This window comes from Lycorma delicatula, chromosome 10 (assembly GCF_047948215.1).
Source record: "Lycorma delicatula isolate Av1 chromosome 10, ASM4794821v1, whole genome shotgun sequence".
NCBI classification, from domain to species: Eukaryota; Metazoa; Arthropoda; class Insecta; order Hemiptera; family Fulgoridae; genus Lycorma; species Lycorma delicatula.
Window position 1 is genome coordinate 122,050,097 of NC_134464.1, and position 60,724 is coordinate 122,110,820.

At 31.3% G+C, this 60,724-nt stretch overlaps 1 protein-coding gene and 1 long non-coding RNA gene across 5 annotated transcripts; one reads left to right on the forward strand and one right to left on the reverse strand.

The window, feature by feature from the left end:
• The first annotated feature begins 8,849 nt into the window (after window positions 1-8,849).
• Window positions 8,850-43,286, forward strand: LOC142331222 (low-density lipoprotein receptor-related protein 5-like). Of its 4 annotated transcripts, none has more exons than XR_012757923.1 (5): window positions 8,871-9,104; window positions 19,393-19,607; window positions 28,619-28,844; window positions 37,434-37,562; window positions 37,989-38,122. XR_012757923.1 is itself a non-coding variant. In XM_075376970.1 (5 exons), exons 2-5 carry the CDS (start codon window positions 23,521-23,523, stop codon window positions 42,399-42,401), a joined length of 1,362 nt encoding a protein of 453 aa, XP_075233085.1. In that variant the 5' UTR covers window positions 8,873-9,104; window positions 23,446-23,520; the 3' UTR covers window positions 42,402-43,286. The 4 variants fall into 4 exon arrangements, 3 of the variants coding, with proteins under 3 accessions (XP_075233086.1, XP_075233085.1, XP_075233084.1); XM_075376970.1 differs by lacking the exons at window positions 19,393-19,607; window positions 28,619-28,844 and adding exons at window positions 23,446-23,646; window positions 41,430-43,286 and having other exon boundaries at window positions 8,873-9,104; window positions 37,989-38,123; XM_075376969.1 differs by lacking the exons at window positions 8,871-9,104; window positions 28,619-28,844 and adding exons at window positions 23,446-23,646; window positions 41,430-43,286 and having other exon boundaries at window positions 19,470-19,607; window positions 37,989-38,123.
• LOC142331223 (uncharacterized) lies at window positions 38,954-49,332 on the reverse strand. Its single transcript, XR_012757924.1, has 3 exons — window positions 49,169-49,332; window positions 48,452-48,529; window positions 38,954-40,050 (listed from the first exon to the last, which is right to left on the reverse strand). It is a non-coding gene; the product is annotated as an uncharacterized LOC142331223 (long non-coding RNA).
• Window positions 49,333-60,724: the final 11,392 nt, after the last annotated feature.

Below are 60,724 nucleotides of genomic sequence, written 5' to 3' on the forward strand. Positions count from 1 at the left end.
ATTCACTGCCAGTCCTAGAAAGTCAATTAGGCAGGTTACTTACAAACTGAAAATTCCTCATTCCATTGTTCACAACATTATCATCAGCAGTTCCAGTTGTGACGCTATCAGTTTGCTGCAGAGGTAATCCACTGTCGAAGACAATCCTAATTATCTTTATAAGTGGTTATTTAGTGGCCTTTCATACGTGAGGGGAAGTTAACAGGCACAGTTGTCAAATTTGTGTTATAAAAACCACCATACAGTAACTGAAAATGAAAAGGAGATTACAGAAGTCAATGTCTGGTTAGGACTGCACAAAAATGGTGTTATTGGTCCATTTTTTTTTTCATGAAGCCCTCTGTGACAGGACACATGTACCTCGATATGCTTGAGAACTTTACTGTCCCTCAGATTCCTGCAGACTTCAGTTTCCAACAAGATGGTGTTCCACCAGTTTCATCAAGATTTTACTATGTTCTTCAACAACACTTTCTCTGTATGTTGGATCAGATGAGGAGGTCAAACTGCATGGCCACCTAGATCTCCGGTAACACTTCTTTGGATTTTGTTGCTTAGAGATTTATTAAAAGTTGTGTGTGCCAAAGAAAAGTTTGAGATTTGAACGATTTAAAGAGAATTCTTCAAATCTTTTATAGAGAATTGTTGAAGCTGTAATAATGCCACAGATGCTTCTTAACAACTTGAAAGAATTAGATTATCGTCTAGTCTGCCAAGCCGCAAAAATTATATTAACTGATCTCTTAATATAAGCTGTTATTTTTGGATACCTCTAACTTGATCACCCAGTATAAAGAGAAGTCTATATTGTAATTAACTACTGTATTACATTCATCAATCAGTCTACCTTGACATTACTGGTTTCCATAATTGGTTCTCATGTACTAAATTAAAATTTCCAGTTTTAAATTTCAAATTATAATAATTAATGATAAAGTTCATTATTTTTATAACAGAGATGTCAATTATTATGGATTATCCATTAATATAATTCCTACTGATTTTTTTATTTAATTAAAAAGTTCTAGATAGCCCTACTTTTATTATGGACTTCACAGCTACATTAATGTTAATAAACTGCTTAATAATGAATAAGTGGCATAGTCTAAGCAAGAACTTCACAAGAGATGATCCTGGAAGTTTTTTTAGAACATAAATTGATGTCTTATTTGTATAAGATACATCTTAACTCAATGATGTCATATTTAAATTCCCTGGCAGTATGTTGGAGAACACAGTAATACATAAAAAATCAACCAATAAATATTTTTCTCTGAAAATGTCCCACAGTTTCAATTATATTTGTTTTTCTCTCTGTTAGCCTTCTATATAAATATGGAAAAAATTCCAATTATCTTAAAACAGTGTGTGACCTTGGTCCAACAATGGTTCACACATGTCATTCACAACGTTAGTACTGGCAGGAAGAGGTACTGAGGTAGTACTAGCATATCATCACCTAAATAAATTTTGAAACATAAACAATAGCTTAAACTAGATTCACAAATTTTGTAAAATTTTATTCCAAATCTTGTCGTTTAGATCTACTACATTGCAAAAATGAAAGGCGACCTCTGAATTTCATTAGACTTTCATCCAAACCTATTTTCTGAGAAGGGAGATGTAATTTGGAAAATTTTGTATGGTAGGCTTAATTTTTTTTTAGTTTATAATTTTCATTGTTGTTGCTAGTGAAATGCAAAAAACTTGAAAATAGATTGAATCTCTCTCTGCTCATTGTTTCGCGAAATATGGGTGTGTCAATGCATCTATTTTTACTACGAAACAATTGGATATGCGATTTTTACACTTACAACATCAAAATAACATATATCATAGTTTGAAACCATTTATTATCATCTTTCTGTTTCTTAATGTGATTGTTCAGTTGCTTCGTAGCATATTTAGCTTCGTCACAAATTTTATTAAACAAAGGTTCCATATATTCTGAAAAAATTTTTAATTCTGAAGGTGGATCTGACTCAAACTTATTCAATATATCTTCATAAACGCCACTATGTTTAGTAAAAGAATATATAATGGAGTTATTTTGAGTTTTTATCCAATTCCAATCACTTTGTTTTTTCTATACAATACTCCTTGCCAGATTATACTATCTGAAGAGAATACAGCTAGAAAATCAAACTTAGTTTATGGTTTCAAATGGTATTGCCAACAGCTCTTCTATGAATGCTAACATTATTCATGTACAGTTAAAAAACATAAAATAATACATTTTACAATAAACAACATACAGGTGAATTACGTCGCATATATGGTAAAACAATACTTAAAGTTAACATATAATTGGACAGGATTTACAAAGGAAGATATAGGTTCCAAGTTAATATTAAATGCATACATATATAAAATGATATAATAAAGGAATTTATGTAATCAGTTTAACTGTATATAGTGATAACTCTTTATTACTCAAATTAACTGAGAAAACAGATTAATTATATAGACAAAAACTCTGATAAAGACTTAAATAATTAAACATACTGCTTTAATAAATAAGGAAATTAGAATTTTTTGCTTATAGAACTACTCTGCAGTACATATTTTCTTACTGTATGCCAATTAAATGTGCTTAAAATAAAGACAGTATAATTTAATTATGTAAATCCAAATGGTTGAAACTAAAAAGGTGGAGACCCAATTTTATTGTTATTTTTGTAATTTGATAGTGTTAATGATTATTTTTGTACATTTTATAATAGAGGTATAAGATGACTGATTACAAATCTGTGGTAAAAAAAAAGAAAATAATCACTATTAAAACAAAATTAGAGAAGATAGAAACAATATATACAAAAAATGATGTAGCAAATGAATTGGGGGCTTGTAAAATTTAACTAGTACAACAATAAAAAACCAACTCAATTTTTAATTTTTGCAGAAAAATGCTACTTTCAAAATTTTATAAAATTTATTAGAAAATATTGAACATCTTTAAAGAAGGTGGTACTCAAAAACATATCTGTACTACATATTTTTTTAATTTATAAAATATATTAAACTAGCACCAGTTTCTACATCCAATATAAACCATGCTGATGATCAAAACTTTTCATAATAAGTAAAGTATGATTCTCAACACAGATATTGTAAATTTAATAAATCTAAAAAATTTTTAAATAATGTTATAGTTGTCATGGGAAAGAAACCTAAGCATCGCAACAACTTATTCAATGGTGATATCATTTTTATTGGATTCTGTGGTTTTCAAAATATTTTAAGTAAGAAACCCTTCAGACTTCAACATAGGAGAAACCAGAAAACAAATTACAAGAGAGTATGTGGTCAGGAATATAGCAGAACTAATAATGTGGTCAGAATATAGCAGAATCAATAACATTTGAGGAATCTGAATAAAGAATTAAAAACATAAATAGAGACCTGTAATATGACTGACTACCTTTCCACCTCCAAGAGATAAATTCAGATGGTGGAAATAACTTATAAAAATGAAGCATGTCAATATTAGCAGAATCAGTCAAAGAATCACAAGATGTTGGTTTAAATAGTAATGATCCACTTGATAAAATTTTATAAATACCTTTCTTTTTCCTGTTTAGCCTCTGGGAATTATTGTTCAAATATTACTTCAGAGGATGGATGAGGATAATATGTACGAGTGTAAATGAAGTGTAGTTTTGTACAGTCTCAGGTCGACCATTTCTGAGATGTGTGGTTAATTGAAACCCAACCACCAAAGAACACCAGTATCCACGATCTAGTATTCAAATCCGTGTAAAATTCAAAACCTTTAGATGGACTTGAACACTGGAACTCTCGATTTCCAAATCAGCTGATTTGGGAAGATGCATTCACCACTAGACCAGCCCGATGGGCAAGTTTATAAATACTGCATGACTGTAAAACTACCTTCTACGCCACGATTAACAGTGAAAGAATTATCAGAAGTTTTGAGACTCATTAAAAAGTTTGTAACTGTTGTTCCAAATAATCCTGCACATGATCCAAGTATGAAAAATAATAGACTATTTTAAAATGATATAAAATTAAACTTTGTGAACTACAACAAACAGTAGAGCATTAAAAACCAGACCATTTATTTTAAAACCCGAAAGTTTTTTTATAATTTCAATTCTAATAAAAGTAATAATTTTATTATTCAGCAATATTTAACTCAATATAATTTAGTATTTTGTATTATTAACTTTATTCAGTTATAATAAATAAACTAAATGATTAGCACATCACATTCTAAATAACATCCTAAAATTCTTGTTTCCTATGAACCAAACTGACGTCGAATATTAAAAATTAGGTCTCTCATAGGAAAATTATCAAGTAATTAAAAACACATAAATCAGGGGATGCCTGCATGTTTAGAAATATAGCATTAATATAATGTTCATAATCATTACAACCAAAATAAGCATCAGAAAAAGCAATCACTCAAGCTTATTAATTGTGAAAACTAGTAGTTCAGTACCTGAAAACAAAATATAATAATTTATAGAAATGACAATTAATTTTAGATGCATTTAATAAAACCCTTTATTGTTCACTAATATAACCATTTGGTATAAATATATTTATTTTCAAAATTATTCAATTATTTAATGTTTATTATTTTTTTTATAACAGTCAATAAAATCTATTATTAATTGACACATTCAGAAAATTAATTAAATAACATTGTTTAAATTACAATGATTTTATTCAATTATTACATATAAATACGACTTAAAAAGAAATTAAATGCAGAAATTTAAAAAAAACTCAATTTAGTAATTATCTCATTCATAACATTTAAAAATAATACTGTCCATTATTTACAGATGACAAAATTAATTGAGACTTACATAATCTGACATGGTAAAGAGCAAAGAACTAAAAAGAGGAGAATAAGATTTGGTATAAACACAATCAGAAATAAGGAAAATGGCTTCTCTAGGGAAAAAAGATTACTAAAAAACAATAATGTAAAAATGACAAATTAAATAACAGTTAAATTAAAAGATAAGATGAAATGAAGTAGATTGCACTGGAAATTGATATTCTTTCTTTTAACCATAATTGCTGATACAGTTACTTATGCTTAACATACATCTAACCTCACTAACAGATTCTTAAGACAATAAACTGCATCAGCTTACAACCTGATAGTTCTGTAATGAGTGGATGTCTCAGGGATTAGCATTCTGGAAATTGAAAGGTGTAAAGCAAGTTAAAAGTCAATGCCCTAAGCCACATTTAACCGCTTCCCAGCCTCTGATATAATCATGCTGTCATAAAATGTTCCAATATAGTATTAAGCTGTTACCTTTTGGCCAAATTGTTTCTCTCAAAAATGACATCAGGCTGTGTGTTCATAGTTCCTCTTAATCACTGTTCAGAAGTGATGTATTGACTATCAACAGAAATAATATTTTTTTAAATTTTACATCATTACAGTAAAATAGTGTTGACATATTAAACGTTTTAAAACGCGTGCCACTTTCATAATAGGATAAAATGTGATACCACAATTGTTAAAAAATAACTTTGACTTCTATTTTTATGTTTTGATAAATTTTTATTTTAAAAAGAAATGTTCTGTTTATCTTACATTTAGTGAAAAAGTAGTTTGTTATATTTTGTAAACTAAAATTACCAGAAACCAATATTTGTGGACTTATAGTGTTTACATTTGTTTTAGATATAGAAAATTTTTTAATTAATAATTTATGGAAAAATTGAAATTTTGAGTGAAATAAAATGAAAACTGGAAAGGAATTAATAATCAAATTTTTACTAAAAAATTAAAACACAGAGTACACTTTTCCTGCATGTTGTTAGCATTTATTAGTGGCTAATGACAATAAGATGCAACTTAATTTATTTAAAAAGAACTCACTACTGTTAAGAGTTTTCTGGAGTTACAAAAAAAAAAATATTTGAAATTGCATTATTACAACTCAGTACAGAGGGTTGTAGGAGAAATAACTGTCACTTTTTGGCCGTCAAATTTCTCTAAAATTGTATTAAAATAAAGTTAAGACAGCTACTCAACAAGTGATTTTTAAAACATTAAAAATCCCAAGCGACACCAAAAAGGATATATCTTTCAGTCAACACACCTTTACCTGTCAGTAAGAAAAAATTACCCTGTAAACATTAACATTGATCACAAATAACTATTGAAAAAATTAATGAGCAATAAGAATTAATCATAGCGAGTTACTTTATCTCGATCTCATACAAATTAAAATCTATTGTTTACTTTTTTTAGATAATATTCTATTAATGACTGTCTCAGTTAGCCAAGAAGGAAGAATATCTTCATATAATCTGATAAAAAAATAGATCATTTCTGATGACGACAGAAAATAGGCCAATATCAGGGTTAAACTTCAGTATCTGTTAAATAATGACAATTCATAATTAAAACGGAATGAAAATAATACAAATAAATTTAGAAGAAAAAAATTGGTTTAAAAACACACCAAACAACTCATTCACATGTCCTATTTGTCAACTTCAAATACATTTTAATGCATTTTTTTTTTTTTTTTTTATAGTTTTACCTGTGTGATTTTAGGTAATAAATAAAACTGCATAACAATATTAACACATTTATTTTTGGAATTGTCATTTCATTTAATTTCTGGATTGTCCCTCCCACAATCATCTAATTATATTCCTACTTTGGAATACTCCAATCTGAAACCAGTATGAAGCTGGCTGGACATGGCAAAGATACACCAGTTGGAATCAGTGGTATTATTAAAAGGATGCCAACAGATTAATGTCAGAAGGGAATATTATTAGTAGTATCAGCACTTTTTAACTTAAGTCTTATTCTTGAGTAAAATAAAAGTAAACAACACATTTATGTATGCCTACATAAACTTTACCATCTACTTATACTACATGTGTCAGGCATGTTTTTCAGTAAAACAAAAGGAAAGTAATGGTATATGTGCAGTATTATGGACGACTATAAATAAAAGAACAAGAATTTCATAAAGTAGTAAACGAAACCGTTATAAAAGTAATTGCATTTTTTATGAAATACATGGCACTTTAAATTCAAGTGAAGATATAATTAAATTACTGCCAGATTTACAAAATGAGATAATTACAAAAATGAGAATGATAATTCATAAATTTTCACAATCAGATGTATTAAAATTTGTTTAAACTTCATGAATATTACTTTTCAGTTATGTGACATAATCTTACATATTTTAGTGGAGTAAGAACTCTCGTGGCGATAAAGGATGTAACTTATTGCTCCGCTGTGTTGGTGCTTTTTTTTTCTTTTTGTAGGATGAGAACTGAAGGTGGTAATTTTATTGGTTATCTCTATATGATTATTGTGTTTTAGTTTACGGACAAATTTTTTGTGTTTGATCTTATTGCCATAGGCAATAAGGACGATAGTTGACATTACTTTGCTGTGCAGACACAGACAAGTAGTCTGGACGGTAAACAAACACTTAGAAAAATCACTCGCCTCTTATAATAGAAAAATTGAAGAAATTTTTCTAAGCCCTCGTCCATTCAGAAAGGTGATTACTTTTCCTCTGTTTCTCCTCTCCTATCACCGCTATCCCCAAACTCCTTCAGTTTTATGGAAACATAAGCCCTTCCCTTTTGGTTGACTTTTTTTTTAGAAGGCAGATAGTGTTTTGGAAAAACAAAGCTATAACACAGCAATACTCTGATTTTTATTAAGGGTGCAGGAAGGAGGCTATAGACTTATTGGAGCTTAATTCACCGGGTTAGTCTAGTGGTAAATGTGTCTTCCAAAATTAGCTAGTTTGGAAGTTAAGAGTTCCAACACTGAAACTAGTAAATGCAGTTACTTTTATACGGCTTGAATACTTGATCATGGATACCAGTGTTCTTTGGTGGTTGGGTTTCAATTAACCACACAGCTTTGAAATGGTTGAACTGAGACCATACAAGACTACACTAATATATATCATCCTCTTCTTTTTTTTTTCTGTTTAGCCTCCGGTAACTACCGTTTAGATAATTCTTCAGAGGATGATATGTATGAGTGTAAATGAAGTGTAGTCTTGTACAATCTCAGTTCGACCATTCGTGAGATGTGTGGTTAATTGAAACCCAACCACCAAAGAACACCGGTATCCACGATCTAGTATTCAAATCCATGTAAAAATAACTGGCTTTACTAGGACTTGAATGCTGTAACTCTCGACTTCCAAATCAGCTGATTTGGGAAGACGCGTTAACCACTAGACCAACACAGTGGGTTAATAGTGTGTAATAGGGTTAATAGGAGTGTAATTTATATAGGATCCATGTATGTTTGTTCCACAGTAGCAGCTGAAAAATTGAACCAATTTAGATGTATGACCCCAAGTTGGAATCATTTTACCAGGAGTCATAGGTTATATATATACACACGTTTCAAAAAATTATACTATATACAAAATTATCATTCACACGCTCTTTAATTAACCTATATTGAAGAATTGTTAGTTGTTTTTTTTGAACAATCGTTTTATTTAATATTTTTGGTACTGCAAATAATTCAGAGGAAGTTTATTTTTGAATAATTTAATTTTAACCACCGTTAGGTATTGCCAATGTATCTTTCCAAATTTATCTTATGCTTCGTAATTGATAGTAGTTTAATGGTATGTTTAGTGGTGGCAAATTTAGTAACTTATTTTAATTTTAATTTAATTTTTTTTTCCAAATTTAAGTATAATTTTTCAGATATACCTAAATTACAGCTTTGGTATCACAGTTACTGATTTTTATTCCTCCGAAAGATTATCTTGCGCGTATTTTAGTATTATCTCTGAATAATATACAATATTTTTATAATTTCTAATACTGACTTCCAGAGAGCTATTTTACGTTAAAAAGAATTAATATTTCATTTTTTGAATTTGCAGCTAGAATTATTATTGCAGCTTCAAGTGAGCACTGGATGTGAATGTTTAGTGATAGTTTGAGTTTATCGTTCGCTTGTTATTTTGCTTATTTTGTTAACTACAAAAAGTCCTCAAACACCAAATATTTAGTTTAAAAACTGCAACTCGTCCAGGAAGATATGAAAAAAGCACGTGCTAATATAGAAGGAAGTGCTGGTTTATTTTTAAGTTCAGGTAACATTTGTAGGTTATGCCAAATTTCAAACAATGTTTTTCTAATTTAACATACACACATTTAATCATATTAATATGTCGATAAGTTTAACCCACTGTTTTTGATATTACTGTAGTTGTATATAAGAATATTTTACCTACAAACCAAAAGCTTGATCGTAGGTAGGGTTATCACATTGTATTTAGAGAAAAAAAGAATAAAAACTATCTTCTTGCACACCCAGATTTCTTCAGTTATCTCTTCCAGTACTCCCCCCACACAGATACCTACAGAACACAATATTTACACCAATCATGTATATTATCATAATATTTAATATTGACTACTCTATCATTTAAACTAAATCACCATTGAATACAGTGCTTCCATCTCTAAAGTAGGAAATCCATTCTTTTTAAGTTAAATTTAAATTAAAGTTACAGGTACTTCTTACACTACTTAGCAGGGAGTTAAAGAACTTAGGTGTTAAAGATTTTTGAAACGGTGCACAATAAGGCCTTGGAAGAGTAACATTTACAGCACATGTCTGCCTAGTTATATAATAGCGTTCCCCTTTAGCTATCACCACCCTGTTTTTACCACTTCATTGAAAAAGGTTAGAAGATCTTATAAACAAAGAAATCCAATGCAAAATACAGATATTTACTGAAAATAAAGGGAAAGAATGTTTACCTACTTGCACCACACATTACCAGTACACTAGCATTTTGTAAAATTATAATCAAATCAAGAGAGCCAAAATGTTGATCTGTAGCAATGCAATCCAACCCATAGTTTAATTTTGAATGAATTAGAGAAATGATTTGTCAAACATCCATAGAAAAAATATTTTTTAATATATGTAAACAAATATTTCTTATAAACTACTATCAACCATCAACCCCTAGTATTTAATAGAATTTACCCAAGATATTACTGAAACTGGCATTGTAGTTGTATAAGAGCACAGTCAACACTGGTATGTTAATGGAGCTAATAACCTGGAAGCATATTATAAAGAAGAAATTAGATATTTGATTTTTAACGCATTCCAGATCAATCTACAACCTATCACTATTCTTAACATCTGCAATAAATATTAGCTTTCTCTTACCATAAAATTTATGTGAAATAGGTCATTAACAAATTATAAATAGAATAGGTTCTTAATAACTGGGCCCTGGGGAATATTCAATTAACCTGAAAGTTATTGCTCACACTGTCGCGCATAATTATGGAAAATAGGAAAATAATTCTTGAAATTTTGTCGCATCTGGGAATTACCTTTCAAGTATTACTTCAGATGATGTATGTATGAGTGTAAATGAAATGTAATTTTATGCAGTCTCAGTTCTACGATTCCTGAGATGTGTGGTTAGTTGAAACCCTACCACCAAAAGTGGTAGCGTTTTGACCTTTTGTACAGAGGTCCGTCCCGGTCAGGTATGGCATTTTCACACACGCTACAAATCATTTATCTCATCCTCTGAAGAAATACCTAATGTTGTACCCATTAGACCCTAACTTTGGACCACCAACACTGCTATCCACGGTCTAGTATTCAAATCCCTATAAAAGTAACTGCCTTTACTAGGACTTGATCGCTGGAACTGTGGAATTGCCAAATCAGCTGATTTGGGAAGACTCGTTCACCATTAGACCAACCCAGTGGGTTGAGATGGAAAACCTAAGCTAAACAAACTCAACTTTACTAAATTAGAATTAAATATTCTTTTGTTAAGTAAAATTTCAAAAGTGGAATGACATAAGGAAGGTATCAAAAGTAAACTTTTGCTTTTTTTCAAAATCAGAGGGCTAGTGTTAAAAATCAATTTTGGAATAGGAAAAAAATTCTTGAAATTTTATCTTGGTCAGAATTGGAATTTTTCATATTCAAATTTTCTCATTTGTAGCTGTAGTAGGAAGACATTCTGTAAGCTTAAGGAAATAAATAAAAACTATTTGTTTGATCGACTGTATGGTTGGTGGTAAATAATATTATTTATCAACGTTTAGAAAGCTCATTTTTGAGGGATTATAGATGGATGGTTTCAAACTTCTTGCTACCTATGGTGTCCAGTCACAGTACTCTATCCCCTCGAAAGTTCTGTTAGCAGTGTCAACAACTCTACATCAGATACCCCTTGTAGAAATAGTGAATATTATATGTTAACTTTTTGTAAACTTTACTAAAGTGGTTTTGATCGACTGAAGAAATGTAATTGATCTTGAAAAACATATGTGTAAAAAAGAGTAAATTTAACTTAATCCATTTTGATTCTGTTTAAGTTCTGCAATGAAGGAATAGTGGGAATAAGTTAAAACATTTTTACTGTTAGGATTCCTGTAAGGGAAGATGACAAACAGTCCTGGCTAAGACGATAAAATATCCAGACCTTGTAAGGAAATACCTTTGTGGGTTGATCATTTCTTTTCTTCATTTGTAGCGTTTAATTAATTTTTTTTCTGGATAAGAGGACAATAGGAATAAGGTTACCTGCAGCACTGCATTATTTGGAGACAGTTGGTGAAATTGTTTCCTGAATGATTAGAAAATTGACTCTGGCAGTGAGATAATAACTAGAAATCATAAAACAGATTTACATCCCAACCCCTGTAGGGGAAGACGCCCATCTTGTTACAATTCCAGTCACCATACCTCCTCCCCTTGTCTTAATGTAGGTAGGAGTCTGTCATACGATTTCTGGTCATGGTACTATGTTGTAGTGTAATTTTTCTATATTGAGGACTTCTTTTCGTATACGGGCCATATTAGTTTCTGTGAAAGGTCTGACCTTATTGATTCTATACTTGATTGTTGGTTTTTCATTTGGTTCTTGATATTATCTCTCAGATATTCTTTTTGACTATCAGTTTATTCTTTATGATTGGTATTATTTCAGCCGTTGTAGGTCCAAGGTTTGAATTCCGGTTAGGCATGTCAATTTTTATTCGCTGTTACATACCATTTTCATATCCCACATATAAGCTTCATGCTTATGGGGCGAAAGCATAAAATAATAAATATAGAAATTAACATACTAAAGGTCTGGATGAGTTTTAACAAAGCCTTATTTTACTACCTGCAATTTTTAATGAATCATGTATTTGCACTAAATACTTGGTGTTTTGGGGGTGGCTATAATTTTTCAGATTCTACTTGCAAAATTAAACAAAATATATACTTAGGAAAAGTGGCAGAAACGTTGCAATTTCGCCTTCATTCTCACTGTCGATGACTCTAAGAAATACCATTTACATATCCACCATAAATAGGAGAGTGTCGGACTAGCACTGTCTGCAATTTAGTTAAATCACATTAATATTTTGAAAACGTCTTGTTAAAACTTTTTAAAAATTAGGATTCTAAATACCTTCGCAAATTACAAAATGGCGGCCATGTTTATTGTTATCTCTGTAAACATTAACCCTAATGTAATATAAAATATTAACCCTTTTCTTTTGAACAACATGACCTAGCATAAACAATACTTGATAGTATTTTGAAAAAATTCCCAATTTGGGTCAAGATAGTATAAAATAGTAAATAATACTTTATCCATAAGTATAGGTGAGGGTACAGATGACCCTCAAATCCGCTAACCTGATGATAGAACCCATCGTGTAACGTTTTTAAATTACAACCACTTAAATTTTTTTCATCATTCACGGAACAATTAAGAAATAAGTTGTTGGACCTGTATTTGATACCTAAGACGAATGTCATTTCATATTGAACCAGATGTGAAATAAATAAATGACGTTCTAAATGACAAAATGAAATTACATTACAGAAGAATCAAATACTGACCCTCAACATTACTCAAGCAGAACTGAGGCGACCTAATTTGTGAGTTGTGAACCCAGGAATTTGCACGTTTCAACAAATACTATGTCAAAAAAGGGATTTATTCTCGGGTCACCAAAGTGGCTTTACAAAATGTTACACTGGCCAAAAAATGTTTTTACCATCTCTACTCATAAAACTAGGCCTGATGAAGAATTTTGCTAAAACATCATATGCTTTATGATTATTTAATATTACTTATTGATATTTTTTAAATATGAAATATTTAACAAGTTAACAGGTCACTTATTTAGCATAACAATTTAGTGATTTTTCAGTTCCATTTACTAGGTAGAACTTTCGAATAAACAAAATGTTGATTCAGCAGCCTTTTTTCTACAAGGTAGTGCTAATTGGTCTTTGAGTTTGATATATTCAACATGAAAGTTTTTTAAAAGGTACATTTATTACTGATTTTTTATGAAAGTCTTAACATATAGATCAGGAAGAGCTATGTGACAAATTTCATCCAGTTTATCTGGAATAGTTTGAGAAAAAGATACCTTAAATTTACGGTAATGCAAATTTACAGTAATTTGAAAAATCTGTTACTGATTTGAGTGAAGCATGATATCATTATTAAATTTACAATTCAAATGAAGACCTTCATCATACTCAGGTCTACTAACACTTCATTAAAAAGGCCTCTTTTTACATTTCCTTTTATAGTTTCTTTCACTAGAGAGTAGTCTAATGCACACCGCATACACCGAAGTGCAATTCTCAGTTGATCTATTTTTTCAGTCCCAAGATTTTTTTTGTCTTCAGTCATTTGACTGGTTTGATGCAGCTCTCCAAGATTCCCTATCTAGTGGAATCTCAGTATACCCCTTACATCCTACATCCCTAACAATTTGTTTTACTTATTTTATTTTATTTAATTTGTTTTACATATTCCAAACATGGCCTGCCTAAACAATTTTTTCCTTCTACCTGTCCTTCCACTGTTATAGCGACTATTCCAGGATGCCTTAGTATGTGGCCTATAACTCTTTCTCTTCTTTTAACTATATTTTTTCCAAATGCTTCTTTCTTCATCTATTTGCCGCAATACCTCTTCATTTGTCACTTTATCCACCCATCTGATTTTTAAAATTATCCTATAGCACCGCATTTCAAAAGCTTCTAATTTTTTCTTCTCAGATACTTCGATTGTCCAAGCTTCACTTCCATATAAAGCAACACTCCAAACATATACTTCCAACATTTTTTTCCTGACATTTAAATAAATTTTTGATGTAAACAAATTATATTTCTGACTGAAGGCTCGTTTCGCTTGTGCTATTCGGCATTTTATATCGTTCCTGCTTCGTCCATCTTTAGTAATTCTACTTCCCAAATAACAAAATTCTTCTACCTTCATAATCTTTTCTCCTCCTATTTTCACATTCAGTGGTCCATCTTTGTAATTTCTAATACATTTCATTACTTTTGCTTTGTTCTTGTTTATTTTCATGCGATAGTTCTTGCATAGGACTTCATCTATGCCATTCATTGTTTCTTCTAAATCCTTTTTACTCTCGGCTAGAATTACTATATCATCAGCAAATCGTAGCATCTTTATCTTTTCACCTTGTACTGTTACTCCGAATCTAAATTGTTCTTTAACGTCATTAACTGCTAGTTCCATGTAAAGATTAAAAAGTAATGGGGATAGGGAACATCCTTGTCAGACTCCCTTTCTTATTACAGCTTCTTTCTTATGGTCTTCAATTATTACTGTTGCTGTTTGGTTCCTGTACATGTTAGCAATATTTTTAAAATGCTGAACATTTTATTCCAGTCTACGTTATCGGATGCCTTTTCTAGGTCTATAAACGCCAAGTATGTTGGTTTGTTTTTCTTTAATCTTCCTTCTACTATTAATCTGAGGCCTAAAATTGCTTCCCTTTTCCCTATACTTTTCCTGAAACCAAATTGGTCTTCTCCTAACACTTCTTCCACTCTCCTCTCAATTCTTCTGTATAGAATTCTAGTTAAGATTTTTGATGCATGACTAACTAAACTAGACTAACTAAACTAATTGTTCTGTATTCTTCACATTTATCTGCGCCCCTGCTTTCTTTGGTATCATGACTATAACACTTTTTTTGAAGTCTGACGGAACTTCACCTTTTTCATAAATATTACACACCAGTTTGTATAATCTATCAATCGCTTCCTCACCTGCACTGTGAAGTAGTTCTACAGGTATTCCGTCTATTCCAGGAGCGTTTCTGCCATTTAAATCTTTTAATGCTCTCTTAAATTCAGATCTCAGTAATGTTTCTCCCATTTCATCCTCCTCAACTTCCTCTTCTTCCTCTATAACACCATTTTCTAATTCATTTCATCCGTATAACTCTTCAATATATTCCACCCATCTATCGACTTTATCTTTCGTATTATATATTGGTTTACCATCTTTGTTTAACACATTATTAGATTTTAATTTATGTATCCCAAAATTTTCATTAACTTTCCTGTATGCTCCGTCTATTTTACCAATGTTCATTTCTCTTTCCATTTCTGAACGCTTTTCTTTAATCCATTCTTCTTTCGCTAGTTTGCACTTGCTGTTTATAGCATTTCTTAATTGTCGATAGTTCCTTTTACTTTCTTCATCACTAGCATTCTTATATTTCGTACGTTCATCCATCAGCTGCAATATATCGTCTGAAATCCAAGGTTTTCTACCAGTTCTCTTTGTTCCACCTAAGTTCGCTTCTGCTGATTTAAGAATTTCCTTTTTAACATTCTCTGATTCTTCTTCTTCATTTTCTACCTTATCTTTTTTACTCAGACCTCTTGCGAAGTCCTCCTCAAATATCTTGTTTACCTCCTCTTCCTCAAGCTTCTCTAAATTCCACCGATTCATCTGACACCTTTTCTTCAGGCTTTTAAACCCCAATCTACATTTCATTATCACCAAATTATGGTCGCTATCAATGTCTGCTCCAGGGTAAGTCTTGCAGTCAATAAGTTGATTTCTAAATATTTGCTTAACCATGATATAATCTATCTGATACCTTGCAGTATCGCCTGGCTTTTTCCATGTGTATATTCTTCTATTATGATTTTTAAATTGGGTGTTGGCAATTACTAAATTATACTTCGTGCAAAACTCTATAAGTCTGTCCCCTCTTTCATTACTTTTGCCTAGCCCGTATTCACCCACTATATTTCCTTTTTTGCCTTTTCCAATGCTTGCATTCCAGTCTCCAACTATTATTAAATTTTCATCTCCTTTTACGTGTTTAATTGCTTCATCAATCTCTTTGTATACTCACTACCTCATCATCATCATGGGCGCTTGTAGGCATATAGACGTTAACAATCGTTGTTGGCTTAGGTTTTGATTTTATCCTTATTACAATGATTCTATCGCAATGCGTTTTGAAATACTCTACTCTCTTCCCTATCTTCTTGTTCATTATGAAACCTACTCCTGCCTTCCCATTATTTGAAGCTGAGTTAATTATTCTGAAATCACCTGGCCAAAAGTCGCCTTTCTCTTCCCACTGAATCTCACTAATTCCTACTACATCCACATTTATCCTATCCATTTCCCTTTTTAAATTTTCTAGCCTACCAACCTTTTTCAAACTTCTAACATTCTACGCTCCGACTCCTAGAATGTTATTTTTTAATTTTCTGGTGACCCCTTCCTTAGTAGTCCCCACCCGGAGACGTGGGGATGTAGTCCCAAGATATACAGTTTATATATAGACAGACTCCCAACACCATTTTCAATATATCACTACAAAAACTGAGTATGACCTCCCGTTTTCCATCAAATGCAGTAGAAATTTCATTGTATCCACCTTCTTCAATAGCTTCAGCAGCAGCCTGCTTCATTCAAATTTGAGAAACACTTTCTATGGCTGGACCCATAATTTCAGGAGGTGCTAAACCAATCATACAACATTCTACTTGCAGAGCTACTACTCTTCTATTAATATGCAGGGTATATGCTAATTGTAACACTAGTTTTATAATATTTTTACTCTCAAAATTACAAAACAGTTTGTGTACCACAATTTTTGCACAAAATTTTAAATGAAACAGCTAGGCCAAATCAAGTAGTAAATCCGCTTAGGCAATATTTACAAACAAGAATTAAACATTGCTCTAAGCAAACTATCTAGTTAGTTGGTTTCACATCTTTAGGATCGAAACAGAATATCTTCATCTCTGTTCAATCAAAGACAAACCAGTGAACGTCATGACAAACTATGAACATTTTCTTCTGCCTGCTGCAGTAATGAGTATGAGGCATTTTACTTTTCATAATCTAGTTAATCCTAATCTCTTGAGGATATTTGCTTCATTAAACTCGGAGCCCAAATGAAATGAGTCTTTTTAATAAAAAATAAATAAAAATTGTGCATAACCTAACATTTCAGTGGTAAACTGAAAGTTTCTGAGTATGTATTCCGAAATAATCGGTCACGATTAACTTACACCTCTTAGATTTGTTTCATTGTTCGTGGAACAAATAATACTAGTTAGTTCATCTGTATATTTGATACACAAGTTGAATGTCATTTCATTGTAAGCCAGACATGTATGTCAGAGTCAATAAATAATTCAAAACTAATGACAGAACAACTCTTGTTAATTTTAAGTTTGTGTGTGTTTTAAGTAGTGAAGTATTCAGTAGCAGTTTTGAGGATATTTGTATCCCTCAACTGTGAATTAGTTCAGTAGGTTTTGAGTCTTATTCAGCCCGTTAGACCATATGGTTGAATAATGGCTTTGTTATGATGAAATGAAAGTAAGTAATCCAAGGGACCAGTTAGGCTGCTTAACCCGGGAAATTTTCCTACAAAGATTATATATGTAGTTTTACCTTCTTTATGAAGTTGAAATAAATTACAAATTATCCTTGATGAATTTTATAACTTATATAAAATAACTTAATTCAGTTATGTGGTATTATAGTTATGATATTTTTTTTGCTCGTGTTAAAATTTGGCTGATACCACAGGCAATTTTTTGTTCATAGGCCTTCACACAGTAACCAAATTAAGAAACTATTGGAACAAAAAATGACCCATGTGAATTATCTTCCACTAATGATGGGTTCTACAAATGACAAAACTGGGAACAGACTGCAAAATTCATCATCGTACAATTTAGACGCATAATTTTTTGTCAATTCAATTAAAATATATAAAATGTGCCAAAGATTTCTATACATTGAGCTATTATATATATGCTTGTAAGGAGACACTTATGAAAGGAGACATTTAAGAAACTCATAGAACCATATTTAAATTTTGGTCACACATTAGCAGCAGACAACCAGTATAATAGCGTAGGTCAGGCAGAAAAATTAAGGAATGTACACACTGCAGGAATCTGAGAAGTAATAGGGTAGTTATGTTGTACAGATATTACCGAAGTATTTGCACTGTAAATTTGTACACATGTGGTAGCCTTGAAATGGAAGGCTGCAAAAAAGGTCGTACAACAAACCTTCCAGTACCATCTACAAAGCATGGAGAAGAAATATTTGATGTAATTAAGCGTGGTGGTAGTATGAAAAACCGTGAACCTGAATTTGTTGTATATTTGTTATTTACAACAAAGGGGCAGGATTTTCAAATATTAATATCCTCAAAAGTTTGATGTATAAGAAAATTATGGGTCCAGCGATAGAAGTTGTTGCTCAAATTTTAATGAAGCAAAAATTTTAATTCAGAATTTTGAAAATTTTCAAAGCAGAAATTTCAAATTTCAGTAATTTTCAAATGGCAGAATTTTCTCATTATCTGTGCTGCTCAGTTAATTGTACAGAAAGGTAGCCTTCGATATGATAATTGGAATATGTGTTGTAAATGCATACTCATTGTTTGAGGTCACCCACAGAAAAAGCCAGAATCTGTAAATTTTGAACGTCTGATAAAATCATATTTTATAAAAATATTGTAAAAACAGCGAATATTTATTTTCATGTCAGTGTGGTTAGACTAAATTGTCTTTGGAAATAGACAGAAAACTTTTACACTTGCAGTTACAGTTCTGGGAAGTATTGTATCCTATTTCCCAGCTTAAATTAGATATAAAACCACCAACATTTTTCCTTAATTTGGATTCCAGAAATTACAGTAGGACCTTTATTAGAAGAGTTGAAATCCGGGTGAAATTTTTTGCTAGCCATAACTCGAAAACAAAGCATTTCCAAACCTATGTTTATATGAACTTTTTTCATTAGTTTCACCAGTAGAACATGTCCTTAAGTTTCTCCATTTCTTTGTGGGAATTCTGTATAAAATAGATTTATTTTAAAAGAAATTCTTTTAAACGTTCTAAAAATTAATCATGCTGTAATAAATACCATTCATCCTGAATTTCATATTCGTTTAAGTTCTGTTTTGGAAGAATGAAACACCACTCTCTTTATTCACAGGTTTTAACTCTCAAAAAATAATAATTAAATGACCTAACTTTTAACATAACTATTCATTTTTGTATAGGTAATGGAGGTTGTGATCAACTCTGCTTTTCATTCCCACCTGATTATTCATTAAGTACATTCCAATTCAAATGTGATTGCGCTATCGGACAGTTAGTAAATAATGTTGGACATAAATGTGAAAACGTTGATGAATATTTGTTATTCACCACTAGAACTGAAATACGTGCTATAAATCTGGATCCAAAATCAACTAGTGTACCTATCAGACCAGTTGTAAGTATATTTTATTCATTTTTGAGATTGATGTTTATAAATTGTTACTATTTTTATTTGTCATTTTCAATTAATTTTGTTTACTTCAGGTTGTAACATTTTCCATATAACTTTTTCATGCTTTGTTTAAAGGAAAGAGTAATATAATCATAAACATTTCTGGTATTGACATTTTGCATGGTTTATGCAGTTTTGTCATCCCTAAATCTTTTCAATTAAATTAAAAAAAAAAACAATTATTCATGCATAATAATAAATTTTTGGTTCTTAGTTCTAGGAACCAATGGATCAATTTGGATAAAAATCTCTTGTACATGTTTCTTACCATAGATGGTCTTATTGCATTTGAGTACAATAATTGAAATTCTTCTATTGAATGGTTGATTTATTTGCCTGATATTCTGGAATTTTCTAAATATCTAATGTTGCATTGTTGATACAAAGCTCACAGGCAGCTGGATCCCTTGGTTGTGTCATAAATATTATTTTACTTGTTATATTTATGGATCACCAAGCAAAGGTGTGTTAATTAACATCTGGCAACAGATGTACACTAAAAGACAGTATTGACAAGTCATTAGTGTTAAAATATAACTGGTCCAGCCAAGTCTCAAACATTCTACCTCCTGGAAGGAAGACAAGTTAATCCATTTCACCACCTCAGTACACTGTGTTGTTAACCTAAGGTAATAAAAATTGTACTATTAATAATATTGAAAAAGAAAAATCTAGAAGGAACTAAAAGGGATTCTTTTCTTAGAATAGCAGGTCCATTTAACAATTTGTTCCTTGTAATACAGACAATGGCATCACCAAAAGCTTTTGTTCGACCAGAAGAATTACCAGATCGGGAAAAGAATTTATAGAAAAATGTAAGGGCACGGACAATGAAAATTATTACACTACAACAATTAAAGGGACGAGTCAGGTACTGATTTTGTAGGCCAGGGAATATAAATACTGCCAGGGATCAGCAGATAGAATCAGTAGTACTGTGAGGCCACATTCGGTGCAGTTGTGATAACACTGACAGTATTCCAATGTGCGCAGGAGTTGTTCGTTGTGTTATTGGTAACAGAAATGAAAATGACAGTATTATATTCATTCATATAGGGTAGTTTTTTTATTAAGGGTAAAAGTAATAATGGTTGCTGAAAGTGAATGGTATGAACTTTAGACTTTTCTATTGTTTTCTAGTTGTTAATGCAATATTAGCTTCTAGCAGTCATTATAACATATGTAGTAAATTTGACTTTATTTTGGTATTTATTTATTATTATTTATTTGTCTTTTGGATAATAAATTGTATTTGCAAAAAATTTTACATTGTTACTCTATCCTTGATGAACCATAAACACGCGACAATATTTTCATGAAAAAAAAAAATATGTAACTTTCTTTACATTGGTTAATTTAAAATAAGAATAAATTTGGTTTTTATACATTTTTATTTTCACTATTAAAGTAAGGCTACTGACTGCTAAGAATGCCAAAGATAGCTACAAATTAGATAACAAGCTAATGTTGTCATGAAAGTAGAAGAGAAGAAAATAGAGCTACGTGACTATCCTTCTCTAGTAGGAGTTTGAGGCTTGGTTGAATCAGGTGTATCTAAACACTAATGATTCATTGTTTTTGTATCCAACCAACATTATTTTCTTGGGTTCTAATTAATAATAAATTCTTAAATTCTTATCTGGTGACTCATAGATGTAAAAAGCTACATGAACAAGGGCTGATGCTTCTTATAGGCCCAATCAAGAAAAATGTACAAGGTATCTGGATGCTAACAATATAGCATACAAATCAATCAGTCTTGATTGGATGGAGTCTTGTACAATAGAAATCATTCTGATTTCTATGTTGAATTTTAAATCCAATTCGCCAATATTAATTTTAATTGAATCTGGATGCCATTGTTAGCACTCTTTAATATTTTAGTTGTTGTAGTTCGGTAAATGGAACAGTTGTAATCAGCCAGCTCATGTGACTCCCTCCAGAAGGGAGAGTGCTTTGCTTCCTCCAAACATTAGGGTTCCTGGAAGATGTATTCCTGTTAGGCTAAAAGACGATAGCACCAAAAGGACTTCAAGGGATGAACTAAAGGGGAATCATTCTGGGAGTATGAAGCTATATGCGCTTAGTCTCCCATGATCAGCCCCAGTCAGTGGAATACACAAGGGGGAGTTACCAGGTTTGAACCCGCCCCCTTGAAGGTTCAAGTACTTTTCAATATTATGCCTATATAAAATAAAAATACTATAAACTTACACATATATATTGGAACATCTTTTTAAAAATCCATTGCATTCTCTCCTCTAATTTCTCACTGTCAGAGTAACAAAATCTATTAACATAAGATCCCATTCCTTCTTCAATAATGTAATCCCTGTACTTGGAGCTGCGTCACATACAGTACATCACTTAACATATGACACAGTAGCCGTCATTCAGCATTCTGAAAAGGCGGCAGTGCTGTCACTGGCATGGTTGGTGTCAAAGCGTATACCCCTCCTGGTCTACTGAAAGAGAGGGAAGATCATCAAAGAGAGGGAAGATTAATAAGAAGGTATGATTATAATACCAACCTTGTATTAAAATTAGGCTGACACCATATAAACTTACTTGTAAAACATATTGTTAGGACAGCTCTGCAGTGGCAGCAGTGCATATATGAAATATTGTGCATTGTCAAATGGTATTCACTCATTAGTTTGAGTTCAAATTTTGTTGTGGAATGTTTGTTTAACATTGTGTGCATTTCACACTTCATATTTTTAAATAGAAACTTCACATTATCGTTCCGTGTTCTTTAATATATTTAAGTGACCTCAAAGTTCAATTTTACAATTTTTTAGGAAAAGTGGCATGCCAGTAGTGATTCTTGTAATGTTAGTGAAAATTTCACATTGCCAAATATTTCTTCGCTGACGCAACATGTCGATGCTGTCGCAAACATTCTTCTCAAAACTAGTTTCACACCCTCTTGTGTAAACTTGGCTGGTATTGAATGTACATTGACATCACTCAATAATGTTAAAATGCTCGCTGAATCATTTAGAAGTGATAAGTGTATTGTTCTGGTTCTGGAAGCTTCAACATCTTCAAGTTCCAGTGGACTACACACTTATGATATTAGTGTTTACGTGTTTCTTGTCTAATGAACAAGAAACTGGATGTTTGAGCAATATCTGGGAACCAAATCCAGGGTTTGTTTTTCCAACAAAAGGAAAGAGAAATCTGCGATTTTTGTTTAAATGGCTTTACTGCTGGAAGTGTCTTACATATTCTGAATTTAAGGGAGGGAGTTTTTGTAAATTTTGTGCACTTTTTGCTCCAAGAAATGGTGTTGCATCTAGCATGCAACCCTTAGGTAAACTTTGTAGTGAGAAATTTAACAACTGGAAGGATGCCATCATCGATTTTCAGAACATGAGAAGTGTCTGTCTTTGACAAAGAAAGTTTGGAGGTAGCCGGTACTTTGACTGAAATTTCATGTGAGACGAAAAAAATGATAAACCTTTATCAACTGCAAAAAGTGCAGCTTTAGTACACGTAAATAGTAATAAAAATAAATATTAAAATACATATAAACGTTTTTATAAGTAATTCAAAGTTTGTCCAAGTTGCATGAAATGTGTTTTGGATAATTATTTATGAAATATTTACAAAATGGTCATATCTATCATACAAAAATTATATAAGCTTTTGCATTCAGTTTAGAAATTTTTATTTAGATTTATATATCTATTCGTTCTGTAATATTTTATAAGTATTTGAATTAGATAACTTGAATTAAAAGCATGAATTATTAATGAAACTAAACAATGGTTTTTAGGTTATTATACTGGATTGATTATGGTCATATCCACGTATCGGTAAAGCATATCTTGATGGCAGTCACTGGCAACCTATGGTTACATCTGGTATTGGTACACCTCGTGATTTAACTGTTGATATGTTAACACATGATGTTTACTGGGTTGATGTAAAACTGGATAACATACAAAAAGTTTCATTCAATGGACAAAATAGACAGGTAATATAATATAAAGAAAGATCTATGCTAATAACCTATTGAATCCAAAATTACAAGTTGTTTGAAACAGTTCACAAAAGATGTTGTACATGGTTCCCAGTAAAAATACAGCAAAAAAATCCCATCAGACTAAAAGCAAAGTACTGACCATTATATTTTAGAATGGCAATTTTATCAAAAGATTTTATATAAAAGAATATCTGGTATTCTATAGTCATTATGTGGAGATACACATATTATCTAGTAAATGTTTACCTTTTTATAAATATTTACAAAAAATGGTTCTTTGAAACAGTTTTTAATATTTTTCATTTTTAAAATTTAGGTAAGAAATTATATCATCATATAATGATAATTATTATTTCAAATTTTTACTCTTTCTGTTTAAATGCCTTATATAATTTGATGTTCTACACACTTTCTGGTATTGTAATAATCATAAACTGTTGAAACAATGAACAATTTATACCTACACTACTATTACTACTATTACTTAAGCCACCGGGTTGGACTAGTGGTTCAAATCATCGCAAATCAGCTGATTTCAAAGTCAAGAGTTCTAAGATTCAAATCCTAATAAAGGCAGTTACTTTTATACAGATTTGAATACTAGATCGTGGATATCAGTGTTCTTTGGTGGTTGGGTTTCAATTAACCACACATCTCAGGAACAATCGACCTAAGACTGTACAAGACTACACTTCATTTATATTCATACATATCATCCTCATTCATCCTCTGAAGTAATACCTTACGGTGGTTCCGGAGGTTAAACAGAAAAAAGAAAAAAAGAACTACTTCTGTTACCTAATCTTTTATATTGGAAGATGAGAGTTTGCGTTATTTTCTTTTTTTTTTTTGTCTTCAGTCATTTGACTGGTTTGATGCAGCTCTCCAAGATTCCCTATCTAGTGCTAGTCGTTTCATTTCAGTATACCCTCTACATCCTACATCCCCAACAATTTGTTTTACATACTCCAAATGTGGCCTGCCTACACAATTTTTCCCTTCTACCTGTCCTTCCAATATTAAAGCGACTATTCCAGGATGCCTTAGTATGAGGCCTATAAGTCTGTTTCTTCTTTTAACTATATTTTTCCAAATGCTACTTTCTTCATCTATTTGCCGCAATACCTCTTCATTTGTCACTTTATCCACCCATCTGATTTTTAACATTCTCCTATAGCACCACATTTCAAAAGCTTCTAATCTTTTCTTCTCAGATACTCCGATTGTCCAAGTTTCACTTCCATATAAAGCGACACTCCAAACATACACTTTCAAAAATCTTTTCCTGACATTTAAATTCATTTTTGATGTAAACAAATTATATTTCTTACTGAAGGCTCGTTTAGCTTGTGCTATTCGGCATTTTATATCGCTCCTGCTTCGTCCATCTTTAGTAATTTTACTTCCCAAATAACAAAATTCTTCTACCTCCATAATCTTTTCTCCTCCTATTTTCACATTCAGTGGTCCATCTTTGTTATTTCTACTACATTTCATTACTTTTGTTTTGTTCTTGTTTATTTTCACGCGATAGTTTTTGCGTAGGACTTCATCTATGCCGTTCATTGTTTCTTCTAAATCCTTTTTACTCTCGGCTAGAATTACTATAACATCGGCAAATCGTAGCATCTTTATCTTTTCACCTTGTACTGTTACTCCGAATCTAAATTGTTCTTTAACATCATTAACTGCTAGTTCCATGTAAAGATTAAAAAGTAACGGCGATAGGGAACATCCTTGTCGGACTCCCTTTCTTATTAGGGCTTCTTTCTTATGTTCTTCAATTGTTATTGTTGCTATTTGGTTCCTGTACATGTTAGCAATTGTTCTTCTATCTCTGTATTTGAACCCTAATTTTTTTAAAATGCTGAACATTTTATTCCAGTCTACGTTATCGAAAGCCTTTTCTAGGTCTATAAACGCCAAGTATGTTGGTTTGTTTTTCTTTAATCTTCCTTCTACTATTAATCTGAGGCCTAAAATTGCTTCCCTTGTCCCTATACTTTTCCTGAAACCAAATTGGTCTTCTCCTAACACTTATTCCACTCTCCTCTCAATTCTTCTGTATAAAATTCTAGTTAAGATTTTTGATGCATGACTAGTTAAACTAATTGTTCTGTATTCTTCACATTTATCTGCCCCTGCTTTCTTTGGTATCATAACTATAACACTTTTTTTGAAGTCTGATGGAAATTCCCCATTTTCATAAATATTACACACCAGTTTGTATAATCTATCAATCGCTTCCTCACCTGCACTGCGCAGTAATTCTACAGGTATTCCGTCTATTCCAGGAGCCTTTCTGCCATTTAAATCTTTTAATGCTCTCTTAAATTCAGATCTCAGTATTGTTTCTCCCATTTCATCCTCCTCAACTTCCTCTTCTTCCTCTATAACACCATTTTCTAATTCATTTCCTCCGTATAACTCTTCAATATATTCCACCCATCTATCGACTTTACCTTTCGTATTATATATTGGTGTACCATCTTTGTTTAACACATTATTACATTTTAATTTATGTACCCCAAAATTTTCCTTAACTTTCCTGTATGCTCCGTCTATTTTACCAATGTTCATTTCTCTTTCCACTTCTGAACACTTTTCTTTAATCCACTCTTCTTTCGCCAGTTTGCACTTCCTGTTTATAGCATTTCTTAATTGCCGATAGTTCCTTTTACTTTCTTCATCACTAGCATTCTTATATTTTCTACGTTCATCCATCAGCTGCAATATATCGTCTGAAACCCAAGGTTTTCTACCAGTTCTCTTTATTCCGCCTAAGTTTGCTTCTGCTGATTTAAGAATTTCCTTTTTAACATTCTCCCATTCTTCTTCTACATTTTCTACCTTATCTTTTTTACTCAGACCTCTTGCGATGTCCTCCTCAAAAATCTTCTTTACCTTCTCTTCCTCAAGCTTCTCTAAATTCCACCGATTCATCTGACACCTTTTCTTCAGGTTTTTAAACCCCAATCTACATTTCATTATCACCAAATTATGGTCGCTATCAATGTCTGCTCCAGGGTAAGTTTTGCAGTCCAGGAGTTGATTTCTAAATCTTTGCTTAACCATGATATAATCTATCTGATACCTTGCAGTATCGTCTGGCTTTTTCCAAGTGTATATTCTTCTATTATGATTTTTAAATTGGGTGTTGGCAATTACTAAATTATACTTCGTGCAAAACTCTATAAGTCTGTCCCCTCTTTCATTCCTTTTGCCCAGCCCGTATTCACCCACTATATTTCCTTCCTTGCCTTCTCCAATGCTTGCATTCCAATCTCCAACTATTATTAAATTTTCATCTCCTTTTACGTGTTTAATTGCTTCATCAATCTCTTCGTATACACACTCTACCTCATCATCATCATGGGCGCTTGTAGGCATATAGACGTTAACAATCGTTGTCGGTTTAGGTTTTGATTTTATCCTTATTACAATGATTCTATCGCTATGGGTTTTGAAATACTCCACTCTCCTCCCTATCTTCTTGTTCATCACGAAACCTACTCCTGCCTGCCCATTATTTGAAGCTGAGTTAATTACTCTAAAATCACCTGACCAAAAGTCGCCTTCCTCTTCCCACCGAACCTCACTAATTCTCCTACTATATCCACATTTGTCCTACCCATTTCCCTTTTTAAATTTTCTAGCCTACCAACCTTTTTTAAGCTTCTAACATTCCACGCTCCGACTCGTAGAATGTTATTTTTTAATTTTCTGGTGACCCCTTCCTTAGTAGTCCCCACCCGGAGATCCGAACGGGGGACTATTTTACCTCCGGAATATTTTACCAAGGAAGGCGCCTCCATTATTGTTATGTGAAAATGCAGAGAGCCACATTTTCTTGGAAAAAAAGCAGCTGTAGTTTTCCATTGCTTTCAGCTGCGCAGTACTCAGAGGACTGAGTGATGTTGATACGGCCGTTTAAGTCGTCCGGACTCACGCCCCTAACAACTACTGAAAGAGCTGCTGACCTCTTTCAGGAATCATTCCTTAGTCTGGCTCTCAACAGATACCTCTCCGATATGGTTGCACCTTCGGTCCAGCTACTCTGTATCCCTGAGCACTCAAGCCCCCTCACCAACGGCAAGGTCTCATGATTCATAGAGGAGGATTATTGCGTTATTAGCAGTTATAATTGTGTTAAAAATAAATTAAAAATTCCCTTTTATTCAAACAATATTAATGCACTGATGAGGTTTTAAGAGTATTTTGAAAAAGCTAAATTTGTTGGATATTCATTTCATATTTATTATACATTTTCAAATATTTAGAAAAAAAATGCATGAATTTTTTATTATTATTATTTGCTGATTATACTTATTTATTATTTTTTCATAGCTGCTCACTATTAATTTATAAAATTAATATTTTATTAATATTTAATAAAATTTATTAATATTTATTATTTTTATCCACTAATGTGGATTATTACTACCTCTGTTTTTTGTCTATAATTTTGAACTGTGTGATGGTGCTTTCAGATTTTTCCATCTGATTTCCTTTAACAAATGATAAAGCAGTTCCTTTTTGATATTGAAATGCAAAAATACTATACCTGATGTAATTTATGTGATGTTTAATTATGTTATGACCTGACTAAAGTTTTTGTTTATTTATGTCTGCTGATCCTTTAAGGTACAAGTTAAAAATACTATTCCTTTTAATTGGTTTTAATTTCCCTTGTTACCAGTGTTCAATGGATTCTCTTCACGGTACTATCTAAGGTAAAATCAGGCTATTTAAATTTACAATCCTTTGAGAATTTAATTTAAAAGAAAAAAATAAAATAAATTAGCTGTTATTGTCTACAGCTCTTTTAAAAACCTAATTATATAATGTTATTGTGATTCTAGACCTAATATTTAAGTAAATATATGTAAAATTTGTTTACTGATAGAAGGAAATTTGAAGTAGTGATATATTTTTTAAATTTGAGTCTTTGTTTATATTTTAGATAATTAGAAGAAATCTCCCAAATCGTATGGGGGTAGCAGTTCATAGAGGTGAAGTATACTGGGTTGATAGAAATCTACAGACTGTGTTTAAAGCATCTAAAATAATAGAAGAAAATGCAACTTTACCAACACAAGTAAGATCAGGATTACAACGTCTTCGTGATATTGCAATTTATGACATTAGTAATCAACCAACTGATGAAAATAATCCATACAGACGATTAGGTAATTAAATCTGTCAACTGTTTTATAGCTCTTAAATATTATATTTTTTATTTTTATATATACTTAAAATATACCTGATGTCTGATTAAAAGAAGTATTTATTTAATAGAGAATCTAAATTGCTCACAAAGTAAGTAATAGAAGCTCTTATACTAACATAAAAGTAAAGGTTCGAGAACTGCGTGAAATTCTGTGTAATATTAATAAGTCATTAATAACTTATATAAGTGTCCCAGGAAGAAATGGAGAAACTTTCAGGACATATTCTAATGGTGAAAATAATGAAAAAAGATTCATATAAACATAGGTTTGGAGACATTTTGTTTTCGAGTTACGGCTAGGGAAAGATTTCACTTGGATTTCAGCTCTTCTAATAAAAAGAAGCGCTACTGTAATTTTTAGGACCCTAAATAAGGAGTAAAGTTGCTGGTTTCTTAAGTAATTTCAGCTGGGGAATTGGAAATGTAAAATAAGTCCGAGAACTGCAACTCCATTACTTTTTAAGATTCAGACACAAAATTTGGTGTTGAAAAACAAGTTTTTTTTACGTTTGTAGTAAAGCTTTGTTAAATGACTTATAAATGCAGAATATTTAGTAACAAAACTTGTAGAGATTTAATTTTGAGTGAATTAATGTAAATACAACCAATAAAACTTAGATAAAAACATTAAAGATTTCTTTTGAAATCATCTGAAAAATCAAATAAAATCGGTTCTAGAATTGTATCTTCAGTAGCTTTTGAGAAATCTACAGTGAAAATCAATAAATTCTGGTAAAAAAAAAACTTTTTTTTTATGTTTGACATACAATAGTTAGTTAACACAAAAAACTTTGAAACAAAACTTGTAGAGAATTTAATTCTAAAAAACATGATGTAAGATAACTTATACATGCTTCCCACAGGCAGGAAATATAAAATTAGTCAGGAATACTCAAGAATTTTTAGAAAAATATCAGGAAAAAATTTCAGAGAATTGGATTTTTGTTACCAAATTAAGATTGTGTTAATTATCTATTGATAATTAACACAATCTTAATTTTATTTAAATTTTAATTTAATTTTTAGTTATGCCAAAATATATTTGATATACTTTCCTGGCATTGGGAAGTGGTGATCCCATCGCCCAGCACATTGCAACTACATGCTTCAAGCAACCATTAACATGTTCTGTTCTCTTACTTTCATACCCCAATTATCCTTTATATTAAAGGTGGAATATTCCAAATTGCAGTTAATTTTTTCAGCAGTGAAATTTTAACAAAAAGTTATTGAAAAATTTATATGTTGTTTTCTTGAATTTCTCCCAAACCACCCTGAAATTTTTTTTGTGTTTTGGTTATTAATTGCTTATAAATTTTATCTTAAAAGACTATTTAATCAACAGTGGTTAGATATAAACTTACACCTAGAATTCAGTCGGTTGAGAAGAGGTAGACATATGTATCATGCTTTCTGCAATGTGTGTAAAAAACATCTTCGGACTGGGCAATATGGGCCAAAAGGCATTGTCTTCGCACAATAAAGAAAAGCAGTATAATGAAATAATTAAGATAAGGAATTCCAGCCTTCACTGAAAACATTTTTATCTCCCAGTGGTACTTCAACTCGGTGGACTAAAATTTTGATCATCTGTTGTGAGAACAGTGGTCGTGATACATCTGTGTGTCCTTTGCCTGGATCTTCTGATCAGAGTTATAGCATTTCAGCAGCAAATTATATATTTGAATCTTAGATTTCATATACACAAAATGACAACAAAGTTACTTTTTTTTCTTAAAAAGACTATGTTTCTAAGGCCTAGATTAAGTGGGTTCTCAATGTTGTATAAAATAAGTTATCCTTAAATTCGTGTGAAGATATTTGTGCATCTTTTAAAATTGTATTTCCTGATATTTGTACAGCATCAAAATTTTAGCTTGGAGCTACTAAATACTCTTATGTCATTAATTGGCACCAAACTGTGATTGCATTCTGCAAATAGGTACACATTCGTGCATCGATCTGTCGTGTTCAGCATTCTTACTGTCGTAAACGGCATGTTTCCAAAAACATTTTTGGAAGCGATCACAGACTGGTTGTTATCTTGGTTGATAGTAAGGATTTGCCTCAGATGGGTGGTTGGGTAAGCAGACTGGATCGGATACAAAGATACAATTAGCCATTTCAGTTGAAGTGGTGATGCGATCCACCAACTTTCCAATTTTGCACACCTGATATTTGACAGTGCAAGTGAATATAATAGCAGGTGCCTTGACTTTCCAGATGGTAGAAGAACAGAAATTGGTGGAACAAAGAATGCAGAAGTGCATTAAAGGATCGTTGCAGGGCTTTATGTAATTTCAATCATGGCCTATGATAGAAGTGCTTTGCGCCTACCACAGTGTGAAAGCTGTGCGCTATCGAATGTTGCAGTGTGCTAAATAGAAATCATGGCTAAATTATGTCAATACCATTTTTCGGACAACTCAATCATTGTTGTTTGGAGAAAAGTATAGGCCATGTGTGGGTCAGGACAGTCACCACTGTTGAACTGAAAAGCAATGGCATCCTCGTTATAGCATCAATTGATGTGGTGACATTTTTAATTACTCTTTTAGGTCAGTTTCACTTAACATCATCATACTGTCCTGAGTTTATGAGGTATAAGTTGCAGGTAAAAAGTGTGCCTTTTATTATCGGAGAATCGCATAATGTGTTAAATGTCCTTTTTCTTTTCAATACCTGAGGTATGCCTTGAATATTTTTCATGATACTTCCACTGCAAATGGTAATATCATGTTTAGTATAACTTATCTAACCTCCTGTTTACTATTTGTCTATTTACAATAAAATATTCTCTGACCAGGTGTTTCCCACTTCTTGATCAGAAGCATTGGTGATTCCTGTACTAAAACCTGGTAAAGATAAATTTTGTTTTTCAGGTTGCCATCTTATATCCTTGACCAGTACCCTGTGCAAGTTGATGAACAATAAACCAACATCTAGTCTGGTACCTTGAGATAAACACCCTAATTGCCCCTGAACAATGTAGTTTCCGGCAAGGTAGCTATCGATCATTTAGTTGCCCAGGAATCTGTTATTCAAAACATCTTTCTACTTTGCCATCACCTGGTTGCTGTATTTTTTGATGTCCAAAAGAAGTATGACATGGCTTGGAGGAGAGGAATCCTAAATACATTGTGTGAATGAAGTATACAAGGAAATCTTGAATTTATCAGTGGTTTCATCAGTAGTCAGCCCTTTTGAGTTGAAATATGATATCCGAAAGTTTCACACTAGAAAACTGAATACTACAGGGAAGTGTCCGAAGTGTTACTTTTATTTGCCGTAGCTATAAATATTAAAACAAAAAGTATGAAAACTAGTCATGTGTTCTTTATTTGTTGATGATTTTTCAGTTTACATAGCATCTAGAACTTTTTATCTATTAGCGAGAGACTTTCTTTTCCTGTTTAGCCTCTGGGAATTACTGTACAGGTATTACTTCAGAGGATGATATGTATGAGGGTAAATGAAGTGGGTAGTCTCAGTTTGACCATTCCTGAGTTGTGCGGTTAATTGAAACCCAACCACCAAAGAACACTCGTATCCATGATCTAGTATTCAAATCTGTATAAAAGTAACTGCCTTTACTAGGGCTTGAATGCTGGAGCTGTCCCAAATCAGCTGAATTGGGAAGACATGTTCATCACTAGACCAACCCAATGGGTACTAGTGAGAGACTGCTCTTAAAATAAAATAACCCATTTAGAATCGTGGCGTAAAATGACTGGATTTGCGTTTTCTCTGGAGAAGATGAAATACATCTGCTTTTCATGTTTGAGGAAAAATACTGACTCTCAACTGTTTGCATGGTGAACCAGTTGAAATATATACAGAGGTTAGATTTTTAGGAATGTGGTTTGACCAATGACTAATGCGTGTAATATATTTAAAGGAGCTGAAAGTAGAATTTAAAAAAATGATAGACATGCAGAGAGAGTTTTATCTAATACTCAATGGGGAGTTGATTGAGTATGCATGTTGCGCTTCTACTGTGTTCTAGTCCATTCCTGCTTGGAGTACGGCAGTGTTGCTTATTCATACACTTGATCCACCGCTGTTAGAATGCTAGATGTAGTTTATCATTCATTCATCTGTCTTGCTACAGGTGCATTTTATTCAAACCCTGTGGAAAATGGTGAGATGACTTTGGAAGACAAACCAAATGATCTACACTTACGTAGCAATGAAGTCATCTAACTTTTGATGCAGTGTTCTCTAACACACACATCTGAATCAATACGAGGAACAGTCGAGATCTACTGCTGGTTTTATTTTACTTTTGGGTTTTTAATATTTATTTACATACTATATGAATTTCCTAACAGGGAATGAAAATTACACTTTGTTGTGTGCCCAGGAAAAAAGAAAATGGAAAGGATTCCAGAAAACAAAAAATCTTTCACTACAGTAACCCATTCCATCAAGGCATTTTAGAAAAACACAACACAGGGAAGGAAACTTAATGAACCAAAGAATGAACAGTTTAAAACTGACAACAGTAGATTCGTGTTATAATGTACATAACCAATAATGGTGCTAATAGAAGCAACCATTGATCATGAAAAATCATGATAATGAAGTTTCTATCAAAGGTTTATGAGATAACAAAATTAGTCATCTCATTTCACAAAACTTGAGTGTGAGTGTGCTGTGCTGAAGCAGTCAAGACGAAAGAAGGCATCGCACACAGAACACTTTGTTGTCACACTGACAGTTTTTGCTGAGCTTTTTTTATCTTTGCCTCTTTACTTTACAGCAGCCACTGCACCTCCGTCTTGCTGTTGACTTCTTAGCTCTTCATTGATCAGCCTAGGTACTGATGCAGTCTTTTGTACATCCAACTTGACTGATCCAGTTACCTGTACACCATGATCAAACATCTGTAGGAAATGAACCCTCTCTTCTGTTTTGTTACTGTTTCATCTTTGTCATGTTGAAATCATAACAGGGATGTGTTATCCCTGTTTTTTTCCATTTCAAAACTATATATATATATATTTTTTTTCTTTTTTAACCTCCGGGTCTACTGTTAGGCATTACTTCAGAGTATGAGATGAATGATTTATATTGTGTATGAAAATACCATGCTTGACGGGATTTGAACCCGGGACCTCTGGATGAAAGGCCGAGATGCTACCACTCACTCCACAGAGGCCGGCTTGCTATTGAACATTGGACTGTAACTACTTTACCTTTTTTCAGTTTGGTCTGTTACTTGTTTTGGATTTAGCATTTTCATTGACCCTTAAGGTACCAACATGTGTACATCAGTCAAGTACCTGAGAAGCCAACAATACACTTATGTAAAAATTGTTAACGATAAATTGTTCCTCCAGCTCAAGTAATGGTCTAGCAAGCTTCAACACATAATTTTCTGCATTCCCTTTGCCTGAAATTGCTTCTTTTCCAGCATTTATCATGAGATTCCATGTGTAGCTACAGACAAGGCATAATTTGAAAAGTTTCACCCCATGGTGATGTCTTTTGCTTGTATTGATTAAAACAAGCTGTACTGTGAAAGGAATTATTTTCACATCTCTTCCTGGGAATTCATTACATTTTGAATGTTTGGGAGAAGCTAGTCAATGAGTTGTTGAACTTTGTACAGTCTGTCACCTTCTGGTGCATTCTCATTATTTGAACCATGAAGTACTCTCAGAAGAATCTCGAATCTGTTGTGAGGCATTAGCTTACTATCCTGGTTAGAATATAACAGACTTGTAGAATATAACAGACCTTTTTATCAAGACCCATCCAAAAAATTATCCCAAAGAAATTTTCATTTTATTTATATTGGTTGTATTGAATCTTTTGGTCTGCATAACAATTTGTTTTGTTGACTAATAAATTGTAAATGGTATAATTGATGAAAGTGTATTACACTATTCTTGGGGGTTTGCGTCTGTACTTTTGCTGTTATTTCATCATTAACTAACAATGAAAAGGCATTTGGAAAAATAACTGGTTTTCAGCAGCAGGTCCCCATAAAATGTCATCTTATATATAAGTTATTAACTGCAGTTAGATTAGATTAATTGTCTCACTGTTATCATTGTCTAGTGCATTGTTGAAAACATTGGAGCGTTGGAGGCTCCAATGATGCATACTTGTCTACTTCAAAATACTCTATTTGATCAGGAATACAATAAATCTTGAGTATTGCTGCCATTACTTATATCAGCTGAATTACCAACAGAATCAGACAAATTCATATTTCTATCATAACTTTCCTCTGAATCACTCTAATTGTTTGTCCTTTCATTTATATCTGGTTTGTCAAATTTTGATCCGTATTCAGAGTTTTCATCAGAATCGGTGCCAAATTAGTATTATCACTAAAATCATTTAAAAATAAATCACTTAATACGCAAGGTGATTACAAATTGCACAGCAATCTCTTGGAAGATGATTATATCGCCAAAAATATGAAAAAAGTTCATAAAAACATAGGTCACAAAACTGTTCATTTGTGAGATTTGCCTCACAAACATTTTGCTGTACTTTCTGCTTCCTTTGTGAAATTAAACTGTACAAAAATTTTTGTGCTTCCTTATGGTGTTTGATGTAAGAAATTAGGTAATTGTAATACACCTCTCTTTCACTTAGTTTTTAAGAAGAATGCGGTAAAACATGAAACATTTTTATCAGAAAGTACACTTGTTTTAGGTTTGGAATAAAATAACTTTGTTAATTTACCAATAAATAAAGAAAGATTTCTAGTTAACTTTGCAGAGAATTTGCGTCTGAGAAAATTTATGTAAATAATGTCTATTAAATTTAAATACAAATCTGAAAAGTTCAACTTTAATTAGAAACAAAACACACAGTCTTGATTGGGAAAGTGATTTGATGTTAAATAGAACAATTTTCAGCAATGTTTGGACAACATAATGTAAATGAAAACAAATAGAAAACTTATCAATAACAGAAAAAAAGAATAAAAAATAGATTTCAAAAAATAAAAACCACATATTTTTTGGTTTTTTTCTAAAAATTATTGAAAACTTGCTAAATTTGCCAACGTTTCTTCAAAGCAGTTGTTTAATGTGACCGCCATTCTGTTCAACGCATAATTCAGCTCAACAAATCCATACTAGTCGGGCATGTTTAATATCATCATCATTATTACTCCCAATAGTAGCTCCTGCTTCTATCTCTATACACAGAGCTCAAGTCGATTTGAAGTAACTGAATATCAGCTAGATTTGTAATAAGCTTAAACAATTTCATATCATCCGCAAATAATAAAAAAATTGCAAATAGCTTATAATTAAATTTGTTAGATATTTTTCTTATGTGTGTGGTGTGGTGGGCGTTCTCCCCCTCCCTTGTTTATGTGTGTTGCTCGCTCAGTGTAGTTGAGTTGGATTCATGTAGTGGACATAACATCATTGGTTATAATCACAGTTTCTTTTGTGTAATGGTGTACAATAGTGTCAGTCTATACAATCAAAATGTCAATCAGTGTCAGTTTCATTCAAAATGTGTATTTTATTATACAGTCCACTTAACCGACTTATAACCAGCATCCAAGACTAAACTCATTTATAAATAGTAGGAAATTTGTTGAAGCCAAATGCATGCCTTGTCTTACTCCAGATCTAACATAAATAGGCTTAGAAATGAAATTATCAATTTTAACTCAGAGAATTCTGTTTGTACAAAATGAATGTATCTAAGACAATAATTTATTATTAAATCCACACGCTGCAAGTTTTCTAATTAATTTTATATTAACTATATCAAACGCATAATGAAAATCTTTATAGATTGCATGAATATAAGATCATTTAGCGCATCAACAATATCTTCCATATGTGCACATAAATTCTATTTGCGTAGATTTACTTTGTAAAAAACCATTTCTTTTAGAACTATAAATTTCTGTACGCAAGATCTAATTTTCATACAAACTTAACTTATCTAAGAGTTTGGCAAAAACATTCCATTTGCTGATAGGACAATAATTATTGATATCTGAATGTCACCACCAATAAATAACTATTATTTGGAATCAAACTTTCTTTTAGTAAATCCTGAATCTTACAAAATTAATATTTTTATTGTCTGGCATGTATTTATCCGATGTAAGAGTAGAATTCAAAATGTTAGGTAATGTTATCTCTAAAGGTAAATGATATTTATCGTGATAGAAAATTTCATCATAAGCTATATTAACACTAATGTCAGTAAGATTAAATCAAGAGAATTACCGCGACAGTTTAACAGCTTATTTGATTGTAAAAGATAACAATTTGTAGAAAAATTTGAGGTGAATAGCAGTATTTTTAAATTTGGATAACATTAAGCAAAAGAAACATTTTCTAGGTTTTCCTATACAAAACCTGACACATTAGTCACCTAATAATAGTAATAATTTAACTATGGCTGTACTGTTAATATATGTGGTAAGTGAATTGGAAATACAATTTATCTTTGTAACATAAATTATCCAAAAATCATAAACATAATTACTTTGTAGCATTCATTTTTTGTTTTTGTGTTGCAGCAAAAAGATTCATTTTTTGTTTTTGTGTTGCAGCAAAAAGATTTAGTACAACTTAAAGAGGAACCGCTTGATGTTATTAATGATGATATTCCAAAAGATCCTTTAGCAATTGAAGAGACCAATTTAGTTAAATCAGAAAATTTAAAAGTTGAAAATGACGAGGTAAGGGTTTAGATTTTTCATACAGTGGAACCCAATTATCCAGATGGACCTTTGCAAGGCAAAATCTGGATAATTTAGAAAGGTTTTATCATATATATTGAACTAATCATTCTATTTTTTAATGGGTAACATTCTAAGTAAAAAAAAAAATAAAATATTTCAGTAAATTTAAAAAGAAACGTACATATTACAAACATATACATTACATAATTAAAAAGAACATACATACATTAATAAATGTAGAATCAAACTAGAATAGAATAGGTTTTGAAAGTTCCAGCAGAATCATGCGTGTGCGCAATTGCATGCATGTTTCTATTATTAATTTATTTTGTGATGTGTGATTTTTATATAATGGTATTATTAAGTTTATCAGAATAAAAAAAAAAAAATTATTAACTGTATATAATTTTCACATTTTTCAAGGAATCTGAGATCTCATTGAATAATGAAGTTTCAACACCGTTTAATTTTAATATGAAAACGAATGAACTTCAAATAAATGATAAGCATTTACACACGGTGAACACAGAAGAACAGATCAGATTTGATCCAGGTCATGTAAGTGTTTAAGAATTTTTTTTTTTAATTCTATTTAGTTCTGTTTAATTAATTCATACTTAACTAAGGTGTGTGAATAATAAATGGTCAATGTGTGAGAGCAAAAGTGTTGTTTTGAAACTTCAGTGATAACTAAAATGTGTGCATTTTTATCTTGTTCATCGAATTAACATTTTAATAAGCTTTGGGTGATTTGTTGTTAATTGCATTTGGTTATTGTATTTGAATATTTATTAAAAATTTGTTAAGCAATTTAAAACAGACCCCGATACATACTAAACATCTTCAGTTAGTGACAGAGACTCTAAGTCTCAGTTAGTGACAGAGACTCTAAGTCTCTGTCACTAACTGAAATGTTTGGATGATTTCCAATTTGTGAAACCAAGCTTCAGTCTCCATTAACACGTCCGTTCAGTGCTAATGGGGTATCAAGAAACCGATCAATGTGGCTCTTTTTTTTTAAATTCACTTCTTTCAGACCTTTATCAATGCTAATATTGGTTTTTTTTAAATTTAGTAATGCTTTTTTGGCCAGAAAATGACGAAATATTTAAGACACCGTAGTGAAGTTGCCCGCCACAGAATACAGACCTAACATCATCCTTTCTTCTGTTATATAGTCTGCTATTATTTGTAAATAATATTTATTGCATTGAAATAATTTATATTCTTTATCAAAATAATAGGCCTGTTTATTAAATATAAATTATTGTTATATTTTCATTTGTTTTATTCATACTGCACAATCTACAGTAATAAAAGCATATTAGATATGAATTTTATAGACAAAACTGAGTGTAAATTGTTATACTGGGTGAGATGTAAATTAAAAACACAAATATCAGAATTGATTGTTATTAATTTTATTATAATCAAACAGTATTAATATTTTATCAAATGCAATTATAATACAGCACAGTACTGAAAAAGCAGTCCAAAGGAATAACATAAACAGTAGTAAATATAATACAATACTAAAATGGAAATAATAACAATAAGAAATTTTAATTAAATGTAAACTAGCCAATTAGGCTAGTTTACATATAGTAGATTTCAAATAAGGAGATTTCAAAACAAAAAGCTGATTGCGAAGGACACAACGAACAATAACATTGGGATTCTCTGTGGTTTTCTATCAGATTCATTCTTTTTTATTTTCTGTGGAATATGAATTTGGGTCTTGCCAGTCCCTCTAAAACTGCTGTTTCTGGCTTTATTTTCTGTTGGTTAATGTAAATTAATTTTTCATTAAAACGTCCCAAAATTTTAACAATGTCATTTTCTTGTTAGGCCTATATGTTTTATACAGTAGATATGCGTTATTCATAATCACATGAATAGCAACTTTTGCATACCATCACAAAGTTTTTCTTTCCAGGGACTAGTAAGCCACGAGTTGATCTGCTTGATCAATTCTGTCCATACTTTGTTATATTTTGCGATAGCCTTGGGCTTAGCTTTTTGTTTTCCAGATCTGATTTTGACTGTTGTTATTTGTGTACTGTGTTGAAAAGAAATCATTATTATCTGGCATTGTCGAACCACTTAAATACACAGATAGCTTTTTTGGTGTAACCTTGCTCAGTTTCTCTCCTTGAAATTTTTTTATTAATATGAACTGGATTTCCTTTACGGTTTGGCTTCAGGGTCCCCGTTATTTAAAGTTTTCTTCCCAACAATTCATCAGAGGTACACTATTATAAAAATTATTCGTTTATACACTGTGCCCTACATCTAAATAATCCTGGAGCAGGTGTTTTACTCTACCTTTTCTACATGGCCCTTATCACCTGTTATCTTTGATACCTGAATTCATTAGGAAATTAAACACTTCTTCTGATTACAAGATTTTTTCTTGTGCGGTAATGGACAGGTTTCTTTTATTTATTCCTGAAGGGCCTGGGAGCTCAGAATTGTCATCATATTTCTAAAAAAAGAAGTTGAAATAATCAGGAATGTTAACAAGGAAATAATCTTATATATTTTTATAAGAAATGATTACAAAAAATGATTTTATAAAAAAAAGCATTTTATGAATTCAAAGAAAAATATGTAAAAGTGATAAATCAATTAACATAAAGGAATATTTTCAAAGAAATTGAAATCATGTACATGCTTATGTGATATAAAAATAAGAACTATTCTCATTATGTGACAGATTTTTTAAATTTAATTTTTTATTAGTTTCAAAACAGTGTATATGTGATTATGTGGAGTTATGTATTAAAATTGTTTAGTATTAATACTAAAATAAACATTGAAAAAATACAATCAGGAGATGAACTTACCCTTTTTGATGTTATTGCTGGGGTGATTTTCAATGAAGAGCTTATTATATTCAATATTCCTATGTTCTACTTATATTAAATTCTAATAGAAAAAAATTAAAAAAGTAAAAACTATAACAAAAATGGTTAGAAAATTTAAAGATCTGTAAAAAACCTTATTTAAGAAAGGAATTGTAAACTAAGCCGTGAATACGCAAGTCAAACCTTCCTTGAGGTAATAATGAATTAATTGTTGCTGATAAGTATTGGTGTTTGTTCAGCCCTGTAGCTGAACCCATGATGATGTCAGTGAGAACGTCTCGCTGACGTTCCAAGGTTAAAAGGACTGATTCCAAGGAACACGGATAACATATCTGTGTTCCTTGGAATATGAATAATCTTGGATGTAGGAGACTGCGTCAAGGCGTTGAACATGTGTAACCAAGTGAAACGCCACTGACCAAAACGCATACTAAACTTTTTATTAAGGGGTCCACACCTTAACTGATTATAATTGGATTGGAGTCAGCATGTCTGCACATGCATATTCAGCTGAAAGAGAATACTGAACAAATCTTGGAGATATCCTGTCATTTGAGCGTACATTTAAGAAATTACAATGACTAAATATAAACCATTAGTTTTGGATACCTTTAGACCAGAAAATGTACATGTACATATGTATGGAAAATGTACATATTTAAAAATATGTGGGTTTGTAAATCTGATCAACATGGATATAGAACTAATAAATATATTTATGTGCTGTTATAATTTGCTAAATAGTTTTGCTGGTTTTCTTAAAATAAGGATATGATAATAATTTCAGCCAAGTGTATAAACATACTACAAGAGATGTAAAGTTCCTTATTTTAATGATGATTAATATTCAAAACCATGTTGATTATGAATATAGTATATTTAGTTGCTTATAGTTTATTAGTGGCTTTTTACAAGATATAACACTTAATGTTGTAATTGATATATTACATTAATTCATAATTATCTTTTAATTATTAGTTATTTTTAATTTTTACAGGTTACTATTGATGAAGAAATCATCAAGGGAAGTACCAAGAAAAATTATATTTGTAACTTTTGTCAAAAGTCATTTAATTTCAAAAGCGGTTTAAAGAGACATCTTATTATTCATTCAAAAGAGAAAAATTATGTTTGTAACATTTGTCTGAAGTCATTTAATCTAAGTTCTACATTAAAAGTACATTTAAATATTCATACTAAGGAGAAAAATTATATTTGCGACTTTTGTCAGAAGTCATTTAATTTCAGAAGCGGTTTAATCAGACATCTTATTATTGATTCAGATGACAAAAATTATGTTTGTAATTTTTGTCAGAAGTCTTTTAAACAAAGTTCTGATTTAAAAATGCATTTAAATATTCATACTAAGGAGAAAAATTATGTTTGTAACTTCTGTCAAAAGATTTTTAACTGTTATTCTAATTTAAAGGTTCATATTAATTTACACACCAAAGAGAAAAATCATGTTTGTAACCTCTGTCAAAAGTCATATAATCGTAAATATGATTTAGAGAGACATTTTAAGACTCATAAAAACGAGAAAAATTATGTTTGTAACTTTTGTCAGAAATCTTTTAATGAAAATTATACTTTAAAAGTACATTTAAATATTCATACTAAGGAGGATAATTTTATTTGTAACTTTTGTCAAAAATCATTTAATTGTAAAAACCATTTAAAGAGACATCTTAATATCCATTCAAAAGAAAAAAGTTACATTTGTAACTTTTGTCAGAAGTCCTTTAATCAAAGTTCTACTTTGAAATCACATTTGAATATTCATACAAAAGAAAGAGAATATGTTTGTAATTTCTGCCAAAAGGTTTTTAATCATCGTTCAAGTTTAAGGTTGCATATTAATTTACACACCAAAGAGAGAAATTATGTATGTAAATTTTGTCAAAAGTCTTTTAGTCGCATCTATGATTTAAAAAAACACATTAATATCCACACTAAAGAAAAAAATTAATGTTTGTAATCTTTTTAAAAAATCTTTTAACGAGAGTTACATCGTAAAAAGACATCTTAATGATATCATATTAGAAAATCGTGACCTTTAAAAAAGTGTAAAATATGCATAAACTAAAACAAGTATAACCAAATTTATATAATGTTTTTAATTTAACGTTATCTCATTTTTGTATATATTACAACTTTGCAAGGAGGTTTCTACCTTGTACGCCTCGAAGACAATTTAAAAAAAAATATATTAAAAAAGTAATAAAAATGTGCAATTAATTTTATATCTAATTGATATATATATTTATTGAGTAAAAATAATACTATTAAGTTTTTTGACCAACACAAAAAGGTAAGGAAAACTGATCAGTCAAGGTATCGCTAAACGTGATAATGGTAGGTAGTCAGTGGTGTAAGGGATAATTATTGAAGTATTATCTGAAATTAAAAATCGAGCAGTTTTGCATTAAAAATCGATTTACCTTTTGTATGTAATGTTTACCTTTTCGATTAAAAATCGAACAGGTAAACATCAACAAATAAAATACATTAGAATGGAATAAAAAAAACTATTTTTTGGCTTATAGTGATTTTAACCTGTAGGACCATTGTTAGGTATTGCATCAGAGGATGAGATGAAATGGCAATTTTGTGTAACGTGTGAAAAATATTACGCCTGATTGGGTTTCAAACCCAGGAATCCAGATGAAAGGCCAAGACACTACCACCCCAAGCCACAGAGGCCGGTCAAGGCTACAAACTACTTGAATAGAATTTTTTAATTTGTATTACTACATTAAAAAAAAAATTAGATTTATATATTATTCTAGTTATAATATGCAGGTGATATTTATGAACCAAAAATATCTTATCTTGCAACCATGCCAATATGATAATTTGTAGGTGGTGAGAAATTCCACGAGTTCAGAAAAAGTGCTATATAGAAATGTGTGTAAAGTTCACAAGTGAGACATGTTGTAAAAATCTTAAGTTGCATGTGTTTTTCCTGAACATGGTTTTCTCAGTCAGATTCTCAAATACATTTTCACAAATAACGCTGATCTTGAATCTAAAGCACATTCTGATTTTGTGTTAAAGTTTACTTAACATCACATGTCTAACCATTTTAGTAATGTTTTCAAATATTAAAACCAGACAAGAAATATATAATCTGATATTTGTGCCTGTTATCAATATTAACCTCAAAATCTGTATTAGTTTTTAATTTTTTACAAATACACTTGAAAATAAAGTAAATATTTTGAAATTTATGTCTCAAATTATTTAAATAGTCCTATTACATTTTCTGTATATATTCTGTAATATATTCTGTTCGCAATAGAAAAAGGTTTTGGAAAGTGTAAGAGTTGCAAACCTTAAACAATATAGGGCAGCGACTTGAGATGCCAGGTCTCTCACTGTGCTCTGAAATTCTGTACTACTTTAAGTTGTTATAACTGAGCAAATATAATTTATGCTTGAAAATTTACAAAGATATTTTTGAAAATATATACCGCCAAAATGTAAAAAAAAACTTTTTTTTACTTGCGAAGGTAAAAGCCTCTAAAAAAATTAAGAATCTTTTAAATGAAAAATCTACTTTGTTGTCACTTGTATTTGTGATAGATTTTTTAAATCAATCTTTTTATTTTTATATATAAATAAAAAGATTCTATATATATATAAATAAAAAGATTCATATTGTTTACGCCATGCATAAAGTTCTGTTATTTCCAATGAATTCAAAGCTAGGGTTGGGTCATGTTGTTTGTTACAGGCATGATAAATTTTACTATGTTTCGTATTTTGGGCTTGTCATTTGTACCTGTTTGATTATTTGTTCTCGTGTTTGACACTTCTGGTGCCGGCCAGACTGTCTGCTTCTGTCATCCTTAGTGACCGTGTGTATTCATTTCTCGAATTATTTATGGCTACTTTTCACACACCCGTTATTCATTCGTTCCCATACTAATACATGCACACATCTCTTGTTTTTTACACACACTCTCTCCTGTCCACTACCTAGGTTTGGTTTCCCCCTCTTTTCTTTCACGCCATCTTTTCGGCAGAGTAGATCCAACATTCCTCCTGTACAGTCGCCTATGGCCATTCTCTCTCAAACTTTATGATAATATTTTTCATCGCATTCATACCCGCATAAACGTTGCAGTATTTCTCTGTCAAAATATTCTCTAGCTCTACTCGGCAGTGTCTCGTAATTTCACCGATCTCTATGATTTGTTTTTGCCTCGTTTCTTCGTTAAGTTTTTCTTCAAATTCTACATTACGTCTCTGTGGAAAATGTTTCAATCACTACAAGCTGCCAATTCTATCGACGCCGAATCTACTCGAGCTGCTGATTACATTTCATCGATGCAGAATTTCTCCAAACTCGCTGCTACATATTTGGGACGCCACGTCCTGCTCAACCTCTAAAACACGTCTCACCCCTGTATTCCTGATACACCACTGCAGGCTATGCCCAGGATTACTGTATGTATTCATTTACCTTCATTCACGAGTTCGTCTCTTGCTAATATTTGTATGCTACAGGCAAGTTCAATTTTCATTATTTATTACGTTAAACAGTTCTTTTATCATTAAAATTTGTGGAACATTCAGTTCATCATACAAAAATTCAAATTTGTATTTCATGTTTAGTTTAAAACCCCATTTATTCACTTAAGTGCAGTCACAACAGGTGACTTATATAAGGTTGTGTCCTTGTTCAGCTGCAACCTACTTTACGTGCTTAATTATTTCAATTTGTTGTTATGGTAATTAACTGTATAATTTAATCTTGTAACTTGTTAATCACCGAGATTAATCCTTTTCTATTCATGAACTGTATTCATAATACTTCTCTAAATTAACCTAAAGCAAATTACTCATGATGTGCAGTTATGTTTTAGGACTTTGTAATTTTATATTTTCAAGAATGCTTATTTACCAAAATGAACTCTATTTATATTATTACTTACTTTAATGTGATTATATTGTAATTAACTCTTTTTTTATACTGAAATTATTGTAATTTATTTTTCTACGTTAATGACATCTGTTCATTGCTAATTTTTCAATATTACAGCATATGACAGTAATGTAATAGTTTTCCAGTCATACTATGTTTATTGATGTTTTGTTTTTCTACGTATATAGTTGAAAATAAGGTGTTTTATGTTCTCTTGTTTTCAGGCTTTGTTACATTGTGTATTTAAAAAATGTATATTCATGTATTTTTGCATTTAACATCATTGTTCATGTTGATTCAGCTGATATTTTAAGTATCATTAAGTTATGTTAATTTCATAATTTCTCTTTATGTTTTAAGGTTATGATTTTAACATAAGTTCATTTGTTTTATTTCCAATTAAAGTCCAATCTCTTTTGGCAAATACTAGCTGTGTGTTTTTTGTTAACTTTACCCAACACAAATTCTTTTTTTTACTGATGAATTAATTCACCACAGAAGCTTACAAAGAAGGTTGTGCATGGGAATATGAAAGTGGAAATTTGTAATGTATGAAATGTAATAAAGGCAAAACAATCTACTCCTTGTAACCTAAACTTATTGTTTCTACCACATTTAATAATCTTGTTACCTTGTTTTTTGTTTTTTTTTTTTGTTTATTTTAATGGCTCTAATAATTCCAAATAAATTTAATTTTAGAAAAGGCATTGGAAATTGATTGTTCAGTTAAAACATTTATTCTCATTTCTACCCGCAGAATCATATACCTCTTTGAATTTGCAAGAATTGCATAATTCTTGCATTTCACCATTCTATCTCAGATAATTAATTCTACACAAACTATTTGTTCCGCACAAGATCTTCCCTTTCTAAACCACCCTGATATATAAGTTACTAAAAGAAAAGAAATTCCTCTGTATTTATTTAAATAATATTTTCTCCTTTTTTGGGTAGAGGATGAATTAGGAGGACAGACTGCCATTTTTGTGTGATTTTTTTCTGTCTTGTAAATGTTTTCAAATAATTTTTCTAATAGATCATACTTTATAAGCTGCACAGTTATTGAATCCTCACCTGAAGCTGTTTATATGTGCCAGTGAAAGGAAAAGTGATGAAAGTCATGCTTACATGGTTTTGAGATATATAGTCCTTTATAAGAAATGATACTATAAATAAAAAAATTGTTTTGGAATATTGTTATTTATTTTAAATATTTCCAAACTAATGGTTTTATCTTGTTAATTTTTTTAAATTTGAATTTTCTTTAATGTAAAACTAAGTTGCACCACATGTACTTGTGGTGCAACACATGTACGTGTAACAACACTGCAGGAAAAATAACTTACATATTAAATTTTAGAATAATGTACTATAATCAAATAAAGTTAACGTAAACAAATATAAAATACTTCTAATCAGTAATTAAACATAAAAGGGGACCTTCTGCTGTATCCCAGTCCTAATCTGCCATGAACTGGTGGTATGAAATGTAAACTTTTTTTTTTGCTTGCTGATGGGACGATGTTAAGTTCTAAGTTAGTGCTATCTTTAATGTTTCAGTTTTAATGGCAACAATTGCTAAACATGATTGTAAATGTTTAACGATGCAGGAACCTATTTTCTTGAGACCCTCTTGAGGCTACTTGTTCATCTCAGACATACGAGGTGTGATCAAAAAATACGGTGAATAAATTTTTATAGCGGCAACTGCCGACGCTACATCCATATGTTGTAATTTGTCCAATAGCTTGATCAACTGAGACAGGCAGGGACAAGTTGTAACATTCGAGCTTGCCAGTCAGCTGCCAGAGCCGCTAGAGTGAGGTTGTGTTTATCGTGTCAGTCACGCAACATGGATTTTGAACAACGCATTAACATTAAGTTTTGTTTTAAGTTGCAAAAGAGTGCCGAAGAAGCTCACGAAATGTTAAGAGTCAGTGTACGGCGATAATGTGGTAACTTTGAAAACTGTGTACAAGTGGTATGACCGATTTAAAAACGGAAATGAGTCTGTTGAAGACGAGCAGCGTGCAGGACGTCCAGTAACCTCAAAAACAGTTGAAAATGTGCAAAAAGTGGAAACAATGGTTCGTTCAAACAGACAAATGACTATTCGAGAGCTATCAGAAGACCTTAACATCTCGTACAGATCCGTTCAAAGCATTTTAACTAATGAATTGCAAATGAGACGAGCGAGTGCAAAATTTGTTCCCAGACTTCTGAGTGATGAACAGAAGGAAAATCATGTGTCAATTTGCACGGAGTTGAAGGGTCATCTTCATGCAGATCCGGACTTCATGGCCAAAATTGTAACTGGAGATGAAAGTTGGGTCTATGGCTACGACCCTGAGACCAAAATGCAGAGTTCCCAATAGAAAACCAGTTCATCTCCTTGCCCTAAAAATGCACATCAGTCAAAATTCAACATCAAGGTCATGCTCGTTGTTTTTTCGATGGTGAGGGCATAGTGCGATCAGAGTTCGTTCCAAGGGGAACAACTGTAAACTCTGAATTTTATAAGGGTGTACTGCAACGTTTACGAAACGACATATGAAGAAAGCGACCAGAAAAATGGACCAATGGCTTCCTTCTTCACCACGACAACGTGCTGTGTCACTCAGTGGCGTATAAGCCACTGAGCATATTACAAGTGTAATATGTTCTTTGTGTACATAATGCATCAACTGAATTTTCAGTGTCTGGCTGGAATTGTCTATTTGAATTATGAGCTCTCGTATAGTGTGACGGAAAACAAGGAAAAAAAGAAGCAATGTGACCAGCCATCAGATATTTGAAATGCTTCTAAAAAATGTTTTTTACAAAAATTTATATTGTCATGGAGATTCCGTTTAGTACCTCTACTACCATCTCTTAGACAATGCATTTTTGGCACAGTTTGACGACAAATTTCAGTAATGTAAGCAGTTTGAGCTTGAAAATTTCTCATTTTGTAAAATGCATTGAACATGGAATTTCTCTGCACTTCAGTAATTTTCTCACCATACTTTAATTTATGCAGGCATGGTGAATTAAAAAATATTTTATCACAATAATTTTCCTTTAAGTAAAATACTCTTTATCAGAATTACATTTTCGCTTACGCTGTTATTTGACATTTATATCGCTTTGCTGCTTTTGGATCTTCACATTCAGATAATCTACATTATCTGTAACAAAAATTGTTAACATAAAGGCTGTTAGAATTTTTATTTAAATAAATAAATTTTAGTAAAATTAAAATACAGTAGTTTGGGTATAAAGATTAATTTATAAGATTGACACATTAGCACTTGATTTATTCCATAATAAAGACAGTACACAGATGCTCAAAATATTTTAAAGCTGTTACTAGCTCAAAATACTGGTGTAATAAAAAAATATTTTAAAATTAATAGTTTTAGCATGTTATTGAAACTTTTTTCTTTTAAACTCTTATCATATCTTCATTGACACAAACGGGTGGGGCCAATTTGTCCTAGTCTACAGAAATATAGCCTACTTTTATGGTTATAATAATATTACTGTAAAACTATTATCTTTATTAATATACTGTTCATTATGAGAATCTGTTTTGCAGTTTATTTTGCCATTTGAAGTGCAGTTGCGTAGTAATTTAACCTATTTTGTTTAACATTAGCCAGGAAAATCTTTGAGGTCGACTGCATTAACGCATTCACAAGTTAAATAATTATTTTAGAGCTACAAACTTTTTACTCACATTGTATAACAAAACATATTGGATTGTAAAGCAAAGTGCTTACAGTTTGTGAATAAGTTAGTGTCAAAATATTTTATTAAAAACTTACCTGAATTGTTATTTTCTGATTATTTATATTCTGAGCCAGAATCTTGAAGAATAGAAGGTTCAGACTCGCTACTGTCCATAAGATCTTATACTATATGTTTATCAGTTTAGGCAGGATGGGCGAGTGGGGTTTGTTGTACTATCTGACTAGATGACATCATCCGATTACTATCACACATCTGTATATAAAATGCAAACACAACAGACAGTACAGTACAGTGACTAGTAGTCACAGTAGTTTGTGAGGAAAAAACTTTCAGCTCATGTGTTAATAAAATACCAATTATATGTTCAGATTTTATAATCTGTACAATTTAATACATCAAAATAATAAATAAAAAATGGGGATTAGATATTTTATCTCTTACAAGTTGTGTAATACATACTTTTTTCAGCTAAAGTGCTGACTGTTATAGGTCTTCCTTGTTATTGTTATGAATAGCTGCTCATGTGTAGTACTCAAATACATTATGTTGCTATTTAGTTGATTTTACAGTAGAATAATGACGTGCACAAAACAGTTTGATTGAAAACAAACAATTTCACGTATAATTGAAATATTAATTATATAATAGTATATTTATTCATTCTAAAATGCTTGTGCTTATCATATTTCTCTATAATCACTCTTATTTTCTACATTTTCAATTTTGGTGGTATTTTTCTTTACCATGTCTCTTTTCATGAGTTATCTTTAAAGTTTTATTGTACAGGTGATTCAAACAAACGGGAAATTTACAAATTAAATGTTAATGAAAAATTTTTTTTAGAAAATGAATTTTATTTCATGTAATTGTACAAATGTTGCCATTTTAGGATACATACATTTTAGTTTATTTTTTTAAGATGACATCTTCCAGGTGACCTCCTCTTCTACGTAAACACTCACGAAGTCTCTTCGTTAAATTGTTCGTGGTTTGACGTAACATCTCAACTGGAATTTGCCTTCAGTTCTTCTGTTGTAGCAGATCTACTGTGGAACACTTTGCTTTTAAGGTGACCCCACAAAAAGTAATCGCAAGCTGAGAGATCAGGCGATCTGGGAGGCCATCTAATGTCACCGTTTCGTGAAGTGACACGTTGTCCAAACAATCGGCGTACAGCTGCCATCGATATTCATGCAGTATGTGATGTTGCTCCGTCTTGTTGAAACAAGGCTGTGTTAAGAATCGGTAGAAGTCTCTTTTGTTGTTCCACAACAAAGGTTTCAAGCATGGCTACGTAACGAGCCGACGTCACTGTAATCGCAAGACCGTTGTCATCCTCAAAAAAATAAGGGCCTATAACACTGTAAGATGACATAGCACACCACACGGTCACTTTCTGGCTGTGCAACGGACGCTGGTGTAGCTGCGTAGGATTTTCTTGTGCCCGGTATCTGAAATTTTGCTTGTTAACAAATCCACTGAGGTGGAAATGCGCTTCGTCTGACATCCACAGTTCATGAACAAACTCTTGGTTATCATTTATCTTCTGAAGCATTACATTACAGAATTGTGCTCGCACAACTGCATCGTTCGGTTTCAGTTCCTGAATGATCTGCAACTTGTATGAATGTAATTGCAAGTCCTTCACTAACATTCTTCGAACACTTGAACTGTGCAATTGTAAAGATGCTGAGAGACGACGGATTCACCGACTTCGTGTGACAGCATCTTGCAAAGCTTGAAAATTCTGTGGTGAACGGACGGTTTACTCACGGCCTGGAGGTTTCTTTTCTCATGTGCTGATGGAACACGGTCGTGCCATCCCAGATTAAAATGGCGGTGAAATTCTCTACGCGCTCCCTCCACACTGTCATTGTTTTTGTAAAACGCTTTGATAGCAAATGCACATTGCGCACCACTCCAAGGATCCATGACAACTAAATGGCAGATTAGGTTAGAGAGGCTGGCGCCACTTATCAAGTGGTACCAATCGCCCACGGTTACCAATACAACTTTCAAAATTCCCGTTTCTTTGAATCACCTGTATATATAAACGTTTGAACTGACGGTGGTTCTGGGGTCTCGGGTATGTGAAATGCAAAGATATGTCGAAAGTTTCCTGAAATCGAATTATGGTACCCATTACAATAGGTAACTTTCTTATGAAATCTACCTTAAAAATAATTCTGTTACTTCATTATATTTCTGTTGCCATGGTGACAGAAATGTAATGAAGTAAAAGTACCAATTTTTTTCTTAAATTATTATCTTTAATTCACAACTTCATGCCCAAGGGTGCTAAAGCCTCGATCTATGGTTAACTGATACTTAGGGAAGATCATGAACAGCTTCACTTTTAATGTGTTTGTCTGTTATCATATCTTCCCTTTTATCTAAGGATGGTGTGCTTGACTTTGATTCTATATTCTTTTTTAAATATAACAAAGAATATATTCTTTGTTTTCACCCTTTCTCTTTTGTTTTCTAAGCCAGGAATAATCTTAATGTTTTAAAAAATTTCCTGCAGTTTTTTTTTATTTTCCTACAAGGTGAATCTACTTTAATAATAATCATAGATTTTCTACTTTACTACACCCTTACATCAACCAGTTTTACTTTGCTGTTATTTTCATTTTATTAATTATATTTCTAAAGAGCTGATATAGTTTCCTACCTCCATTTTTATACTTTTTATAGCATGCTGTATCTTTTATTAGCCAAGGTTTTTGACAAAATGTTACATTTCTACTTAAAAATTTCTCTTTTAATTTCGTTTTAAACTGATCAATTAATTTTTAGTTGAATCAACATTTGTATTTAGTTCTGTATACATGATTTGATTGTATTTTCACTTCTTGTTATTCTCTTTTAGTCTTTTTGTATTCTATTTCTTAGTCACTTTTTTTTATCTTCTAAAAACTGGTAGTCTACAGTTTCTTATAATTAAATTATGGTCAGAATCAATATCTGCTCTTGGGTACACTTTACAATCTTAGGGATTTAGTTTCAAAATCCCTGCATAACCCTTGCTACATCTCTTGATTCAAAAATGTTTTTCTTTTATGATTTTTAAAAATGCTACTCAAAAACATTAGTTTATTTTAATACAAAATTCTGAAGACTTAAATCCTCATTTATTTCTCTGATCTAGCCCATACTCCCCAAGCATTTTCTCTTGTACTTTTTCTGCTATAACATTCTAATCTAGTAATAGAATTCCTTTCAAAACTGCCTTGGAAGCATCTATAAACAGTTGCCATTGTTCTGGTTTATGTTCACATCTCAGATATTTCATAATATCTGATATCAGATATATCAATATCTGTGGAAAAGGATCATTTTATCCTTTTAAGAAACAAATGTTAGTAAATGTTTTTTTTGATTGTGGCAAACAGATGTTTTGACATTTTCCTGCAGTAGATGCCATTACTATAGTCTGGAAGCTAGAAGCTCTGTTTTCTTTCAGTCCATTTGAAAAATTAGGTGGGTGGCAAATAGTCCTCAGCATTTTCAGCAACTTGATCTGTTTGTAAATTTTCTGATCCTTTACTTCTAAGATTATCTTCTGTTGGCCTTTTCATCATGTGATACAAGTCTCAAAGCTGATGGAATTCTTGGGTATGTGGTTTTTTGTATTTAGATATACGAGGTGTGTGAGAAAAGTAATATAATTGGTAACACTGCAAGCGATCTGGCAATGCTGTTTGTTCATTCACCGGTTTGTTCATTCCTTCCAAATGCTCAGTATTAGTTTCAACTCCATTCAGCCAACACATTATTTTTGACAGCGCCATCAGTAAAGTTGTGTTATGAAAATGGAGCATCAGAATTTAGAGCGATGTTGTGTAATCAAGTTTTGTGTTAAACTTGAGGAATCCGCGAATATGAACATTGAAAAGTTGAAACAGACCTATGGGGAACATTGCTTATCAAGAGCACAAGTTTTCCGCTGGCACAAATCATTTTTGGAAGGGGACAACAAGTTGAAGATCAACATCGCTCAGGGTGATCTTCAACTTCAAAATCTGACGAAAACTTTGACCGTGTGAGGGTTCTTGTGAGATCAGACTGTTGTTTAACAATAAAGATGATGAGTGAAGAGTTAAATTTAAACACTTTCACCATACATCAAATTATGACAGACGATTTGGACACGCGAAAGGTTTGTGCGAAATTGGTGCCGAAAAAAACCACACAATGGAACAGAAGGACAATCGAAGAAACATGTGCATTGATCTTCTTGAGAGGATTGACAATGACCAAGAATTCTTCATTCGTGTGATTACAGGTGATGAATCCCGGATATTTAAGTACGATCCTCAAACAAAGTGGCAAAGCGAAGAGTGGCACACTCCATCATCTCCTCGACTGAAAAAAGTCATATGAGCAAATCAAAGATCAAAACCATGCAGATTTTCTTTTTTCACAGTAGGGGTATCATGCATAAAGAATTTGTTCCTCCAGGACAAACTGTCAACCAAGTGTTTTACAAAGATGTCTGAAAGATTCAGGAAAGAGTGATTCACTTGAGACCAGACATTGCAGACAAGTGGATGCTTCATCATGAAAATGCCCCGTGTCACACGGCCATTTCCATCACGGAGTTTTTGATTTCAAAATGCATTCGTAGGAACCGTAGTTCCTCAAACCCCACTATTCACCTGTCCTTGTGACTTTTTCCCGAAATTGAAACATGTCTTAAAAGGAAGTCATTTTGGAACTCTGGAGAACATTCAAAAGACAGTGACCAATTAAAAGCCCTATCAGTTGAAGCCTTCCAGCGCTGCTACCAGGAGTGGAAACAACGACTCTGCCGGTGTATAGCTGCCCAAGGGAACTACTTTGAAGGGGATAATATTGTTGTTAGAAAAAAAATAAAAACTTTGGTAAGTAAAAAGTCAGTCTCATTACTTTTCTCACACACCTCGCATGATCAGCAACCTGTGTGAGACAAAAGTAACAGTCTGAAAATCGATCATAGTGTTCCCTCCAATTCACAGGCACAGCAAAAGGCATTAAACTTCTTTTTCCAGCTCCAAGGTCAGTTGCAAAAGGTAAACAATACTGGAGCTATAGTTTATCTTACTCTCTTAACTGGACTACCAAATTTAAGTTTATAAGCTTTCTAAATTAATGAAAATATTGTCCTCCTGAGATTTCAATGTAAATTGTCTACAAATATAACAAAAAACATTGCTGTTACTCACACACTTTTGAGATGACATGTTGAAATACTGGGGCATTCAACTTTACTATATTCACTCCTGATGAAGTTGTTATTTTTATCTATCACTCCAAAATATTATGAAAATTACCAATAATGAAGCTTATGTATAACCAGTATTGCTTTTTATTATTTATCTACAACATTTTGTGAAGCATCATTGTGCATCAAGGTATGAGTTACAAAAAACATCTATAAAAATGTATTTCATGAAAACTGAGGGTGATGGGAATAAAATTTAAGGATTTTAGGCATTTTGCCGTTATGTTTTAAGTATTTCAATTGTAGAGTTTTGCAGGAAGCAAAATCATTGTTCCACAGTGTTATCGATACGAAAAATAGATCAAAATAAAGTTGCACAATAAACGCAACATTTTATTAAAAATATAATAGTTTTTATTAATTAATGAGTCTAACAAACTTGTAGTTGTAAAAATAATTTTTGTTACAAGTGAATATAAAAATATATTTTATTAATAACTAGAAGTAGAGTACCAAATCACACTGATATCTTTAATCTCTTGAGGTAATTTTACAACTATTAAATGATTTTACATGCAACTTATGCTGCTTGGTCCAATTGCCTTATTATCTAGTAAAGGATATTTACTTTTAATTGGCCACTAAAGTAGATATTTCTTACTATAATTTTGATAATTATGAAAATTTCACCAAATATAGTTTGATGAAGCTAAAATGATCCAAGGTACATTGTAACTTGATGAAAAATATATTTGTTACTTTGGTGAAATTACAACACAAAATGTACTTGTTTAAAGGTAATTGAAAATCTTTATAAAGGAAAACACCCAATGTAGTAATTCATAAATCTGAAAAAATGATAATCAATTAAAATGTAACGCAGGAAAAATGTAATCATTAAACAATGTTTTTTAAATTTTTTTATTTAGGAAAGAATATTTAATGTCTACCAGTAAACAAGTAGAAAAATGTAATGTATAATAATAATAAAATGTACATCCATTACAAATAATAAGTCATATACAATGTGGTCAAAGAAAATAAGATGATATTTAACAAATAATCTAATAATGTTGCAGAAAGTTAAACAAAACAAACCATTAATTGTATGAGATTCACTAAAATTTAGCTACATAGAAATAGTGGTATCTTACTGTCCAGTCCTCAGAAATCAAAACCAAAAAAACAAATCTACAATATCAGTCGTTACTTGAATTATACTCCTTACAATAGAATAACTATTTCATATCAAAACTATAATGAAGGAAGCAATAAATTAACAACATGTCTAACATATAAATATTTAGAAACACAATATAATACATCATAATTAAGAAAAACACATTCACATAATTGATCAGAATGTTCAACGCTACAATTATCCAATTCAGCTTCATATTTTTTAGGGTCATACGATTTAATAATTCTATTTGATATAATTAATCCCGCTAAAGCATTTATTAAATGTCTTTTCCTTAAATCGATCAAACATTTCTTCATTTTCATAATAATTATATCATAATAAATTGGAAATAGTTGTTTAATTTTCTCATCATTATAAACACAAAATTATCAGATTTTGCTATTAGATTCATCTCATATTCAGACAATTTACAACAAAATTTAAAAAAAGATAAATTATCCACTATATTCACTGATTGCATCTTATTTAATTCAGCATTACAATCACTAATAAAATCAGTATAATCTACTTTTACTTCAGTGTATCTATCCAATTCTTTAGGAAGAACTATAAGTAAATGTTTTATAAATGGTACTTCTGCATTTCGATACATGCCGTAATTGGATTATAACACATGGTCACACGTTATTACTCCATACTTATTTCTTGCAGTAACATCAACATTAGCATATATAATTAACGTATTGATTTCATCTTGTGAAGAACCTAAATGAAGTGGTGTATTCAAATCAAAATCTGTCAATTCGCCATAACCATTTTTCTCTAAAACTGCTCTGTACAATTTAACAATTCCTTTGTAATTTACCATGTACATAAATTCTCTTCGATGGAATTCATCCAAATCATTAATATCCAAGTCGCTATAAAATAATTTTTTAACGTAAATTTCCAGAGCTTTTCTAAAAATATTGAGAATCAGTGGCTTATCTTTCTTTACTAAATCCTTATGATCACAGACAAGCAAAAAGGCAAGTTCAACAGAAGAAGAAAATAATTTACACAAAAATGATGTATGATTTTCAACATCATTCTCATTAATATCTTCTTTACCATATAAAAGTTCAATTACAATTTTAACACTATAATCTAGAGCGTAAATTAAAGGTATTTCGCCTTCACAAAGATTTGCCAAATATTTAAGAACATTTGCTCCATTATGTAATAGTAAAACCAGAATCTCCTCATTATGATAGTCCCTTTGAAAAAATGCATGGTGTAAAGCTGTAAGACCATCTTCATCAATAATATCTGTATAGGCACCATTTTCAATTAATGTAGATATAATCTGTATTTTAATAGTTTTTTCACCAAATAATATGGCATACATTATTGGTGTTAAACCATTATTGTCACAAATATTTACATCAGCACCTTTCTGAATCACAAAACTCACATGTTCTTTATTATATTTAACATGTTCCAATATATACAATAAAAGTGTATTATCATTTTCATTATGAGTGTTTATATTCACACCATTATCAATAAGTATTTGTATTATTTCTTTAAACATATGAGAATGAACACCATGCTTTAAAGGTGTTAATCCATTTTTATCGATTACATTAACATCAGCTCCATGTTCTATTAGCTTAATAACTACATCGATATCACATTCATACTTTATAGAGTAAATTAGAGCTGAATATCCTTTGTTATCTGTGGCATTAATGTCGGCCCCCATTACGTATGATATTAAAAATAATATTTTTATTCATATTTAATTCTATTGCGTACATTAAAAATGTTTGACCAAATACACCTGTTTTTATATCCCCGCATCTATTAGTAATAAGTTCAGCCATAAATCTATCATCGCTTTTCTTCACAACTTCTATATTGAACCATAACTGATCATAACTATCACTTATTTTACTAAAATCAGCTCCTTTATTAATAAGTACATTAATTACATCTTCATCATTACAATACATAACAGCATAACATAAACTTGTTCTGCCATTAATATCCATTGCATTTACATCGGCTCCTGTATTAATTAATCTACCGATAACCTCATTACTAATTATTTCTTAATAGCACACAGTAAAGGAGTAACTCCATTAAAATCACATTTATTGACATCTGCAACTAAATTTATCAATTTATTGATTATTTCTACTTTATAATTGTTATTTATTGCATATACTAATGGTGTTAATCCGTGTCCATCAATCGCATTAACATCTGCACCGTTATCAAGAAGTGCTGATATAATTTCCTTATCTCTATTGAGCTGTAAAGCTATTAATAATGGTTTAGTACAATGATTTTTATCTGCCGAAAAGTTTAACATTTCATCATGGTATTTCATTTCATTAACATCTGCACCATTATTAATGATTTCTATAAAACAATCGGTACAACAATTATTATGCAGTACCAAATATAGAAGACGATTACATATTTTATTCACTGTATCTATAGGGAATCAATTATCATAAAGTATATCTAAAAATTGTTCAATTCTACTTGTTTTTGATACTACGTTAGTTAAAAACGCGTCGCGTAACGAATAATCTATTGTGTATTGATAGATATGTAGTCTTCCCTTTATAAGTTCTAACCACAAATCTTCACATGCATCCAATGGCAATTTCAATAAAGGTAGTTCACGACAAAAATTCTCAGCATTGACATCTGCACCTGAATCTGTCAACAATTTAATAACTTTGAAATCATCACCGTAACAAAAATTACTTGCTGCTATTTGTAATATTGAGTTTCCTGCATGATCACATATTTCATTAACATATGCACCCATTTCTAATATTTCTTTTATGAAATTTACATTTCTTTTACTTTTTATAGATTACAATAATGGTGAAACATGTTTTACATCTGTATGATTAATATTTCCACCTCTGTCAATCAATCGTTGTATCATTTTGATATCCATATCAACCCTTATAGCAGCAGTAATAATCTATGGTAAATTATTGGAAATATCATATATTTTTAACATCAAAATAATCCAATAATATTATCAACATTTCTTTACTTTTTCTCTTATAAAATAAATAATATAATTTAAAATTTGTCATTATCCTTTTGATCTCATTCGTATTCCTTTCCAATATTTCAACATCATCATCAACAATTACTTCAACAATATTATCGTAACACACCTTAATGTTATGTTTTGAAGGACTTGGAATCATCTTTAATATTCTTTTGAAACTTCTTTACTTCTGATTTGATTTTACTAGAGATTATTGAATCTGAAAAATTAAATTGAATATTTTTAATGTAAATTTATGTTGCGTATTATTTAAATCTAAATACTGTTCATTTTGAAACATTATTAAAATCAATTTTTTCTTAATGTATGGGAAAAAACCCATTGAAAAAATGAAATTATAACAATAAAATAAATAATGTTAAGTAACAGTATAAAGTAAATCTTCACACCCCAAAACATTTGTCGATTTTAAATCAACAAAATATAAATTAATTATAAATATCAAATCATACGCTTTGTTGATTAGAAAATTATGATTGAAAACTAATATTTGAACGGCAAATTACAACCCTGGGCAAGTAAAAATAATAATTATTACCTCTTAAATGACCAGGTATGTAAAAATCAAACAATTGTAGCAATTCAGGAAAATTCTAACGATTTATATATATATATATATATATATATATATATATGTAAAGATGATCAACTCTTTCCGTAGCAGTTTCAATGCTAAGTGTTGAAAAAGCTATGAAAATAAATAAAGTAAATAAAATAATTAAGATTTTATCTACACTATTGTGTAAAGAGGATGAAGGTTTTAGTTTGTTCGGGTTAAACAAAAAAAACTACTTGATTAATTTCAACCAAAGTTTTAGCCATGTTTCTTGGAATACCTGAGAAGGTTTTAGATATATTTCATCTTGAAAAAAAAATATAGCAGTGGAGATTTGCTGGTTAAAGCACAAACTTTAATGAATCGGATAATATTATAAAAATAATAAAAATAAAATTTACATTAAATAAATTAAAAAAATTTGTTTAAAAATAATGGGTTTCCCATGGGGACTGGGTATGAGGCTAGCGATGAAGTATGCCAGCACCTTGTGGGTGGGTAGCCCAATCATCACTATCAACTGGTAACAATCAGGTGTCTCTGGGGCACGGATTTAGGAGATGCAATGGGTGCTCTCATATCTCTGCAAACAATCATCTGATTTTCAAAATTTTAATCGGTATTTGTTAGTAGTTTGAAGGATAACTTATGTATACATCTGATATATTCTCGATCTAACACATCACAGTTATTTGCAAATGTATGTGTGTGTGTACATACATATAAAATTTGTGTGTTTGTGTTTTTGTTGCATCACATGAGAACCACCAACCGACTACTTTCAGATTTGCAGAACACATTTGTGTTATTCCAGGAAGGTTTTAAGCCAAGGTCCTAGCACCCTTAGAGGTTAATATATTTAAAATTTTCATTATTTCTTCGCCCTCAAGGAATATGAAGTTGTGAATTAAAGATATTCATTAAGGAAAATTAGATTAATCCTTTTACTTCATTATTATACTTCCGCCACCATGGCAATAAAATAGCGGGGCAGAGTTGTCTGGGTAGAAGGGAATGGTGACTGAAGCAAGCTGTGGGTGTCCAGGATGCCAGTTCCCCTGGAAAATTGGGAATGGGGAGCAAAGTGAGCTATGCAGCCATGTGGGTCCCTTGACCCTAGGAGTCCCCAAGCAGCACTGAACAAAAGCAGTTGCTTCAAGTATTCACATATGTTTACATGTTTGAAGCTTAATAACGTTTGATTGGTTAAACAGGTTTTGATGAAATTTGGCACATCAGACAAGTGATAATGGGGTAAGTCTTGGGCTAAGTTTGGGTCAGTATCTGCAGTGGGTGGGGAAGATAGTTTCTTCAGGGTCTATGTTCTCAAAATTTTCAACTACAACTCAACTTTTTATTAAAGTCAGTACATGCCTATATGCTTATTTAAAAAATATCTGATGAGGACAGCACATGACTTCCTAGTATGCCTATTAAATTACATATACACGCTTAAAAAGAATGAAAAGTACATGAAGTTTCATTTCATTAATAACTTCTGATATTTTTTCATTTTTTTTTATTATTGAATAATTATTTATTGTAACAATTTTTTTACAACTGGAGGTTAATAATTATTAATAAATCAATATATTTAAATTAAAAAAAAAAGGAGATGAAGTCGAATTCAAACTAATGTGCC

Coding starts and splice junctions, on each gene's coding strand:
- LOC142331222 (XM_075376970.1), top strand. CDS start 23,521: ATGGTTACATCTGGTATTGGTACACCTCGTGATTTAACTGTTGATATG. Junction 23,647..37,433: donor TCAATGGACAAAATAGACAG/GTAATATAATAT, acceptor TTTGTGTTGCAG/CAAAAAGATTTAGTACAACT. Junction 38,124..41,429: donor TCAGATTTGATCCAGGTCAT/GTAAGTGTTTAA, acceptor TAATTTTTACAG/GTTACTATTGATGAAGAAAT.